This window comes from Uloborus diversus, chromosome 9 (genome assembly GCF_026930045.1).
Source record: "Uloborus diversus isolate 005 chromosome 9, Udiv.v.3.1, whole genome shotgun sequence".
In the NCBI taxonomy this organism is placed as follows: domain Eukaryota; kingdom Metazoa; phylum Arthropoda; class Arachnida; order Araneae; family Uloboridae; genus Uloborus; species Uloborus diversus.
Window position 1 is genome coordinate 134,759,341 of NC_072739.1, and position 72,089 is coordinate 134,831,429.

The window sequence follows — 72,089 nt, forward strand, 5'->3', positions numbered from 1 at the left end:
CTTACAGGCGCGGGTCATTAAAATTTTAGAAATATAATAAAAAAACACAATGGATGGGAAAAATTGGTTGTCTGGACATAGATTTTAGAGTCAAAAGTTTTTTAAATTCACCCCCTCCAGCTGGGGGTGGTGTCCCCGTTTGTGACCACCGCCCTCCTAGAGCAGAAATTGTTTTCTGAAGTGGTTATGCTTACCTCGTATGACAATTGGAGTAATTTCAAATATTTTAAGCTCTTAAGCATTTTTACTAATTATTTCAATAATTTATGCCATTAAGAATATTTAGAACACAAAATTCAATATTTTTACTATAAAAATTCCAAGATAAAGATGAAGTAAAATTCAAGAAAGTTCATATAGATTATATAAAATTATCTAAATAAGCAATTTAAAATGTTAAAAATATTTTTGGCACATTGTTCTTGCTTTATGTGCATTCCCTTTGTGCTATAAAATATTAAATGAAAAAATACGACTGTATAATACCATTTACAGAAAAAAATAATATCAAAGCTGATAATAAAAAAAGTATACAACCAGGGGCGGCATTTCAACATTTCGTTTGGGGGGTCGAGTTTCTTAAACATGAATTTCCTCAATACAGTACAAAATACTTATTGGTTAACAGGAAGGGATAATAAAATGATTTTAATGTTAAGAATAATTAAGTTTGTTAAGAAAAAATTAACATTTTTGCGACCGAAGCTTTAATTTTATTTTGTAACTAAGTTATCTCACAAAATATCTCGGTAGTACTTTTTATTTTTTTGTAAAGTTTTAATCTGCTATTTTTGAACTCAGGAAGAAGAGAAGATTTTGTAACTGTATTTAATCAATATCCAGTGTTTTGCTTTATTGCCAGTATAGCTAAAGATGAAGGTTTTGCTTGCCTCATTGCGCTTCGAAGGTAATTCCCTAACCTCCTGAGACATAAAAGTCATCTTTCAAAGACCTGATTGAAACAGTTAAAATAATAATAATGGGAGCAAGAAAGTTATTTTAAAAAACACATTTCCTTCAGATCCCTCTCTTTAAAGTAACCAAGAAAACTTTTTAAATTCGGCTAGTATTTATTTTGCGTCATTAAAAAGCATAGTCGCAGTTCACAAAACAATTCCTCTTCCCTCATGCTAGAAATTTTACTTAGAAGTGTAATATTTTCCTTTTCGTTTTCTATAACCAACCTACATAATATTGAACTTAAGACCATAGATAAATGTATCTCATCAAATTCTGTCTCAATTTCTTAAGAAACGCTCATTTTATTCAAAATATTGATTTAATATTTTGACTAAAACTTCATGTGGGTTTTGTCACCTTTTCTACAATGGTATACAGTAAAATCTTTTATTGAAAGTTCTGTCACACACTTGGTTCAAGTATGCATTAGTGCGAAAATTACTATGAGTTTCAATTGTCAATCCAAGAGTTAAGATTAACGGATTGAAATCCATTTTGTTTTTATGATAGACTGTTCAAAAAACTGCACCGCAGTATAAATAAAATAAACAAACATTCAAACAAAGTCATAGATATTCTAATGACATGAGATTTTCTATCACTGAAAAGGTCGCTTTCCAGTCATTCTTCCAGGGGGCTTTTATAGATTTAACTCTTGAATACCATCTTGTGTATTCAGAGACTGTCAAGTAAAGAGCCAAGATAGATTTGTTGAGGTGCTATTTTTTGATGTGGAATGTTTTTCAAAAATAGCATGTTTTTACAAAACGTTTCTATGAAATTATATAATACATTGAGTTGCTAAAATGTATTTGTGGCCCAAGGAATCAATGAACACTTACTAGCTAAACATTGAGCTATAATATGAACATAAAGTTTGCGTAAAATGACATGGGGTTGACGCGTAAAAATTGCGCATTCTCAACACTGTACGGGCATCTCATACAAGATGCACCATCAAAACATGGTGTACACAATTTTGAATTATGTAACCCATATTAAGAGATTACTTTTTTGGAAAAGGCAAACAATTATTCTCAATCAGTTTTTTCTGTTTTGAAAATGCAGGCAAATAATTTTCTAAGTTGAATTTACCCATTTTTTTTATTCTTCTTAGTGAAAAATTTGGGGGTGCAACCGCCCCCTTTCGCCCCTCCTATTTGCCGCCCCTGTATACAACTGTCTGGTAGGAAAAGCAGATCTCAAATGTGTGCAGTCATGGACCTTCAAATTCACCTGTTCTGGGTCAAGAACCCAAAATAAATAAACAAAAGCCCATTGTAAACTATTCTTTTGGTCCCCCTTTTCTGAAATGTATCAAATTACATCTTTCACCCACAACAGTGAGATCAATGCTCTAGACGGGCGGTGTCCACATTTGGGGACACCTGGAAAGAAGCTTTGTTTATGCATTCAAAAATGAACTCGAATCTTTTGCAAAATTATGATTGATTAGCTCAGGATTCCTGAGGGAAAATGGTTGACTAATTTAGTTTATGGTGTAAATTTTAAAATCTAGAAAAAAATATTGTATTTGAGCTTGAAAATCGAGGTATTTTAAACAAGAAATTAAGCCAACAAAAAGAGTCATATTTAATAGTGCTGCCATCGGTGTGCATTAAAGAGAAATAAAAGCAACAAATGCAGCGATTTTTGGAGTTTTAAAGAAAAAACTTTTTTTTAAAGAAATTTTTAAAATTGGTGTCCCTTTTTGTGACCACCGCGCCGGAAAGGGTTAAATCAGTGGTGTCCAACCATTTTTTACCCAAGGGCTGCATTTTATATTAAAATGATTCTCGCAAGTTAGACATACTACATAATATTTTTTTAACTATAAAATTCTTTCTAAATAACATGGCAAAACAATGAAAAAGAAAGAACGACAAACCAAGATTTATTGTTGTCACTACTTTATATTTATTCTAAAATTATGAAGTGTGCATTTGTTTTTCCAGAACTCAAAATCTGACTATTTGACAAATTATGACAAACCCCGGTTTTCAATTTGTTGCGTTGAACATAATGGGCCACAAGGGTTAGTTTTGCAGGCTGCATGTGGCCCATGGGACGTTGGTTGAGCACCATTGTTTTAAATTATAAGTAAAAGACTGAAAAAACACACTTGCTGATAATGATTTGTTAGCTTATTTTAAAGAAATTATATATTATCTTGAAGAATTTACATTTAACTAATAGAACAGCAACAAAACTACAGCCTAGGATTTAAAAAAAAGTCTTGCTTCCTTTACTTCCACATTTTCATTTTAAAATTGAAAAGTTTCTTTCCACTCAATATTTGTACCTGCCACTATCATAAATGTGCCATTCAAATCTGAACCACAAAAATGTTGATTCAAGTTTGAGCAGCACATTTATGAGATTGATTCAAATTATTTCAAGGTGAAATAACACAATTTTTTGTAAATTATTGCAGTTCACAACACATACATTTGACTCTGGAAGTTAGAAAACGCAAAGTATTAAAAGCAGTACTATTGTACTATAAAATGTCTATGACTTGCATATTTCCTTCTAAAGAGTTCGAGTCATCATCTAGATCTACAAGAGTCACTTTATTGCTCATTTTTTCTGTTGCTTTAATGTCATTGTTCTTTGGCTTGTCTACAGTTATTTTAACATCTATGCAACTTCCACTTTCCATTTCAAGGTCTTCTGCCGTTTCCGTGCCTTCAATTTTCTCTCCATCGAACTCAAACACCATTTTTTCCAGAGGGATTTCACGTAACTTAGCGTATCTCACCATCACCTCTTGCATGCTTTCAAGCTGTAATTAAAAAAAAAGTAACAGGTGTAATACTTAACAAAAACATCAAGGACATAATAGTACATTTACTTTTTTCAAACACAATACAAGTTCTTGTTAATTTAACTGATTTTCCTCATGAATACCTCTTTTTTTTTCCTTCTTTTTTTTTTTTTTTTTTTGTAAAAAAAGCTTTTTAATCAATTATCATTCAAAAATTGAAGTATAGTAATGTTTGAAATAATTTTCAATGAACAGCAGGGGGGGGGAGGGAACTAATTTAAACATGGCCAGCAAAACCAGTTAAGGAAATATTTATACATAAAAAAGAAGTTACATCAATTAATATTTACAAGTGCTAATTTTCTTCAAGAATATAATTCTATTTTATGTTTTAATGATGGGGGGGGGGGGGGAGAAAAAAAAAGGAAATATTTACGTGCTAGCATTAGCTTAGGCAATGTTAACAAGAACATGATATATTGGCAAATAAGCTAAAGTGCAAGAAAAATTACACAATATCAGTTTTAAAACAAGCACAAATGAACTGAAAGTTTTTAAGGGCGTTTAGAATTAACTTTATTCAAATTAATTTACTGTTTTAATTGATAAAATCTAAAACTTATTTGTAATATAGAGAGAGTCCTACAACATTGATATTCTATTCTCATTCTATGAACCACCTTGTATTTTTTTTTCTCACTGCTCATTTGACAACAATGGTTATGCATATTTTTTTCCCAAACAATCATAAGTTTTACTTTACAGGAAATGATATACAGCCCCCACAACATCATTTTAACGATACCCGATTTAACGATTTCCTCAATTCAATGATAAATTTCACTGGTCCGGATTCAATTGCATTGAATGTCTATTTTCCTCAAAGAAACGATAACTTTTCTAGTCCTTTGACAATCGTTAAATCAGGACAATATTGGGCGAAAAATATACTATGTCAGTTTCAAAACAAGCATAATTACCGAGTTTTTATGCAGAACAAAAAATAAAATAATGAAATTTATTCAAATTTAGTTCTTGGTTTCCGTGCTATATCTTTAAGCCTTAAGTACCACATAAAATGTATTATCTCTACATAGTATAAAATGAAGTTTCCAAAACTCGTCTGTTTGTTTAAATGCGCAAAACTCAAGAACTACAAGGCTGATTTCGCTGAAATTTTCACAGTATATTTCTTTTGCACACCACTGGAAAGAGTGGCTTTTTTTACTCCAGATCTAACTTGACCTGTGGTCAAAAACTACACTTCTATCTTCAAAGGAAACAAGTTACAAGCCTTTTTAAAATCAAGTTCAAAATATCTTATTTCCGTTCAAATTGTTAACCATTTTCTTTCTCATTTTAATTCCTTAAACTTATCGTCATTGTTTGGGAAGGGAAATTGTTTGCATGATGTTTTTTTAAATTTATTTATTTAAGCCTGATTGTTGAATATACACAATTTTCATTTTCAAGGTAGACCGGGCAACACAGCTAGTTTTTTGCATAAGTTAAATATGTAACAATTAGTGGGAAAAACCAAAGTCATTACGGAGCATCTTTACTGTTAGTTTAAAATTTACTTACTCTATGAATCGCCATGTCTATTTTTTTCTTACTGTCATTAGACTGCATTTTCACTTTTATTTGGTTGTCATCCAGTTCAGTTTCATTTTTCTCTGCCTTATATGGCAAACATTCTGGAAATAATTTTTAAATGAAGAGAAACAGCAAATGTAATGGTTGAACAATATTAAAAAAAAAAAATTCCAACTGCTATACACTCAAAACCTTAATGCATATTTTAAAAATTTGTTGAATTAACAAATTTTTTTTAATCTAGAAAGAAGCAAAAAAAGCAAAAAAAAAAAAAAAAAATCTTACCAATTAATTCATAAAATTTAATGTTTAAGCTGCTTGGAGTGTCATCGACTTGAATATTTCTGTCTTTATGGCATAATAAGACTTCTGAAGCCTTAAGGTTGAAAGCATCAGCTACTTTACAAAATATGGAGGAAAATTTCTCACTCTAAAAATTCAAAAGAGAAAATTAAAATAATTAATCTAAACAGAAATATTTGATTTTTAGTTATTCTACTGACAAAATTTTATATTCCCAGATATGAATGAGCTGGTTAAATAAAAATTTGTACTTAACACATTACAGTATACTGTCGACTCGTGCTACAACGCGATCCGACTTACGCGAAATGACTATAACGCGAGTTTTTTCAGGAACAACGAATTTTAAAGCTAAAGCGAATTTTTCGCTCTCGACATGAAAATATTTGGAATTCTTGTATTGTAGACTATAGAGACCCTGAAAGAGGGGTGTTACCATAGATGTAAATGTTATAAAAGTAAATGCGAAGCTACTGTATTTAAAAATATATTAGAATGATGATCAGATTGCTCAGCATAAATCATCATCTTTAATTTATAAGTTATAAATGTAACTTATTGTATCTACTGTATAGTACACTTACAGTGCAGTGCTCCATTATTAATACATACTGTATGTACCATACTGTTTTATTTTTATGTCTCTCTCTCTCCCATTGATCACTGATTTTGTGCAATGTAACTGTATTTTATGTTGAATAATGCAGTTTTTTCTTTTTAAATACAGTAAAAATTCTGCTCTTTATGTAAGAAACGGTAATATATGTTTACAAAACAATCTAAAACAGTTTAAAAGGTGTTTAAAATTGTCTAAAATGATTGGGTATGTTAATAAAAAAATCATATACACAACATTTTTCCACAACGGGAAATTTCGACTTACGCGAGGAGTCGTGGAACGCATCCCTCGCGTAAGTCGGGATCCGACTGTAGTTGTACGTAGTTTTATGCATTAAAAGAACACACATATAAATTTACATAATAATTCCCATGCTGTCCTTTACAAAAGGACAGCATGTAATTACACACCTCAATTACACCTGATACAGAGTTGCCACAAAAATTCAAGAATGAAATTCCCTGACATTTCCAGTCGATTCTAGAAAAAATTCCAGGTTAATAAATTTTGACTTATGTTATTTAATATCAATACTATATAATTTTTACTGTAAATAAACCTATTTTAGCAACCAAATAATGCTTTGAAACATTATCAATAATTGTTATCAAAATTTGGGTTAGGTTAAGATAAACTTAAAATTAAATTACAAATTCTTTGAAAGACCAGATATTTCCAATTAATACTTTTATTTTTGAATCTCTGCAATTGCATTGTGCAAAAGTTTCCCTTTCAATGCAAACATTTTATTTCACTATAAACTTTTTCTTAGCACTTTTTTTATACTTCTCTTCTTACTTTGCAACTTTTTCTTATGGCAAGATGATATGTACTAGGAACCATTCTAGCATGATTGAGCACATTGTAAGAAATCCCATTTGATTTGATTCTCCCTCCCTCCTCTCAGCATGAATAACATCATTCCGTCAGTCCTTAATGCTACAAGAGTTTTCATTCAAATTTTTGACTAACATGCTTTTGTTGAAACTACACTCTCAACTAGTGGTGCGACATCCATTAAAAAAAAAAATGATGTTTAAAAATAATAGATGTTCAAAATTAAAACATCAATGTTTTAACCAAAACCACGACGGATGTTTTAGACATGTTGTGAAAAAATTATCAGCATTGTGAACTTCTAAAATATTTTTCTAAAGGAGAATTATTTTTAATTCAAAAGGATTTTTCACAAACTGTTAACTTTAAAAGCAAATGAAGAACTAAAAAATCAAATGCTCATTCTTTTACAATTTAGTATTTTCACAAAAAGAAAAAAAATGTAATTGCTAATTAAATAGGTAACAGTTAAATTTTGCAAAAAGAAATAAATAACTAAAGCAATTCTAATCCAGAATTTATTAAAATAACTTCCAACCATTGAAATACAGTAAACTGCCAATCATTTGTGAGTGGATTATCTGCGGGGTGGATTATCAGGAAGTCATTTAACAATCTGGGACATGGATTTTCACAGTAAAAAACAAAAAACCAACAGCTGATTTTTTTTTTTTGTCGCGAAATTGTAAATAAACTCAGTTATTTTTGTTTCATTTGTTAATTCCTTTTTTGTATTTTCTTCATTGCGCTTACACTATTTTTTTTTTTTGATGTTATGTTCTGTTGTGCAAAAAACATTTTTACTATACTGTATATATTTTCAATGTTTGATGAAAGTATTATTATGCATCAACAGGGTTCCCAGATATATATCACGAATCACGATATATAATTAATATTTATTTTGAAAATATCATGATTTTTTGATACTTTCGATATTTATTTTTTCAAAGTACGATATTTGTGGTATAAAAATTAAATGTATTATTCATACTAATATATTCTTTAAAATTAAATAATCCGAAGTAATACATTCATGTAACATATTAATGCATCATTAATATTATGTAAATAATATAATCTTCCTTCTTTATTTTCTATTTATAAAATTATTAGTAATGTAGTAATTTTAATTGGCCAGAAAAGAAAAAAATATATATGGATGTGTACTGACTTAAGCATATTTTTTATTTCTGAACTATATAAAATTTGAAAAAGTATTTGACCAAAGAAAAATGAGTAAAGCATCTAATGCTTAAGTAATTCAATTAAAATTAATAGATATGTATCAGTTATGCTATATTTTATTTCTAATAGATTAAATGATGATATTTTACAAATGATTGTAAATATTATTTGTACTTATGTCATTTAAAGTACATAAATTTTTATATAAAATACATATTTATCACTACAAATAATGAAGGAAACATTAATTTTAAAACTGATGCACTATAGTAATAACATAAGAAAAAAATAGCACAGTGATTTGAGGGAGCAGTTACTATTTAATGATTTAATTTTGTGTTGATCGAAAATATCGGACATATATCAAAATGTCCGATATATATCAAAATATTCGATATTTTTGAAAATATCATGATATTTTCGAACCCTGTGCATCAATACAGCTAAATTTTTCAGGAAGGACAATTTCTACCTTTTTTGTTTCTAATTTTAGCCTTTTTGTGGTTTATTCGTGATTTTTATTATCCGTGACACTTGTGCCGCCCAATTCTATGGATAATCTGGAGTTTACCATAATGGTAAAGTTTGATGGATGCAAAAGAACTGAAATCTCAAACACCGGAGGCGGATTCATAAATTTTTGTAAGGGGGGGGGGCACGTTTCAATGCCCCCCTTACCCTCCCCTAAATTTCTCTATGGAACAACCTGTGCCATGGATCGTATTTCCTCAAATTTTCATCAAACGTCATATTTCTGTAGGCAAACAAGCTGGACACGTTACCGTAAGTTTTGAACACATTCTTCTTTTGTAAACGAACAAAGAACTCAAAATGGCAAAAGCCCAGTTGTTGTTGCATGCCCCTATGGTCAGCAGAGCTAGACCAGGTCCATGAGTTCGTGTATCACTCATGGGTGGGGAAAGAAAGCAGCCTCCGTTAGTTGCAAGAACTTGAGCACCAAAAAACAGGTGGAGGACTGACTTAGCTCGGATGCCCCAGGCTTTTGCTGAGCATATTGGAGTGGCCTTCACGCCTTGGGTGGCCCTACCAGGAGAATAAAAATAGCCCAGTAAAACAACCCAGTCAATCCTTTGGATTATGAAGCACTGAGAAGCAGACCTTGCAGAATCAAGCAAAAAATGGGTCCCCATCGATTTCATATACTATTTTTTCGGATCTAAAAATTGAAGTTTAATAATAATCTTAATAAAATTCATGCCACAGGGGGGTCAGTTGACCCTTTGACCCTCCCCTGAATCCGTCCTTGTCAAACACAACATGCAATTTTCAGCAAAGTCACTTTCAATGTTGGCATGTTTCCAAAAAAAAAAAAAAAACAAGTTTTAACCTACAAAAGTTAAAATTTTGAGACTTTAAATTTTTATGATAATTCATTTCATGAAAAAGGAAAAAAAATTAGAATGAATGCTATTAAAATACTAGTAAGACACATGCTTTGCGGGGGAAATACTAGTAATTTCCAGCTTGAATTTTATATTTTTTTTCAAAAAAAGCAAAATTAAATGTTATGATATTAATCAGAGCTTTATGATTTTCGTAAGTTATTTTATTTTCTTTATTTACTTAATTTTTTGTAGCCTTTTTACATTCAGTACTTTAAAAAATGAGAAGGAATTAACTGATATTTCCAGAAACTTCATTAATTTGTCACTTTTCCTGAATTTCCCGGACTAATTTAGATAATTTTCATTTTCATAGAAAATTTCAGGTTTTCCAAATTTTCCAGGTATAATTCCAGGGTTTCAACCCTGGTGATAGATAGCATTTTTGATAATTTTTGACTTCATAAAGCACCATATTGCATTATGTAAGCAATAGTAAAAACTCATTCATTTACGTACATACACTCAACAAAGTTTACAGTTCAAAAAGTCACAGGCTAGATTGATGAATCTTGAAGAAGAATAATGCATGAATTATTTGAAGACAGAATTTTCAGATGTCCAAGTAAAAGTGATACTTCTGATAGAAGAATTGATTTAGGCCAGCTATTCTCAACTGGTAGTCAGGCAAACGGTACTGGTATACAGAAAAAATTTACCAGCCCTCAGAGATTTTTACTTGTCCAATGTTAAAAAAAAAAAAAAAATACTTGTGTTTTTGTTCTTACACAAGAAAAAAAAAGGAAAAGAAAACACCATAGTAATAATAGTATTATCTTATGCGACATCTTCAATGTGTATTTTTTGATTAATTTTCGTACTTGTCTACGAAATTTTCAGCAGTGTTTATTGCTTAAGTATATCTAATTCTAATAAGCTTATTCTTAGCATTTAAATATTTTTTGCAACAGTTCTTAACATTCCAATGAAGTTTTATTTATATATTTATTAATTCATTTATTATAGCTATTTTGTAATAAAGAAAAAAAAAACACCTTCAGCCTTTCGTAATTTTTTTACAAGCATTTAAGGATCCTCCAGTTGAAAGTTTTTTTTTTTTTTTTTTTTTGCAAAAGAAAAGGGGAAAAAAGGAAAAAACTTCATAGTCTGCAAAATTTAAAAAAAAGCATGTTTTTACTAGTCTGCAAATGCAAGTTTTTTTTTCCCCTTAACAAAAAAAAAAAAAAAAAAAAGAATAAGAAGAAAAATAAAACTGGTCCACGAATTTTTTTCAAAAGTTGTAGCTGGTCCGCTGGTCAAAAAAGGTTGAGAAATGCTGATTTAGGCTCCTTCACTTTTACCAGACAGCATAAAAAAAGTGTGGGTTTTTTCAAGTTTGAGTGATGATGAAAGCAGAGATGTGGACATATTTACAGTATTACCAAAAAATTAAAGGGACTATCTGGTCGAAATAGGCCAACTGAAAGCACACTTTTTGTCACATGCCAAATTCATAGAATTGATTTTATAATTTTGTCACATAAAGAGTGTAACCAGTAATCTACACACTGAGCTAAAGAACTGGTATCAAAGAAAACAACTTGCAACACATTACAAATCAAAATTGGTTATTCTACTATAGGAAACTGCTAGATTGCTGCAATTTTAAAAAGTAATGAAATATTATTCTGTAAGTGTTGTTTGAGCATTATTTTGAAAAATTGGAGAAGTAAGTGTTTAAACTTTATCAATCATGCAATATTATTTTTAAAAACTGTTTTATGTTTTTTTTTTGGCAATTAGAGCTTATTTAATCTCATTGTTATTGTAATTTTCTTCCTAAAGAACAGAAAAAAATAAAAAAATCTAGCATTACAAATTGTTTTTTGTTTTTAAAATATTATTTAAAATCCAGAAAATCTAAAATTTTGAGTTTATGAAGGGTGATATGAGGTTTAAATTATTAGGGCATCAAAATATTATTGTAAGTTTGTAAATAGTTCTTATGTAAAAGAACAACAATGACATTTTAGTATGAAACCACTTAAAGGTATTTTAAAACATTAATTCAGTTCCTTATAACCTTTTAAACAAAAGCCTGCAATATATAATATTTTTAAGCAATTATTTATTTAGAATTTTCTCAAGTGATAATGCTTAAAAAGAACAAGGCCATGATAACAAAGAGCATTTTTTTTTTTGAACAACAAAATTTAGTAATAAAGATTTGCTGCTCCTCCCCCTCCCCCTTCAAACTAAATTCTACATCAAAAGCTAAGAATGGAGACGGCATTTTATAAACATATGTCAAGAAAACACACTTCAAGAACAATAAATAAATAAGACTAAAGTTCAATCAAAACTGCAGAGATTAAGGTTTAAACATTTTAACATAATACATAAATATTCATACTTGTTGGCATTTTATTTTCTTAATGTCAGCAAGATAATGCACTTTCAAGGAAAGCTCGGAATTCTTCTGGGGGGTAGAACAATCCAAATCGATCACTTCAACATTCAAATCATCATCTGAGAGGTCAAATGAAAGCACACGAGCATTTTCTTCTTCAATTCTGAGAGAAAAAACAATATAATAAAGAAAGATAACTAGTTTTTAAATTTGAAATATTGCTTTTAAACTGCACACACTTTTTAGCTTAAAAAAATGAATAAATTAATTGCTCGATCTATTTGCACAAGTGTATTTTTACTCAGAGATTTGCACCTTATTCCCAAAAATTTAAACTTCAGCTCTTAAATTGTTACAGATTCGAATGCAAAGAACCGTCAAAATAGGAAGTAACTTTCTAAAAGGCTTTCTTGTACTTGAAAAATACTGATTTGTACTTGTTGCAAACGTGACCGTATAGTCACGCCCACTTTTGATCCAAAACGCCACTTTTTGAACAAACGATTTGGCACCAAAAAAAGTTTTAATTAGGACGTTTTCATAATTTCAGCTTTAAAACAGTTGATGAGGGACTTACAGTAGGAGGATAATTTTTTCCTCTGCTGCAGTTAGTTATGCATATTAGAAGTACAGAATAAAATAAGCTGTTATTAGCAGTCTTTTATTACAACAAATATGATTGCACTTGAAAATGAGAAAAAAATTGAAAATGCTAGGGTAAAGCTTTAAAGTAATGTAATAATTACTTTTGCACTCTACTTAATAGCTTTTAATTTTTATGAACTATGTTTAGAAAATATAATTTTTTACCAAAAACAAATGTTTTATTTAAAGGCTTATATCTCTTGTACTTACCCTACCATTTTCCATTTATCATCTAATCCACATCCCGTTTTTAGGAATGAGCCCATTTTTCATTTTTCCTTAAGTTTAAGCAATTTTTTAATCGTGAAAGACTATTAGTACCAGCCAACTTTTTCTGTGTTTCTAGTATGCATAACTGTAACAGGGGAAAAAATTAGTCTCCTACTTTAAAACCCTTGGCTTTTTTAGGCTCCAAATGACGAAAATGGCACTTTTTGAACCATGATTTGACTCTGGGATATTTCTAATTAGGCTTAGTGATGTAAAACACCCGGGTATTTATTTTTAGGGGTAAATACCCAGGGTATATACCAGGGTAAATACCCAAAATGGGTATTTACCCAGGTATTTATTTAAAAAATTTATATTCAACTAAAATAGTTTTCTGTATGTATTTCACTATGTATATTTATACAACCATATGCAAAACAATAAATTTTTGTCCAAAAGTTGTATTTTGACCAAATATTTAAAGAATTATTGTATGAAACACAACTTAGCAATCAAATATGATATTCACATTAAATGTGTTGGATATGCCCAATCAATGTTGATAGCCAAATTTCAGATATAAAAAGCCATTCTACAAAAAGTAAAAAGCTTAACTGGTTACAAAAAAAATTTTTTTTTTAAGGTCCTAGTCTTTTATAACCCAGTAATTTGTCCCTGCATGACATCAAAATGTGACGAAATGTCGCTCAATTTATTATTACTATTTATTTACCTATATCTTTCACAGAAATTTCCTCCAAACCTAGTTCAAGTGTTCAGGCTTATTCCGCATTTAATTTTTTCATTAAGTCTTAGATTTCACTAAGCCTTTAATTAAAAAATTATAATACATAAATTTTTATACTTTTAATCATTCCTTTTTTGGTTTATGTTAAAAAAAATCATCACCTTTTGATATACCACCTAAATTTTTTTTTGCAAAATGCGCAATTTCTAGGGGATTTACCCTGCCTTCGGATAAATACCGAAAAAAAAAATATCTTCCCACACTACATCACTAATTGGGTGCATTAAAAATAGTTTGAATAAATTTTCATCATGAAGTACCAGGGAGCAAATGCAAATGAGCAAGGGAACAAAAAACAATATTTTGATTTTTTTTTGCTTATTAATGTGAAAACTGTTTCTATATTTGCCACGTTATCACTTAAACAGCAATAAAATAAATAAATAACATCATAGTCTTAATAACTTCTCTGTTTATTCTTCCAAACAACCCTCATGTTTCCTTTTGTTTTTTTCATTTTGGATATGACTAACCTAGATTCTGATTTTGAAATCCTGAAGTTCATCATTGAATTGCTTATACTTCTCCAATTATGACATTGAAAAGAAAGATTCTTTGGTTCACAATATGTTTCCTTCATAATTTCATCAAGTCTTTCAATTAAAACTATTATAAACTGTGTAATACATATGTATGTATCAGTTTTACCAATTATTTCATATTAAGATTTAAAAAAAAAAATTCCCATTCACTTATTGCATTTTCTTGTAAAATACCCAGTTTAAAAATATTTACCTACCCGCTGGGTATTTACCTGATCCACATCACTAATAGGCTTAACTTAAATTGTTTCTTCTTCGTAAAAAAAAAAAAGTTCATTCTTTCAAATTTGCAACAAGTCCTGTTTGATCCTCCTACTAATTTAAATAAATTTACAAGAGCTTTTAGAAAAAGTATCAAAAAGGCCAAATTTTACTCATCGGCGGAACAAAAAATAGATATGTACTATATCCCAGTACCAAAATTTTTTCGAGGAAAAAATATAACAGTTTAGGGGTGCAAAATATTAGTACATATTACCTACTAAATAAACTTCTAAAGCAAGCAATAAAATTTAAATGAAGTATTTGAGAGAAGAAATGGCGGCACAGCTTTGTACAGATAGCTTTTACTATACCGCCTATACAGTCGACTCTCGATATCTCGAAGTACGAGGGACCAAGAAAAAGATTCGACATAGCCGAAGTTCGAGATACTGAAAACTAACTATTATTTCCCTTTTGAAACAATTGTAAAAGTAATTAAACAAAACCACACATAAATGCTCAGATAGGAGAGAAAACTTGTATTAGTTTCCCCCCCCCCCAAAAAAAAAAATACAAAAGTGTGTAAAACTTGAAGAACATAAGCAAAAATAATATTACTAATAAAAAAATGTATTTCTTACTTCACATTTAATAAATATTGCTTTATACTTGCTTGTTTTTTTGAATTAATATTTCTGCTATGTATGAAATCATTAATTTTACTCATGGCATTGAATATATCCTGTGGAACATTTTCCCGACTTTCAATAGAACGATGAATAATCGATAGTGCATTACTAACATCTGCATTTGTTGGCAAATCATTATGTTCAGAAATTTCAATTTTCTCTTCATTGTCCGTACCATCTTCTTTAGCTGTTACTTCTGCAATAATATCTTCATCGCAAAGTTCACCGCAGGTAATGAGCTCGGAGTCAACGTTTACGAAGTCAGAAAGTTCCAATGATTGTTCTTGAAACACATCTCTGAACTCGTTGTCCAAACATTTGTTAACCTCATCAACAATATTGGGAGCACTTGAAGGAAAGAATCCGCATTTCTGAAAACAATGAGCAATTGTGTCTTGGGAAACATCATTTTGCCAGGCACTAAAAACCATTCGAAGAGCATCTAATACCGATATGGAACTTGTATGCTCTTTATTATTTTCAATATCGTTGATGAGCTTTCTAATTACTCGTTTCCTATAATGCACTTTTAAATTACGAATTACTCCCTGATCAGCTGGCTGAAGTTTTGCCGTTGTATTTGGTGGGAAGAATTCAAGCTTAATTGACTTTAAATTTTTTAACTTTGGATGTGCTGGACAATTGTCCACAAACAGCAAAACTTCTCGAGATTTTTTATGAAAACTCAAATCAAGTTTTCTCACGTATTCTTCAAACAGCTCGCTGGTCATCCAGGATTTCTTATTGCTTTTGTAATTTACCGGCAAAGATTTGACGTTTTTAAAGCAACGTGGGTTTTTCGATTTACCAATAACTAAGAGGGGTAATTTTTCTGATCCATCAGCATTGGCACCAACAAGAACAGTTAAGCGATCTTTGCTCATTTTTCCTCCAGCGCAGGACTCTCCTTTGAACATTAAAGTTTTTGGGGAACACATTTGTAGAATAATCCGGTTTCATCAATATTAAAGACGTCTGATGCTTTGTAACCAAACAGTAGGGTGGGAAGTCTTATTCTCCATTCTTCACAAAGACTTTCCGGGACGTCTTTAGCTTCTCCATGTAAATTCCGAAAAACTATGTTATGACGAGCTTTAAACCTCTCGAGCCATCCACTGCTTGCTACAAAGTCCATGTGTCCAAGGAGTTTGCCAAAATCAAGTGCTTTTTCACGAAGGAGAATTCCACTCACAGGGATTTCAGTCCACTTATGCTCATAATTCTTAAACCATTTCAAGAGTGCCGTTTCAATGTTGGTGTATGTGCACTCCTTGATTTTTTTACGATTAAGATTTGCAGAACCGCCCTTTGTTTCGTAATGTTCTAATATTTTTTCTTTGTTCGACATTATTGTCGATAATGTATTCGGCGGTATGCCATATTTCAGGGCCAAGTCCTTTTTCTTAACGGTAGGATTATTCTCTACATCTTTAATTAAATCGACCTTTTCTTCAATAGTTAAAATTTTTAGCTTTCTCTTACTCATTTTTCAAAACGCTGAGCATGCAATCATTTACTAAATGCTATGAGTGCTAAAAAGCTGAGATCAGCGAAGCTTCAAGTGAGCAGTTCCAAGTTCAATTGGTGGGTCACTAACTGGTTTAGCCCTCACCCAGGGGGTATTACACGTGCTCTCTTTCTTGCTAATCCCTTATCAACGTCTGGTCTATCTCCCTTTTGTACTCGTTCTAACAGAGCCACTGAAAAGAACTTATCGAAGCGTGAACAAGCAACGCGTGAACGAGTGCATTTTAGCTCTTTCTCTCGTCAAAAGAGGTGGCGACCTGTCAATTACGCCCCCGTCTTCAAAGCCCTAACAAAAGGGAGCAGGTGGTGAAAATAGCAGAATTTTCTCCGTCATTTTACGGTCAAGTTGGTTTCGCTACTGATAATCAGGACAATAAATGTTAAGAGATGTCTGTCTCAAACTTCGAGATAAGCGGAGTGAACTTCGAGTTAACGAAAAAAACCCCATTAAGAACATTAGCAGAAGTTTGGGACCATCCAAAAACTTCGACATAAGCGGAAATTCGAGTTCAGCGAAGTCGAGATATCGAGAGTCGACTGTATTTCTTCATTTCTCCCAATTTTGCCTTAAAATTTATTGGCTGCTTTAGAATTAACCTAGATGTAAAAACATCAACTTTAACAGTAATTTTTGAGTGTAGTAATCAAGAAATCATATAGTTATTTTATTCTATTCATATTATGCCATTGCAAATCAGTTTGATTTGAATGGATTTATTTACATAGAAGTGTCTTATAAATCAAAATTTTTTTTTTGTGTGTAACAAATATGTTTCTCTATATTTTTAAAAATATCAGTTACATGATAAGGAAATTAATCACTAAAAATCATAAAGTTTGATTAAAAAAATATTTTGAAAAACAGGATTTACAAAATCTGATGTATAAATTAGAAAATTATATATATATTTTTTCATTTGATAAGAAAAATCATTTTTTTCCACACCCTGTTAATAGAATTCTATTGCATCAAAGAATTTGATTTAAGTTTGGAACGTATAGAAAATTAGTGAATTTTCATTTTAACCATTTTGTTCTTTTTCTTCTGGCATTCTGGACTTTTTTTGGCAAAGTAGCAACCTCGCAAGAATACCACAAATATTTTATTTATATATACTTTTTAACAGTGGGGAAACAATCATGTTTTTAAATATGAGTATTTTATTATCAGATTAGCTATTACAAACTGCTTCCTCTTGGTTTATTTTGAGCACTGGTTGTTTAGTGATGTAATAGGTCTTTATAAACCATATGGTGAGCATATATTTTCAAATTAAAATTTTAATGAAAATAAAAATAAATTTAGTTCAATTATTTTGTAACAGAACTCAAAAAATCATAGAAATCAACAAACCTGATTATTGTTCAGGATGCAGAAAGATTGCACACACAAAAGTTCTTTCACTTGCACATGAAAAAGGCTAACATTATTTTCATTTCTGAAATTGAGTAGCAATCTTTAAACATCTGCAGCTGGTTTTCTATAGGTGGACAATATAAAACAAGATGGGGGTGATTTTCCTTTTCAACTTTGAAAGAAAAAAGCAAAAAAAAAAAGCGGAATTCCCCTAATTTGCAGAAAACAATCACATGTATGCTTTAAGTATATTTTTGATTTATGAGTTTCATCAAGAATTCACTTTGCAAAGGATTTCTTAATTCACACATAAAGTATATTAATTAAAATAAACAAAACTAGATACTTACTGCTGCCTTTTATATGCTTCATCTTCTTGAAGCCTTTGCAAGCGTCTTTTTGTAGTTTTAGATAAGTTTAAATCTTCTTCTTCCGCAGCCTGCAATAAAACTTCTTCAGAGGTTTTTCTGAAGGAAAGATAAAATTAGAAATTAAAAAAAAAAAGCATTTGACAAAAAAAAAAAAAAAAAACTATTAGCAACATAACATCTCTTAATTATACCAGTGATAGACATTAATAATCACAATTGATTATTAAGTATTTCAGCTTTTATAAAGTCTTTTATTCGAACATTAATGAAAAAGGTTATTTAATTTATGAAACATTATTAAACTTTTAATCAACTTGAAGTCCAAATAAGAAAATGCTAGGAACTCTCCCCCTGTCAGCCCTTTGGCTGATCAAGGTAGCACGTGCGGTAATGAATGCCAGACGAGACATGTGTCCCACACATGGAACTGATTTGGTCAGGCCGGAAATACAAATACAAAAGTGACGACCAGCAACAAGCTCTGGGCCCAGCTAGACTGGTTCCTAGTCAATTTACAATCCCCAGTGAAGATCAATGGCCATTTTAAAACTATCTACTCTCTTGCTCATTACCACCTCTTCCGGTAAACTGTTCCAAGGTTCCACTACCCTGCTATAATAATAATTTTTCCTAATATCCATGTTAGCCTGAGATTTAAATAGCTTAAAACAATGACCCCTTGTCCTGTTTTCAGCGCTTAACTTCAGCCCCGTAACATCTTTCATTTTAATAAATTTAAACAACTGAATCATGTCCCCTCGGTCTCTTCTTTGCTTAAGACGGTACATTTTTAACCTTCTAAGCCTGGAATCATAGTCTAAGTGAGAAAGTCCATTTATTAGCTTTGTAGCTCGCCTTTGAACCCTTTCCAATACATTAATGTTTTTCTTAAGATAAGGAGACCAAAACTGAACAGCATACTCCAAATGAGGTCTTACCAAACTTCTATATAAGGGCAGAAGAACTTTAGATTTGTTTGAAATAGATCTATTGATAAACCCAAGCATCTTATTGGCCTTGTTACTAGCAATGCTGCACTGTTGGCTAAACTTTAAATCCTGACTTATTAAGACCCCCAGATCAGTAACTTTGTCTGCCTGACTAATGACTGAACCTTGCAAATAATAACTTGTACACTTATTTCCATGCCCTAAATGTAACACTTGACATTTCCCAACATTAACAGCCATACCCCATTTATCAGCCCACTCCGTAATATGATCTAGATCCTCTTGCAGCTGTTTTGCTTGTTCTTCATTATCTACAGTCCCCATAACTTTGACATCATCAGCAAAACAATTCATGTTCCCAGAAATATTTTTGTGAATATCGTTCATAAAAACAATGAACAAAACAGGCCCTAACACTGATCCTTGAGGAACCCCGCTTAAAACCTCACTCCAATTAGAGTAATTTCCCCTTACAACTGCCCTTTGTTTCCTTCCAATCAGCCAGTTTTTTACCCAAATGAAAGTTTTCCCTCCTATTCCTATATCAGCTAATTTGCTAAGTAGAGCAACATGCGGTACTTTATTGAAAGCTTTTTGAAAATCAATGTAAACAACATCTACAGGCTTCTTATTGTCCAAAGCCATGCTAACTTTGTCATAGAAATGTAATAAATTAGTTACACAAGATTTGCCTTTCCTGAAACCATACTGAAAACTAGTCAATAGATTATTAGTCTCTAGAAAATTTACTATCTTAATTTTTATCAATGTTTCAAAAATTTTGCAAACCACCGAAGTAAGACTCGCAGGTCTATAATTTCCCACACTCCCTTTAGACCCTTTCTTGAAGAGTGGTGTAATGTTAGCCAGCTTCCAGTCCTCTGGCACTGTCCCCGAGTTATAAGAAGCATTGAAAATATTTACGATTACATCTGCTAATTCCTCCGCACATTCAACTAAAATTTTTGGATAAATATTATCAGGTCCCGGAGCCTTAGTCTCTTTAATTTTTTTCAAATGAAGTAAAACGTCATCCCTGGAAAATACAAAGTCCTCAAGCTGTACTATAGCTTGTGTCTTGTTGGTGTCAACTGTTGAGATACAGTTATCGTTAAAAACACTCGAAAAAAAGTTATTAAGAACATTAGCAATATCACTATCGTCCTGAATTAAAATTCCGTGCTCATCAACCAGTGGCCCAATATGACTATTTCGAACTTTCCCCGAATTAGCGTATGCAAAAAACCTCTTGGGATTCCTGTTTATGTTATCTGCCAGTCTTTGCTCCAACTCTCTTTTCTGAATCCGTACCAAATACTTAAATTTACGCCTTGCCTTACAATATTGGAGCCTATCTGCACTGTGACCAGTTTCTCTAAACCTATGAAAAGCAGCTTGCTTGTAATTTAGAGCGTCTTTAGTTTCCCTGGAGAACCACATTGGCCAAATTTTAGTGTTGACACCCTTTCTCCTAAAAGGAACATGATCCCCAACCGTTTTCACTAGCTTTTCCTTAAACTCTGTCCACTGAAGATTCACATCGCTATTGTCCAATCCAGAAGAAAAAACTGCTTTCAAACTCTGCCTAAGTGCCACAAAATCAGTATTTCTGAAATTGGGCACAAACCTAAAATTCTCTACTTTGTGCGTATCAAATTTAATCCCAAACCTAATACTGTTGTGGTCACTGTCTCCAATGTGTTCCCCTACACATAACCCCTGAACAGAACCTTCCATATCACAGAAAACTAGATCCAAAATCACGTCCTGTCGAGTACCCTGAGTTCAATTTGATCTAAAAAACAGTCACCAATTACTTTCAAAAATTCCTCTTCTCTGCTATTACTATGGTAAAAATTCTTCCAATCAATTCCTGGAAAATTAAAATCTCCCATTATAATGACTGACCCCTTGCTTGAAATGTCACTAATAATACTAAACATCTGTTCATCTTGACTCTGGCTTAAGTTGGGTGGCCTATAAATGTTCCCTAAATGTAGTTTATTTCCCTTATTGCTCATCAACTCCAGCCAAATCATATCAATCTCATTAGGTTATCATTAATTATCAATTCATTGCAAGTTAAAGTGCCTCTGACATAAAATAAAACCCCACCACCTCTTTTACCTACTCTATCTTGTCTAAACAAATTATACCCAGCAATAGATAATAAATCATCATCACTTTTGGTAGCCCATGGAACTGGCCGAATGCCAAATACCAAGGAACTGGTTATCCGTGGGAAAATGATAAGAGACATTCCTACGTTGGCAGTCGAGAGAGACCGGCTCTGAGCTTAGTTATAATTTGTAATTTCAAAAAGCTGAACATATTGTAGTATAAATAATACGAATAACTCAGGTGTTGAGTAATAAACGTTTTAAATTTTAAAAAATGAGCTCTGGAGTGTAATAATTACACAAGAACTGCACAACAATGCACATCAGTAGAAAAGAAAAAGGGACCAAGAATTCACAACCCCCCCCCCTTACATAAATGTAATAGTATAAAAATGCATAATCAACTTACTTTATTTTAATCTTTGCATTTGTTTTACCTCTACCTCTTCCTCTTCTCTTTCCTAAAACAAACAAGTTTTGAAAATTAAAAGGCATTTAACAGAAGATAATTATGAAGAAAATGAATGCCAGAGTTTATCCTGGCCTGGAGAAACACAACTTTAACTAAACAAACTACTTTGAATTTTTCTTAAAAAAAATATTATGAAAAAAAAACACATTTATGTCATTAATACAATTCAGTTATTACTGTAATTAAATTAAAATAAATAAAACTAAAACTAACTTAATAAAAGTAATTTTATGCCTCAAAAATGACAGAAAAACATTGTTCTTTTTCAGAAAATTAATTTTTTAAACACAATTTAAAATAAAAAAAAACTACTGAACCCCAGAAAAGCATTTAAAATATCATAGCTATCTCTCACTCCATAACGTAAATAGAGTCAATCATTTAGCTCAGTCGTTCATTTCTACCATTTCTTTGCTTTTTCAGCAACTTAACTCCTTCTCATTCTGTTTCAAAGTTGGAAGAAAAAAAAAATCACAAGATCACAGCAAGGACCCAGTTCTGCTCCAATGAAAAATCTAAAAAAGTAATGGAGCTTTGAACAATTGAGAATCAATATCATTTTCTAAGGATGAATTTTAACAAGCTGTAAAAATCCAACTAATATTTGGAGAAAACCACTGAAACTATACTTTTGATTAATTTATATTTAGTTATAAACATAATGTTGCAAAAAATATGGTCGATATTTACATAGCTTTATCTAGAAATATTTTCATTAGTCTCATAAATGACATGGACAAAGAGATTGGCGCACAAAGTGAATGAATTGCAATGTTGCAATTATCATTAGTTGTGAGTGAAATTACAAATAATTTTCAGTTAAGTAAATTCATGCATTACACAGGGGTATCCCCGCGCCCCCCCCCCCCAAAAAAAAAGCAAGGGCGCAACCTCCTAAATACTGCAAAGACCCCTAACCCCTCCTAGGTGGGCACCCCTGCATTACACAAACAATAATTTTGATATTACGAGAGAACTGAATTTGCAGCAACTAGTTTCAACTACAAGACAGGATACATTTAAGGCACTAACAAGCAACGATAAAATTAAAAATTTAAAAAAACCCCGACTGAGTCGCAACTGTTGAATCAAGAGGGAAAATTGAAAATCCTTTTAAAAGCCCTTGTACTATTAAAAATAAATTACAAGTATTTCATTTGCTATTAAATAGAAACTGGCAACGGATAAAAATTTTAAATCATTGCGTTTTATTTCCTTGTCGGCCAACAATAAATTCGGTTACTAAGGTTTTGCCGTATTTAAAATCTGCTTTAAAAAACGTTATTATTCGAATTCTATGAAACATGGAAGTTCCAAACACATTCTATCAGACTCGGAAAAAAAAATCTTTTTATTTTGGTATTAAATTTTATAATTTTTAACTATGTTTTCACTGCAAAAATTGCAAAAAACATTTTAGAGGCTTTTAATTAATATCTTCGTTAATTAATGTCATCCAAAGATGCAACCTAGCTAAGAACACTCTTGATCAACTTTCCTTTCGAACAATTTTTTTTTTTCAAAATCGGTCCATCCCTTTAGGCGCTAGAGTGCCACAGACAGACACACAGAAACGTCAAACTTATAACCCCCTTCCTTCGTGTGTCGGAGGTTAAAAAATGCAAGTGAAAAGATAGCAGAGAGAACAAAATTAGACACTGTTTGCACAGATGGATCGCATTGCATACTTGGCAGCAAAAAAAGGTTTGTTACTTTGCTTGAAAATTATTTGGGAAGAAAAATATCAAAGTGAGCCATTGTATAAATGCATCAAGAAGTTCTTTGTGCCAAGGACTTTGTTGCTGACCTAGTTGTGATGTGTACGAGCATTTAAAATATGTTTATAGTTGATGCTTTAGCTTGTATTTTGAAAATTTTGTTCGAGTTCTTAATCGGGGAGCTTCACTGTATTGAGCTTCTCCACTACTCAGATTTACATAGAAACCTTGAGTAAAAACCACATATTCAGCACATAAATAGCATTTTTTAACTTTTTCAAATTTTTCACTACCTTGAAAAAATTAAAAGTGGAATGCAGATTTTTTTTTTTCCTCCAGGAAGTGGCCTCTTCCCAAAAAGGTTGGCCCCTTGGGTTTGTTGAAAAAGGTTCTGAAAATATTTTATTACGGGAAGGGAAGAATTTGAAGTAGTACACAAAAGTTGGGGAAGAAAAAAGTTCTTAACCAAGTAAAGGATTTATCCTAGTAAATTGTTTATTTTGATAAATGGACATTCAGGTAATCAATCGGGATTTGGAAAAGCAACATATGACCATATAGGAGATACAGCACTGTTTCTTAAGTTATGTTTTGTGGAACCTCAGGGTTCCATTTCAGTTAATCAAAGGTTCAAAGAAACATGCATTTTTTTTTCTAACTGGTCACTTTAAACATAAATCTTGTAGTGTTCAATTCGTACTTTTTAAAAGAACAATGGACAAGATATTAAAATGAATTGTGGATTTAAACTCATTTACTGCCTCTTCAACCATTCAGTACAAGAATAAGACACTTATTAAAATCATACTTGCTCATAGCGTCAAAAGTTTAAAGTAATGCAATCTAGTGGAATTCTTCAACAGTTTTGAAAGATAAATATTCTTAATTGTCAGGATTGTTGCCTTAGTACCATTTGTAACCAAATACATGTTTTCAACATGTGCCAAAGAAAAAAAAATTGTATGAAAGAGACTTGGTGAGCCTGACATGATAATACAGTTTTCAGTCGAAAAACCTTATAGGTTATGTCTGCCATAGTAAAAATTACTCCTACCATTAAAATTTTAACCTTTAATATGTTGCTCAAAGTATTTTAAGAAATTGTGTGAAAATACATTTTTGAAATTATTTTTCCCCAGTCAGTAAATATAATTTGAAAAAAAGAAAAAAAAATGCAAATAAACCACTCCCATGATTTTGCATTCAAACTATATTACTGAGGAAAACCAGGGGTTCCATGCAAAAATTTAGCATTCAAAAGGGTTTCATTAATCAAAGAAATTAAGAAAGGCTGAGCTACAGGACAGCTGCCTTCATTTTACACATCAGGAAGAAATCTCGGCAGAGGAGTGATTTTGCAAAGTGTCACATCACCCGAGTCAAGGACAGATAAAGGGAGGGGCGATAGAGGTGATTGCCCCCTCATTGAGCCGAGATGCAGGAACTCTCCCTCAATATATTTTCGATTCTGAAGTTCCTTAAAGCCTTCATTTTAGACAACTTCAATAACTTTACGAAAATGAATGCTTCCAATCGGAAGTTTTTCAGAATTGTAGTCTTGAAAATGCAATTGTAGCACATTTCTTTACACTTTAGTGACAGAGGTTGGAACTTCGGACAGGAAGTTTTCCGAAGCGCCAAAAACTCAATTTTTGACAATCTTAGATGATATTAAATGGTGTTTGGGGCTCTCCCTTGGAAATTTTCATAAATTGAAGTCCGAAAAAAGCAATTATATGATACCTTTGATTACATTGAGCTAAGGAATGAGGTTCATTGCTCTAGAAATTTTTAGAAATGGAAGTTCCAAAAAATTAAAAAAAAAACTTAATTTGAGATGATCTTCTATGACGTTAGGGGGATGAGGCTTTGGAGTTTATAAAAGGGTAAGCATCTGATATTAATCGCCCCCTCCTTGAATACATTCTGGATTCGTTTTTGACGGGAGTGTGGATGAACCGAGAGTTTGACCTCCTCCCTTGCTTGAAGTCTTTCTTTTTCAGTATTTTAAAAGTCTATGAAATATTATCTGTAATGAAAACTGAAATCAAGTCCTATTCAGGGGTCGGAGTTGAGATTTTTAAGAAATTAGGAAATTGTTTTGATAAAATTTTAAGACATATTTAAGACAATAAATGTCAAGAGCTATAAAACAAACACCATTATTTAGAGCAAATGTTTCGTTTTTGTTAATTTTGTTATAGATTGAATCCTCCCATCCTACAGTTTTTTCTTTTCAAAGAAAATCGTAAGTGAATCTTAAGTTCATCTTGTCATAAATCTTATGAACATGGCAAAATTTTTACCCTCTCTTTCCGAGTTCAAGAGGCAATTTTATCTTCAATAAGAAAAATGTCACAAGTGAAGATAAGGCTTTCTATATCAAACCAAAATTCTTTAGAAAATGTTTTCAAAAATTTATTTTTTTTTTAAATTCATGTGCACATGCTTTAAATATTAATTTTAAAAAGTTCTTTTTTCCGTTTTATAGTAAGTATGCATAATAAGTAACTACAACTTGCATATGCCAATACTTTTACCATAGAGCCTCGAGATTGTATTATTGTTTTCATAAAAATGGATTCTGGATGAAGTGGCAATTAATAATAAAGTGTTATTTGATCGCAGACTACTAAATAAAATTTTAAATTTACAAGTCTACAGTTTCATACGCTTTGATGCTGGTGACTAATTTACTGATTTGATACCCTACCAGGTTTAGTTTCTTGACAGACAAGTGATATCTACTACAGACAACTGTACAAATTTAGGTGGAACTTTTTATTTCTGTAAAAAATGAAGCGTAAAATAATGAACATTTTAGGAAAATTAGGACAACTCCTACCTCTGCCTATGAGATCTAAAACATTGGATCCAAAATTTTAAGGCACTAAGTAAACTTGTGAGACATATAAAGAGGCAAGAAGAACAAAAATCCGAACAATTATTATTTCATAAAAATATTTGAGTTCTGTTTCTCACGAACAAATCTTTTGTAACGTAAATCATCATTTATAAGAATTAAATATAGGTAGTAAGGAACAAAAAGTGGGCGATAAAGACTGGCTTTAGTCAAAAAAGCCTGCTGCTCTGATCTCTCTTTTCTATAATTATTACTATTATTGTTTTTTTTTTTTTTCTTTAAGCGGGCCTGTCATTTAAGGGAGTTAGGAGGGAGCAATTACCTGCCTCCTGGCTTGGAAAAATTAGTGTATTGCCTTTAAGCAGGAGAGGTTTTTGTTGTTTCTTGACATAATTTGCATCGAGCACCTAGCCTCTCCCCCCCCCCTTCCATTTTGAAGTGACAGGCTTTTTTTTTGTTGTTTTTTTTAAATCCCTGAACACACTAGAAAATAAATTTCTGATCTCTTGTACCTATAATTTCATCATCAAAGTTGAATAATTGTGAAATAATATCAAATAGCCAGTAGACAGATGAATTCAAAAGAGCAAACTATGCTTAAAGCATTTGTACTCTTAACTAATAATAAAGCTGAAAGTCTCTCTGTCTGGATGTCCAGAGGATGTCTGGATCTCTGTGACGCGCATATCGCCTAGACCGTTCGGCCGATTTTCATGAAATTTGGCACAATGTTAGTTTGTAGCATGGGGGTGTGCCCCTTGAAGCGATTTTTCAAAAATTCAATGTAGTTCTTTTTCTATTCCAATTTTAAGAACAAAATTATCATAAGATGGACGAAAAAAGTAAATGCAAAATTATCATAACGTGGAACCATAACATGGGTACAAGTCAATTGCCGAGAAAATTCACCATACATTATTTGTTAATGTACAGGCGAACCAAAAGACCTTTTAATTTTTCTATTATGGGCAAAGCCGTGCGGGTACCACTAGTATCAAATAAAAATATTTACCTCTTCTTCCTCTGCTTGGTTTTATCTCTTCAACTTCAATTTCAACTTCTTTTATCACCTCTGGATCCTTTTCTTCACTTTCCTTCATCATTTCTATCAATGAAAATGAAATTTCATGAAATGACACAAAAAATGAGTTGCATTGAAAATTAAAAAAAAAAAAAAAAGTTGCACTATTAATTTGCATTTTTATATAAAAATATTTTTTTCTTTTTAAAATTACTTAATGTGATTAAACAGCATAGGTTATTGGAAACTAAATGATTCCCCTTAGTCGGTGGCATTGAACATTTGTGTGGCAACCGGGACAAAAATAAAATATAATTTCTTTAGAGGCTATCTGTCTAAATGATGTGACTTTTTTTCACCATTTTGATCCTTATCCCCCCTCTCTTATCTTTGTCACAAAATGTCAAGCTTCCTTTTCACCCTTTAATCACATATGTTACACTATTTTTCATTCTTATAAAAAAAAAGGTTTGATGCCGCACTTCTTGCACATAAATACTGTTCACAAAAAAAGGTTGAAAAAATATTTAATCTTACTTTCAACCTCCTCAGGAGTAATGATGGGGAATCTTTTGATACGAGAAGAAAATATTTGGTCTTCTTCGGGAACATCATCATCAATTTCATTAAACTTTCTTTTTGGCTCATCATCCATCATCAGAAGAGTTCAAATCTAAAGTTATGTGCAGACCTAAATACAAAAAAGAAATAATTACTAGTACACATTCTTTTCTTGATTAAAAAAAAAAAAAAATTTAACATGAAATAATATTTTAGCTGCTTCATGGAAAAAAAAGTTGCATTTTTGAACTTAATAGGGAAGTTGCAACCTATTAAATGTTCATATTTTGGCTATTGGATATTGTTAATTGACCCTCAAAACTAAAAAATTCACCATCGCTGAATTTTAAAACACCGTGGTTGATTTTTAATGATTTTTTAAAAATCCACGCGCAAAAGTGCGCTCTTCTGAAACGTCACAAGCCCACGTCACAGGGCGCGAATGGGCAGCCTTCCGCCGAAGATGTCTTGTTTTCGCAAGGGACATTTTGAGCGTGCTGATATTTTTATTTTTTAGAAATTCAAAAATCCTTTTGAACACACTATGGAGGTTGGATTCGTTAAAGCACAATCTAAATAATCTTCCTCAAGTAATATCAATGATGACATTCGAATATTTATGAGAGGATGAGAGGTTTAATGTTCCAGAAACGCAAGGAGTTAAATGCGAGAAGATAAGCCTTTTACGTTTTGTCTTCGAAGTCGAAAGCACGTTCTTCGGTTTCTCCCATGACATGGGAACCGGTTGGCTAGCGTTTCTCTCCTATCGGAAGAGCGCATGACGTCACTTCCTATGCTATTTGACGTCACAAGGGCTTGAACTTTAAAAATTAATTAAAAAAAAAACTACTTAACGTATCGCAAAATTTTTTTCACCTATGATGTTCATACATGTTACTCTATCATATAAAAATAAAATTGAAAAATCGAAAACTTCCCTATTTTACTTTTCAAAGGAAACAAAATTCAGTTAGCACAACAAGATTCTTACTCACAGTGGCAAAGCTAGAAATTTTTGTCATTGATACAGTAATGTACTTTATATGAAAATACTTCAGTAATTCTCCCTGGCAAGGTCTGCTGCTGAGGAGGGTGTGAGTCCTCTCATGCTCACATCTTGACTTGCTCTGGTTTTACAAAGGATGAGGTCCTTTGCAACCCACAATTTTTTCTGGACATCTTGGAGATTTTTGGATTTATGGGGATTGTCTAGCCCTGCTAGACAATTTCGAGATAAGTAAACAACAATTTCAGTAATTACACAGGCCTACAAAATTCGGGTCATGAAAAAGGGATTGTACGGTAATGGATGGATTTTTATACTATTTGGTGCACTGATTTCAAATATTTAATCCACTTTTCTCAATCACATAAGGATATTTTACAAAATGGGTTTAAATATGGACAAAAATGCATATTTTGGGAGAAAGAAGCTTTTTTTAAAAAATGTCTGTAGGTTTATTATTTACAAGCTAATTTATGTATCAAACAATGGGAAATGTCATGCTAAATATATATATATATGTATATATATTTTTAAATAATAATTAGAACAGCTGCTATTGTTCAATACAGTAGAAGACTGTTATAACGCACACCTTGGAACCAGAGCTTTTGCATTCTACAGGTTTTTGCGCTATATAGATCATTTCGCAAATTATGAAACTAATATTCAGAATATATCTATATATTAGCATTTCAGAATGAGTTTTATCTGCAATGAGTATTAAAGCACCAATATTACAATTAGTTATTCACAAATAAATATGTTTCACAATCAAAATCCTCAGGGGCGCCGACTTGGAAAAATTGTTGGGGGGTCCAGATGTAACCGGGGTCTAAGAAGTATGTTAAAGCACGAAGCTCCCCTCCCCCGAAAAAAATTCAGATTTTTGTGCCTTGAAAATGCCAATTTACATATTTTTTAGGTATGTATAATTTATACAAACAAACAATATGTGACATGGCGTTTTCAAAGTAAAACAATCTAAAAATTGGTACACAAATTTTCTGCTTCAATTAGATCATGTCACTTGCCTTAAGTGAGGGATAATTTTACAGTTCCATTTTGTGGGGAGCCATGACGTGCCATAGCTATGCTACGCCACTGTACAAGGTAGTGAACTTGACTTGCATGGAAAGGAACTCCCAGTGGCACCAATTTATAACAACTATTTCGGGGAGGGTGCCATAACGGGGGCCTTGCCAGGAGAAATTTTCTAAAATTCGAGATAAAAAATAGTGAGTTTTAATGTTTTTTAAGCATTTTAGAGTCACATGATTAACATTAGAGACTCTTGGTAAATCGACACTCTGAGAAACTCGACAAGACGACACATTTTTGGCTTTGAAAAAAAAAAAAAAAAAACACGCATGGTATTTTCGCAAAAAGCTAATTTAATTTACAGTGATAATTATGCTTTTAGTCTATTACAAAGCAGTGAATACATAGCTCTTTGAATAAGGCTCAGAGTTCATTAAATAAAAATAATGTCTCAAAATTAATGCTTTAATAGAGTTAAAAAAGTTAATACAGATTACTTTATTAACTCTAATAATTGAAGAAAACTATCACGTCTTCCACCATTCGTTTTCAATTAACCTGCTTACTTCCGCAATAGTTATTTGTTTTAATTCATTACTGAATGTATTTTACAATGTAACTATCTTCAAACAAGAAAAGTAAAAAATACCAACATAATTTTGTGATTTTAGAAACCATAATATGACAAATAATGTTCTTAAATTATTGAGGGGGCTCTGCCCCCCAAAACAAACTATTGAGGGGGCTCGGGCCCCCTCAAGCCCTATGGAGTCGGGGCCACTGAAAATCCTGCACTTCTGCTAGCTTCATGGTTTGCATAACAGCCGCATTTTCAAGAGTCATCTAGTATTTTCTGTTTACTATGAGTACTAATTTTCAATTTAAAAGCTTTGAAATAAGATGGAAAGATGAAAAACTTTCAAAATTCAATTTGCCTAACAATTTTTATTTTTGCAAAGCAAAACAGAGGGATTTTTTTAAACTTCAAAACTTATTGTTTACTTCTGAAAAGTAGTGCAGTTTATAGGTAGAGAATTGCGTTATACAGTTCTGCGTTATAACGGTCTTCTACTGTATAGCCTGGATTCATGTATGTCTTACTCAATTTTACTTTTCCGAAACGGAAAGGCTGTTTCATCCCTTTTTATCACTTCCTTACATATTCCACACACCCCAAGCGTAACATACTTTATGTGGGGCCTATGACTTATCATGGTCATCAAAATTTACACCGAAATATGCATAATATACTCAATTCAAAAAATCTGCTTCATTTCTTTAAAGCTTCTCACAAATTCTCCTCCCCAAAATATAACAAAAGAAATCAGATGAATTCATATAAGCCCTTAGATACTTAATATATATTTAACAGATAAGTTAAAACTTTAAAATTATGAAAACCATAATATTAGGCATGCTTATCTGCCGTGGGAAAGGAACCCTGCCCAGATATAACCCCTTTATAAAAAATTGAGAGCAGAAGTATAAAATAAGGGGAGGGAGGGGTGAGAAAAATAAGTAAACCATCATCTTATGATAACTGAATTTCTATGAGGATTTTTAACCTACTTACTTTTACTACAAATTAGAGCAATTTTTAAGACAACTCAGTTGAAACAAAAAATTAGCCATATTAATTAACATAAAAATTGCATCTTTTGTTTTTTTTTTAAATGTCCCTTAGATAGAAAAATCTTTATTTTTTGCCATAAGGACAATTTATTACATTTTATGTGCATCTATTTCCTTAAGTTTAACACTATTTAATGGTCGGGCTTCAAAAATTGAAAATTTTCAATTTCTCAAAACTGGTACACGTGATCGAATTTTTTGACAATTTTTCCCGAAATCAGCGTCCAAAAATCTATCGGAATCAGCTATTGGTTTTTAATAATTATTTTGATTGCAGGCCTGTGTTATTATTTTAGTAAACTTGTTCTCACCAGTCGGTTGATCACATGACAGCTATTGACGTCAGCAGTTACCAACTGGTTGTTCGCCAACCAATGCTTCACTAAGCACGTCCAGTTGATCACGGGTTACTTAAGCTAATGAATCAGTTTAAATTGCGGTTGATTGGTAGATCAACCGGTGAGGCTCATAGAACGACATTGGTAGCAATCAGTTAACCTTTAGCTCTAATAGAATGCTGCGGTTAGTTACCAATTGGGTCGTTCCATGTCAAATCAACGAAAAAAAATGGCATTTTCAACCTGACCTTCTCAAATTTTTTTTATATTTGGCTCAATTGTTAGGTTTACATAAAAAGGAATAAATACACAATAATAAGTCTCTATCTATTTTAGTTTCTGAGATAATTTGATCCAAAGATAAGCAAAAAATGTAAAATTTTGCATTTTGCTAATCATATAATGAGTCATTATTTGTTCCCGTATTGTCGCAGAATATTGCTTTTGGTGTTTTTAGAAAGTGCATGAATGGACCTTTTATTTGATATGTGACATGCTTATATTTCTTGATTTTTTAATTTCAAGGTCAAACACTTTGACCTTCTATATTTCAGAAAGTGTATTTCAATTTTTCTTTAAAAAAAATATGTTATTCCTACATCTATTTTTTACAATATACGAGCATATAAACATGGGATTGCCATGGGATGCTAAGTTATAAAATAAAATGTAACTTACCATTTCAGTACAAAATCGGCATTTAAGTTTCCTTTTATATATATATTTTTTAAAAAATTAACCATACTGCAGCAAATATTTTTTTAATAATATATTAAAATTAACACATTATTAAGGGGTATTATATACTACACATATGTACTGAACATAAATTAAAATTAATATCAATATTAAAAAGAATAGTTTTATTATATGAATTTTATAGAAAAATTTTTTTTGCTGGCATATTTATTGTTGAAATGGCATAACACTTTTTTTTTTTGAATGAAAAATATTTGTTAGTATCATATGTATATCTACTAAAAATAAAAAAAAATTACATGACTTTTTCATTCTAAATGGTTCACCTCCAATTCCTTTTCATTTTAAATATTCCTTTGCTCTTTTTAAAATCATGCACTAAACAAGAACAACACTGTGATCAAATAAATATGTTGTTGGTTTTTGAATTATACTAAAGTTTCCCAGTCACTTTTTTGCAACATCACACGGCAAAAGTGCATGCGATGGTGTAGGAGGCACTGTGAAAAGACTAGCAGTGAGAGCTAGTCTTCAAACGATACATAATGACCAAATTATGACTCCTCGACAGCTGTATGAATGGGCAAAAGATCACATTAAGACATTTTCAATATAGTACAACTGAAGAACATAAAGAAGAGGAAACTTTGAAAAACAGATTAATGACTGCAAGAAGAATACCAGGTACTCAGAAACTCTATTCTTTTATTCCACTGAACATGAATCACATTGAAGTCAAAATATTTTCATTTTCAAAAAATTCAAGAATAGAATATGTAAAAGCTGCTCGGGATTATATTGAATTCGCAGAAATGGTCGGGTTTTTAAACTGCAGGTATGATGGACATTGGTGGTTAGGTTGCGTTTTAGACTCTGATGAAGAAAATCAAACACTTAAGATAAAATTCTTGCATCCACATGGACCTTCATATTCTTTTTACTATCCAGACGTAGAGGATATTCTGAATGTACCTGTAGATGATGTAATATCAAAAGTGGATCCCAGGATAAATCCCACAGGAAGAGTTTATAACTTGTCAAGACGATATATAACTTATAACTTGTCAGGAAGAAATGGACAATGCTAATCAAAAGTTGTAAAAATAACTTGTGTCCTTCTGTAAATATTTTCGGAAACGCTACAAATTGCATTTAAGTAGTAAGTAGATATATGTTCACTTTTTTTTTTTACAATGATCCCATTGTAATCCCATTATGAAATGTTTTCCACATACAGTAGAACCTCTCTTATCCGAACCTCTATTAACCAAAACTCTCCGTTAACCGAAGTCGGTTTCAATTCTCGTTTTTTTTCCTATTATTATCTAAAATTTTCTCTAAACGAACATCCATTTTTAAATTTTTTTCTCCCCACATTTCTTTTGCATGTCAGCCGTTTTTTCCAAACTACGAGTGCAGATAAATAGTTTGGAATTCCTTCTCACTAGCTCAATTCTTGGTATGAGTATACTCTCCCCTACTTTCAAGCGTTCCTGTTGTAAACAAAAACACATGTAATTTCGAAATTTGGAAGGTCATACTGCCGAGGCCCAGAACAATAAAATGTTATTGCACCGTCTGATTGTAAGCAAGTGCAAAGAATCACCTCTTTTGTAATCTCAAGAGCAGAGAAGTTTTCTTCGCAGCAGAATTTGAAAAGGGGGAGGTCACTCTGTGTCACTTATCCTTTGTGAACCTATTCCAGGAAAAGGGAAAAGAAGGAAAACCCGTTTGCTGTTCTCTGTCGCGTTGGGCTGGGCAGCTGGCCAGAATTCGAAATTTCCCGGAAATTTCGTGCTAATCTGTGGGTTCTCTTTTTCTGCTCCTACATTTTCGATCAGAATTTTCTTGAGTGCTATCAGTGAAGTTGGTAGTTTTGACCTGCCGGGGGATCTGATAGAACTAACGCATTGTTTTTCTTATTTTTGAAACTCATGTTTTCTTCTTTATGATGGCTTCCATTAAGAGAAAAAGAATCGTATTAACCATACAGGAAAAATATGATATTGTAACGAGACTAGAATCTGGTGAAGCTGTTACAAAACTTGCGAAAGAGTTTCACGTTGGTGTGTCAACCGTGAGCGAAATGAAAAGAAACTCGGAAAAAATTAAAAAGTGTTTTGCTGAGTTTGATATCACGAAAGGTGCCAAATTCCGAAAAACAATGAAATTAGCCGATCATACAGATTTAGATGCGACTTTGTACAAATGGTTTGTGCAGAAAAGATGTGAAGGAATACCCCTATCTGGACCAATGATTCAAGAAAAAGCTTTGATTCTCAACTCGAAGCTTGGTGGTTCTGATGACTTCAAAGCCAGTAGTGGCTGGTTAGAGAAATTCAAAATTCGCCATGGTATAAGGCAACTCAATATCGAGGGGGAAAAATTGTCTGGAAATGTCGCAGCAGTTGATTCATTTGTTGCAAAGATTGAAGATTTGATAAGAGATGAGAATTTATCCCCAGATCAAATTTACAACTGCGATGAAACCGGACTGTATTGGAAGGCCCTTCCTGAAAAAACTTTAGCTGCGGTAAATGAAACTTCTGCTCCCGGAAGGAAACGAATGAAAGATAGGGTCACTGTTTTAGCCTGCTCCAACGCATCGGGTTCCCACAAGCTTGAACTAGCTGTTGTTGGGAAAAGTAAGAATCCGAGATGTTTTAAGAATGTAAACAGATCTGCTCTTCCTGTACACTATTTAAATCAAAAAAATGCTTGGATGGATTCCAATTTGTTTTCCAAGTGGTTTTTTGATATTTTCGTGCCTGCAGTGAAATCTTGGCAAGAAAAAAAACATTTGAATGGAGCGCTTCTGTTATTCGACAACTGTCCAGCTCATCCGGAACATAACTCTTTAAAATCTGGTAACATCCGGTGTTTATTTTTGCCCCCCAATACAACATCTCTGCTGCAGCCTATGGATCAGGGAGTCTTAGAATCTTTAAAACGACGTTACCGAAAGCAGTTTATCAGAAAATTACTTTTTGAAGGAGATTCTGAATCTGGTGCAGTTTCAATAGTTGAGTTTTGGAAAACTATCAACATCAAAGACTGCATTTATATGATCAGTGACGCGTGGGAATCTTTGCCGCAATCGACACTAAGACGAAGTTGGAGAAAACTTTTGCCGAATTTTTCAAGTGGCACAGATGAAAATGCTACTGACATTGCGAAAGATATTGTTACTGAGTTTTCAAGCGTTTTCAGCACAATGAAAGGCTTTGAAAATTGTGGTGATAGAGAAATTACAGATTGGTTGAATTGTGACATGGAAGATGCAGGCTTCCAGTTGCTCAATGATGAGGACTTAATAGCAGAAGTCCGGAATTCTCCAAAAGAAGATGATGATGATGATGAAGATGAGAATGATTCTGGAACAAATAAGATAAGTAACAATGATGCATTTGAGAGTTTTGCAAAAGGTCTTGCTTGGTTGGAACAACAGGAACAGTGTGATTCCTCTGAACTCATGATTTTAAGAAAACTTCGGGATAGAGCTGCACGGCAAAGGACGGCGAAATTGCACCAGATGAAACTTCCATTTAAACCATTGTAAATTTTGTTCCAGAAATAAATTAATTTTCATTTATAATTTTAATTTCTTTAACAGTAAAAATAGCCATAACAGTTGAACGACGACATATTAAACTAGATGATTATAGATGAATTCTCGATTATCCGAAGTTTTCGATTATCCGAAGTAGGTTCGGTCCTAATTACTTCGGATAATCGAGGTTCTACTGTATACAGGGCATTAGTGGGTAAAAAATAATTTTTTTTCAGATTTTTAAAAAATACACTTTTTGAAATATTCAAGGTCAAATTATATTTTTTGTGAGCTTGAAATATTAATGACCCCAAACCTTATAATGTGACATATCCTATAAAAGCCCATTTCAAAAGCTTTAAAATAAAACCAAAATGAACTCTTTAGTTCCAATAGAAGCTGAGAAAATTAACTTTTTGTAATAACCAAAACCTCGTTTTTTGTATTTCCCCCCTTTTTTTACATAGGACCTACACAAAAAACCGGGGAACTTAAAAATCTGAAAAAAATATTTTTCTGTATCATTTTATATATATATAATCAATCCCCTGAAATTTGTTGGAATTAGTGATGGTCAAGTTGTGAGGCTCGTTGCTTTGACATGGAATGACCCAATTAGTCACTGGTTGACTAGTCAAGGTCGGCGAACGCAACCAGAGAGAGTTTTACTAAACCCTTTTCTTGTAAAATGTATAGCTAATTAATATTAGATTTCCTTTGTATTATTCTATTGATTTTTGTTACAATAGGTTATTTTAATGAAAAAGTGCTGCTGCAAGGATATTAACATGGATAAAAGAAAGACATGACATTTAATTAACTGAGGAATAAAAATCTTATTAGTGCACTATATAACCTATTAACATCATCAAGTGAAAAAAAGAAAGACTAATGTTTAAAGTCCAGAAGAAACTGGAAGACTTTTTGATAAACCAGAAAATACTGCAATAGATAGATTTTATTATGTCATTACATACTTTTAAAAACCTTAAGACTTACATATTGTAAATAAAATGACAAGTATTACTAAACTTCTTAATTTTTGAAAATTATAAATAAGAAGTTTTAAGGTTAGAAAACTGATCAGGGAAAAAATATAAGACTTTTATATTGAATGTAGATTCAATGTTGTGACAGAATTATATTTCAAATAGCTCTGTTAAAAAAAAAAAAAAAAAGTCTGAATTTTCATTCAGTAATAGCATGTCTTTAAAAAAGATCACTTAAATTTTAAGAAGATTGAATCTCAAACAACTGCAGGGACTCCCAACACATTTTAGCCATGGAAAAGTGTAAAAGAAGACTAAAGAGAGAGAGGACTAACTTAGGATTAAAAAGAGGACCTTGGGAGGACCATTCATTGTTAACCCAGGGGAGCACCAAAGGGCTAAGTAGCTGCCTTCTGCTAAATCTGTGAAGCTAATTCGTTAAGTAACCGTAATAATGATTTTTAATGATACAATTCCTTATCACCTTCTGCATAACTGAACTTTTTATCCATTGAATTATATTATTTAAGAACATTTGGAGGATTTAAAAGGGGGGGGGGGGCTGACAAGCGAACATGTAACTAACGATCTTACGGAGTCAATTTAATTAAAAAATAAATTTTCTACTAATTAACAGGTGAAAAGTGGCAGATTATAAATTGTGAGGTTACAAGAGAGTCACTAAGTCAAATATTATTAATTTTCGGGATTTTAGCTTTTTTTGATCACAGAAATTAGTTCTTTTGACTGGTGAAATGTATTAAGTCATAGCTTATTTTTTTCTTTTATATTTCAAAGTTTTGTAATCACATAGTCATATAATTGATGATAATTAGTCCTAACTATAGACTAGAAAGAATAGTGTGCTGATCAACGGAGAAAAAGTGAGGTCAGATCTGAGGAAAATCCATCCCTGGGAGCATGTTATGTTTCTCAATCAGACTCGTTTTAAACAGCGATTACATGCTAATTTTGCTGCCTTTTCGGATCGAACTTATTTCATTTTAAAAGATTCTGGAACATGTTCTATGTCTGGCAGGGGTGTTTGTTTATATTTCGAAGCCTCACAAACATTACTTGACTCTTCTTTAAAAAATATAGTACACTATAACTTTTAAAGCATTTAAAAAAAAAATAATTTATTAAAATTTTAGCACTGGTTTGTTAGCAATAATGTGGTTTCGTATTTTACTTTATTTCGTCAGATATTTCATTAGCATTTGGTATGACCTTTCATCGTTCCTGGAAAGAAAAAAGGAAACTGGATAGTAAAATTTGTCAAAAGAAATTTTTGAAGGACTGCATGTCTCTTATTTGATTATTAAACCTACTTCTGAACTATTTCAGTGAAATAAAATGCCATTTGGTAAAATATGCACAAAATAGAGAAGTTAGTAAATTTAGAATTTCTTTTACAATTTAAAAACAGAAGAATAGTTTAGAGAAGTTGTTCTTTAAAGGATTTTTCCTCATTATGAAGGTTGTATTTTTGGAGATGTTTGGTAAAATTTCAGGGGGGGGGGAGGAGCATGACTTTTGGGGGTGGGTACCTCTTGTTTAAGTTACTACTGCATTCTACTTAATAAATAAATATTCAGGTAATTCATTCAAATAAAATTTGCTAAAGCTGGGGTGCGTCGGGGGAAGAGGAAGTGGGGGGAGTTCTCATGATGGAGACTACACTAGTGAAAATTTCAAAAGAAGGCATTTAAAAAGAATTTCAGTCTCAATTTAAAGGGGAACATTTTTGGGGGGAGGAGGGGGGGGGCTCTAAAATAGTGAGAAAGGATGCTATCGCCCTTAGGATGAGCTTTCCCAACTAAAGTTTTTGCATAGAACAGCCTGTGGTCATTTTGTTGTTAAAATGTTTCAGTATTTTTTCCTAATATAATTATAGCTGAAGCAAGGGTGCCAGCCCCGGGTGGAGGGGGGCGATGGTTCATGGAGGAGACTACAATATTGACATTTTTATGGAAGGTGTTTCAAAATGATTTAAGTCTCATAATCGGGAAACTACTGGGGGATGCCGAGTAAAATGAGGAGGGGGGAAGGGGGATACTTTGCGTCATCACTCTTAGGAAACGTCCCTAGATTAACTATCAGCGTATTTGTTTCTGTTAAGTAGAAAATCAGTCTGCCATCTCGGTAAGTAAATATTTCAGCAATTTAATTCTAATTATTTTACTAAAACGGGAAGAGGAGAGAGGGTTATGCTCTGTTTATGCCATTCAAAATTTTACAAAGGGTGCTATAAAAAGATAAAAGTTTCAAAATTCTCATTTTGGGAGATAGCATTTCTGAGGGGTGGGGTACTTTGTAAAATTTCGGTATGTGGATGGGTTGCGTGTTTGCTCTGAGCTTCAATTATACTAGTCTGGAAAAAAAAGTCCAGAAATTGGCACACTGGATTATCACTAAAATTTGTAAACCATACCAATTTCTTTACTATTGAAATATCGCTAAAAGGCTAATCAAAGATATTATTAATAAACAAAATGTTGTTTTCGATTCTGTCTTTATAAAATTGTTCTTGAATGTAAGCAGACTAAAGAATTTAAAAATGAAAAACTGTGTTCTCCATCATTTTACTATTTTCGCAATTTAGACAGGGATGTTTACATGGGGGGAGGGGCAGACTGTGGCATTAAAATTTTTAAAGGTAATGTATTTAGAGGGATTTTTTTCCATTTTTTTTCGGGAGGGAGGGGGGCTTTTGCTTTGGGTTCTTCTAGTGATGTGGATCGGGTAAATACCCAGTGGGTAGGTAAATATTTTTTGGGTATTTACCCGGGTATTTACCCAAGGCCTGGGTAAATACCCAAAAACTGGGTATTTTACAAAAAAATGCAAAAAGTGAGTCTGCATTTTTTAAAAAATCTAAATATGAAATAATTGGTAAAACTGATACATACATATGTATTACACAGTTTATAATATTTTTTATTGGAAGACTTGATGAAATTATGAAAGAAACATATCATGAACCAAAGAATCTTTCTTTTCAATGTCATAATTGAACAAGTATAAGCAATTTAATGATGAATTTCAGGATTTCAAAATCAATCTATGTTAGTCATCTCCAAAAGGGGGAAAAAAAAGGAAGCATGAGGGATGCTTGGAAGAATTTACTGAGAAGTTATTAAGACTATTATGTTATTTATTTATTTTATTGTTGTTTAAGTGATAACGTGGCAAATATAGAAACAGTTTTCACATTAATAAGCAAAAAAATATATATATTGTTTTCTGTTGCCTTGCTCATTTGCATTTGCTCCTGGGTACTTCATGATGAAAATTTATTCGAACTATTTTTAATACATGCAATTAGTGATGTCCGGTGGGAAGGTAAATATTTTTTTGGGTATTTATCCAAAGGCAGGGTAAATCTCTAAGTAATTGCACATTTTGCCAAAAAAAAACTTTAGGTGGTATCAAAAGGTGATGATTTTCTTTTTAAAACAAACTGTAAAATGAAAATTTAAAAATATAAAAATTTATATATTATAATTTCTTTAATTAAAGACGTAATGAAATCTTAGCAAAAAAAAAACTGTCAGAATTTAGAATGAACTATTCTAAAACTTAAATAAGATGGCACGATAATTTAATTTTTTATGGGGTAAAGCAAAGGGATATAAGTTTAATTTTGTCACATAGATGGCGTAGCACAACTTTTCATCTTTGATTTTTCATAATATCATGCTATCAGTTAATTTTGGCTTTGAGTTGTAATCAGTTTGTCCAAAGCCTCCTAAATACTAAATGCCTATCACATTTGTTTAAAAGTGATCCTCCGCCAGTACACAAACAACGCTACTACCTGATGGCAATACATGGATGGTGTTGCTATGATAATGGATCCAAGCAATTCTAATCAAATCGTTAATTGGTTAATTTTAAAATTTAAATTTAGAGGTTAACCAATTGTTTTCTCCACTTTTAATTTCTAATGCTTTCGAACTTCGATAGTTGGCAGTAGCCAGAAGACCGAAAATATGCTTACTGGGATGATTTTGTTCTATGTTAAAAAGGAGAACGCAATAGACATTTAGTATTTAGAAGGCGTTAGTTTGTCACTCACTTTGTATTTGTACCGGTAAAACTTTAAATTTTGCTTTGAAAAGTGAAAAACAAAAAAGGAAGATGGGGACATTGATTAGGCATATCCAACACATTTAATGTGAATATCATATTAGATTGCTAAGTTGTTTCACACAATGATTCTTTTAATATGTGATAAAAATACAATTTTTGGGCAGAAATTTATTGTTTTGTATTATGGTTGGTTATATATATATACATAGTGGAATAGACAGAAAAGTATTTTAGTTGAATATAAATTTTTGAAATAAATACCCAGGTAAATACCCGTTTTGGGTATTTACCCGGGTATATACCCTGGGTATTTACCCCTAAAAATAAATACCCAGGTATTTTACATCACTAGGTTCTTCACAATATTTAGGAGGGAAAGGAAACCTTATTTAGCTACATTCTGCAGCAAAAATGAAAACTGTTTAGTTTCCAATAAAGAAAAAAAAAGGGAACGTTTATTTAATTTACTTTAAACGATCCAACTTATAAATGTATTCTTATGGGGGAAAATAGTAGCATAAGTTCATTAGGAAACATAACATTTTGTTTCCAGAGAGTAAAAAATTTGAACTTCGCAATGCCAAGTTCAATAGGAAAACAAAACAAAACAAAAAAATAAGACAAGTTCGTTTATGTACAACATTGACATTGAACTACATTTATAAAGGAAAAAGAAAAATAAAAAACTCATAAAGAAGATTTCTCTTTCGTAAACATATATCAGAAAGAAGAATTTACTGGAACACATTACAATTTTATTTGTACCTAGACATCAAAATAAATTCAGTGCTTGATAAAATTTTTGTCATTTGATTAACGTTTGAATTAAAAGCAAACACGATACCTCGAACAAAACTTGTCACTGCTTTTATAAATGCAATATATTTTACAAAAAATGTTGACGCTGCGCTTCGCTACTTAAATGTGTCGTAATAATGAATTCATCAATTCTGTTTATTCTAATTCTGTCAATTCGTTTTTAATTCAATCGCAAAAATAACAAAGGCAGACGACCAGGAAGATTTCAATTTCAATGGTTACAGTTAGAAAGGCACCTTCAGTGCGGATAGCGTGAGGCCACAACGTAAGAAAATAGAGAAATATTGAGCAAGAAGAAAAACAAAAGTCACGATACATTACTTACTTTCAAACTCTTCTATTCCCTGATTGCACTTGATCTTGATGAGATGAAAAATCCAGGGGCGGACTGGCCATGCGGAAGATGTGGAAAATTCCACATGGGCCATATCTAACTCGCACCGTTTTCTTTTTTCAAAGTCAGTTTTATTTTGAAAAAAAAAAAAGGAAATAAAAGAAAAAAAAATTAGCTTGGCCGGGCGTTCTCCATTGAAAGAACTGCAATTGGGGGAAGATGGTCGGAGAGGATGATGATTAGATGGTTTTGCTGTTCCAGTGGTCACTAGGACACAATAGCTTCGTGGAGTAGTCCTTCGCCCAAAGTTAAGCCTTAAGGGCAGGTGATGTCTCTAGCTATCTCTGTTGGGAATTGATGTTTCTTGGAATTCTGTCATAAGGAGCGGTATATTGGGGGTGGGGATGTTGGGGATGTTTTTTATGGCCGTCTAAAGCTGTCTGGGAAAGATTACATTGATCCCTTTCCTTCATAAGAAAAAGACTCCATCCGAAGAATAGGATGTATACCGGTTCTGGTAACATGCAAGCGCCTGCTAAGAAAGCTTTTTTTTTTCCCCTTCTCTCGCTCTCTCTCTTTTCCCTTCGTGTTTACTGTTAATTTTCCTGCCACTTTCTATGTAATACACGGAGCATAATTGTTTGCAATCAATTAGATAATAATCTCTCTCTTCGCAATTTCGTCTCACAAGGAGACGGCACGACCGTGGGGTCGGAGATTCACGTCATTTTTTTTTTTTTTTTTTTGTGGTGAAAGAGGACTCCTAGTACCTTACGTGGTTGAAGTAATACGACGCAATACTCAGAAAATTATGAGAAAATTTGATTTCAAGTCGCCATGGAGTCTCCTAGGCGCCTTATGAGTTTAAAATGTCAGTCTCTTGACGAGCCACCTCTAGCCTAGTTGGTTAATAAGGCGCGATCTTGTGCTCCAGAGATAGCACGATCGAAGCCCACTCTGGACCTTTTTTTTCTTTTCTCTTCTTTGTTATCTTGAGCAATCACGATTGCTTATTGTTCTCATTTGATTGTTTTGATGTCCTATCTTTTTATTTTCCCACCGCCACCCTCCGCACCCTGTCACCGTCGACCGGCTCCTCACGATGCTGCTCCTATAGCGAAAGCCGTCTCCAGGTTGCATCCATGTCCTACACACACGCGCATACATACGCAGCTACACACACACACGCACGTACACACACATACACACAACTACCCACACATTCATGCCTGCACACTGACACAAACACATATGCCTACACACACATACACATACCCCCTCCCCACACACACTTACACACATTCATATACACAACTATCCACACACTTATGCCAGCACACAGACAAACACACATGCCTACACACACATACACATACCACTACACGCAAACACACATACCCCCCATACACAAACACACACGCCTACATACACACACTCGTGATTGCGAAAAACATAATTTGAATTCAAAATGTCAAAATTCAAATTAAATTTTTTTTTTTTTAACAATCACGATTGCTTATTGTTCTCATTTGACCTTTTTTGGTGTCCGTGCCTTTTTCAACTTGGACTAGAAGCCTTTTGCAGCACCACTGCCCACCGTCCTCTGCTGGCGGCGCGGCTGCTCCGGTTTTGAGCTATCCGCTTCTCCTAGTCGGAGGCGTCCATGTCCTACACACACGCACGTTCACACACATACACACACACGACTTCACACACATACACTCACACACGCCTACGTGCATACACACAGATCTACGCACACACACAACTATGCACAAGTAACCGCTCAGGAGGAGAGGCAGACTTGGGGGTGGGGGGCGGAGCCGTTTCTAGAAACAATAACTCCAATGAGTAGGGTCATGTCTCAGTTCGTGATTGCAAAAAACATAATTTGAATTCAAAATTTCAGAATTCAAATTAATTCTTCTTTTTTTTTTTTTTTTTTTTGAGCAATCACGATTGCTTATTGTTCTCATTTGACAGTCCTTGACGTTGTGATTATTTTTCAGCTTGGACCAGCAGCACCACCGCCCACCGGCGCGGCGACGGCACGGCTGCTCTGGTCCTGACCACTGTCCCCCGGAATCCACTTCTGCTGGGTGGTGGCGTCCATGTCCTTCACACGCATGCTCATACACACTCGCCAACGCGTAAGCGCCTTTACACACATACACAGGCCTACGTGCACACACTTAAGCCTGCACACACACAACTATACACACATAACCCCATGCTTGGGGGGGGGAGCCATTTCTAGAGACAATAACTCTAATGAGTAGGGTCTTGTCGCAACTCGTGATTGCGAAAAACATAATTTGAATTCAAAGTTTCAGAATTCAAATTAGAGTTGATTAGAAGAAGAGGGTCACAGTTTTTTTTTTGCTATCACAACAATTAATGATAACGCTTTTCACCCCTATATTAATTACTTTCTGAAATTTATTTTTGCCAAGGATCGCAAACTTTTTCATTCACTGAAAAACATTCTTGCTCGTTATTCTGTACGGTTTGATTTACTTAGTAAAGTTTTTTGACCTGTGGTCCCCTTACGGTTATAAGGGACAGTTGCTCATAGGACATTCGGATTTTTTTTTGTCATCACAGCAATAATTGAAATAGTTTCTCTTCCCTACATATTTTTTAAGAATTTATTTACATCATTTTTTTTTAAATTATTTTCTTTTTCTTCCAGCAAAATAATTTTAAACAATTCATATTTACCACTACTTCGTTACCGCTAATTGTTGTGGTAGCAAAAAAAAAAAAAAAAAAAAGAGAGAAAGAAAGAAAAAAAAAAAAAAAAAGAAGAAAAAGAGAAAAGAAAAAGGTACAGAGTGGGATTCGATCGTGCTATGTGTGGAGCACAAGATAGCGCCTTAACCAACTAGGCTAGCGGCGGCTCGTTAAGAGGCTTACATTTTAAATTCATAAGGTGCCTAGGAGACTCCATGGTGACTTTAAACCGATTTTTCTCATAATTTTGTGAGTATTTCATCGTATTACTTTAACCACAAAAAGTACTAGGAGTCCTCTTTCACCACAAAAAAAAAAAAAAAAAAAAAAACTGACGCAAATCTCCGACCCCACGGTCGTGCCTTCTCCTTGTCAGAGAAAAATAACGAGTCATTTGTTATATTGCGTGGAATTACATCTGTTTTGAACCAATAATGACAAGAACTGTTTATATTTACAGAACAGTTTAATATTTTTAATCATCATGTGTTTGCTAAAATTTTGTTGTTAATACAAACTACAATACTTTAAATAAAAGAATATGAATTTAACATAACGATTACCTTAAATTAATTTGTTTTCGTTTATTAAAGTTCAAATCTAAAGTCCTTGAAAATAACTAGATTAGTCTTTGAAACTCCTGAGCAAATTGTGCTTCATTTTATTTCTTACTAGCAGTACCCGCACAGCGATGCCTGTGCTAAAAATTTAAAGAAAATCCGTTGAATTAAAGAAAAACAAATTACATCAAAATTACATTTGCAGTAGCTTTCAAATGTAAAAAACTCCATAATTCATCGCCAAATTCACCAAGCGACTCTCTAATTAAAAAGAAAATCAATATCAATTAACATACGCACAATGAATTTAAAATGGAGTAATAACAGTAAAATATTCATGAGCAACAATGGCAACTTCCTCCAAAATGTTTAAAAAGAAAATAATTGAAAAAAATGTCTTGAAAATGGACCTAATGTTATAGTTAAAAATAGTCTGGAAAGTGGATCTATTGTTATAGCAATTTCTCGAAAGAGAAGCCTTGAAAATTGGCTCAATTAGAATCGCTTATACCTCATGTTCTAATTAATTGAGAAAAATGGAACAAACATCATCTTCAGTAAATTACCGCCCATTAGCAAGGGCTAAAGCAGAAATACGTGATATACAACGCCAGCTCAGTCATTTCCAGCCGAGAACTGCAATTTCGTGCTTATTAGCACTCATCAGCCCGGCATAGGAAAGTGTCTTGGCTTCCATAAGAGGTTTTCCATCTCCAGTTTAGTCACTTTCCTATGCCGGGCTGATGAGTGCTAATAAGCACGAAACTGCAGTCCTCGGAAAAATAATTAAACTCAAAATAAAAGTCTTGTTCGCCTATTTTTTTCCTGATTTCTTTTGTTCCAATCACTCCTTATAGGCTTCTAAATGCAGAATTTTATATCTATTTTTCAAAATTTTCTCCGAGGGAAAAACCCCTGAATCCCCGAAAATTGGGGTATTTCATACCCCACTTACAGGGAGACCCTTATATTGATTTCTTGATATCATTCTCCGTTTTAAGCTCAATCTGAAAACGGACAGCAGCCAACACATTCAAGACATGTAGTCTTCGAAAAAACTTGTTGAGCAATCACGACTGTTTATTGTTCTCATTTGACTGTTTTTGATGTTCCGTGCCTTTTTCAGCTTGGACCAGAAGCCTCTGCAGCACCACCGCCCACCATCCTCTGCAGCCGGCGCGGCTGCTCCGGTCCTGAGCTATCCGCTTCTCCTGGTCGGAAAATTCATGTCCCACACACACGCACGCTCACACACACACAAGCCTACACACTTACACACACAACTATGCACACGTAACCGCCCAGGAGGAGAGGCAGGCTTGGGGGGGGGGGGGGCAGGAGTTTTTTCTAGAAACAATAACTCCAATGAGTAGCGTCCTGTCTCAGTTCGTGATTGCGAAAAACATAATTTGAATTCAAAATTTCAGAATTCAAATTTATTTTAATTTTTTTCTATTCTATTTTTTTTTCTTCTAATGAAAAAAATTACTAGAAACTTTTGGGGTTGGGAAAAATGCAGCAAAAAATATTTTGGGTAGGGCCGGTAAGAATATTTTTCCACATAAAATTTCTAGGGCCAGTCCGCCCCTGGAAAAATTTACTTGATACTTGACTAATAATAATGAACATATTTGTTAAAATTTTATTGAAATGATAACAGAAATTAATATTTATTTTACTCCTAAAAATCTTTTTTTTTTCTTTTTTTGTACCCCTATCTTCAGATGACCGAAATTCTTAATTTCGTGGGGATAGCGAGGGGTTGGGCGATCACGAACTGATTTTATCAGCCTGACTTGACCGTCGTAGATGTTCCTTTGATTTTTCTGATTATGAAGATGAGAAAATGAGTCTATCTCATTGTTTTTGATATTTATTTAGAGAGAATAATTTTACTGTTCGTTTACACACACATATACGCCTGCATCCACACATACACACACACACACAAACACCTACATCGTGATTGCGAAAATATTAATTTGAATTCAAGATGTCAAAAATCAAATTTTATTTTCTTTTCTTTCTTTCTTTCTTTTTTTTTTCGGAAAATAACTTATTAGTATTGTAACCGTGTGACGTTATTGCTACTTATCTACGGCGATAGATCCTAGCAATTCAAATCAAACTATTAATTGGTTAATTTCAAAATTTAAATTTAGAAATCAACGAATTGTGTTCTTTGCTATTAATTTCTAATACCTTCTGATAGGTGGCCGTGGCAGGTGAACCAAAATTTACTTACCCTCGTTCCCTCGAATTGTGATTGAGGGAACTCGGTTTGCAAAAAGCTAACGCGCCTAAAGCAACTGCATCAGGAAAAAAAAAAAACCTGTTTAGAATCACTGAATGACTTGCATTATACTCCATTCATATTTCACCTCCGAAAGCTGCCGAAAAAAATAAATAAATAAATAAAAAACTAATTTGAATTTTGACATCTTGAATTCAAATTATGTTTTTCGCAATCATTAGTGTGTGTGTATGTACGCACGTGCGTTTGTGTCTGTGTGCTGTGTGCATGCATGAGTGTGTGTGTATCTGTGTATGTGTATGTGTGTGATTGTGTGTTTGTGTCTGTGTGCAGGCATAAGTAAGTGGATATGTATGTGTGTGTGTGTTTGCGTCTGTATGCATGCATGAGTGTGTGTATGTATATGTGTGTATGTTTGCGTGAGTGTTTGTGTCTGGCATGCATGGTCTGTGTGCAGGCACGTGTATGCGTGTGTACGATATGGGCGCAACCTGGAGACGGTTTTGGCTACAGGAGCAGCATCATGAGGGCCGGTCGACGGTGCGGTGGTGCTGCAGAGGGAGGTGGGGAGGGGGAGGAAATAAAATCAGCGTAACGTCAAGGACAGTCAAGTGAGAACAATAAGCAATGTGATTACTCAAAAAAAAGGTCTCAACATAATTTGAATAGAATCATGGTGCACCGCTCGATGACTTTCGGAAGCGTAAGCGCATCAAGTGCGGCCATGATAGAATTTATTTAGTAAATTAAACTATTTTCTAGACAACATTGACAAGAAGTTCTGTCTAGAACTAAACGAGCCTACTTTCCCGTACACCAATATCGACTTTCTAGTATCTGATCAGTATTGTCAAAATTAGCTAAAAACGTAAATTATTTCATACATATTTTTTAAATATTTTAAGCTGATTTCGAGAAATAAAGTATGCCTCACTCATCTAAAGAAGTAGATACTACGTAAAAAATAAATAAAAGAGTAAATAAAATAGCAGCACCTTTTAAACAAAGCAGCGAAATACATCTTTTCCATCAAAAAAAAAAAAAAAAGAAAAATCTTCAACCGCTTTCAAAAAGGAAAAAAAGAACTCAAATTAAAAGTTCATTAAAGTAATCATTAAAAAAAATCGTTTGCTTTTCCCCTGTTGCCAAAAAAATTTTAAGAATGAATTGATGTACTTTCGAAAATAAATAAAAACAATAAAATGTCAACTTAAAGAAATAATTTTCATTGTCGAAAAAAAAAATCGTATGCGTATAACTTTATGTAGAAACATAAAGGTCTCCGAATTTCTCCGCCAAAAACTGAATACATAAATTAAAACTTTAACTTAAAAATAAAATAAAACATATTTAAAACAATTATTTCACAGTAAAAACCATTGCTGTGGAGTCAGAGTTGGAGTCCATCTGATTTTGGGACAAAAGAGTTAGATTCGAGAGCCGAAAGTTTTAAATTCAAAGACTCGGAGTTGCAATCGGTCATTTCCCCCAAAAGTCCGCAAGTCTACCAATATTTGCAGATACGGAGTAGGACTATTAGGGACAGCTATTTTTCCTCCGTGCATAAATTTTTACCAAAGCTACGAAGTCAGATTCAAAGTCGTTAAGTCGGAGTCCGAGTAATTTTCGGACACTGGAGTCGGAGTCAGGAGCGTCAAAATTGTCGGAGTCGGGAGTAGGTCGTCAAGAACTATTTCCAACAAAGTTTGTTTGAATTAAATCCGCCTTTAAGTTCGGAATCTATATTGACTTTCAGTTTCCCTGTAGGCGCTAATGTTGAAAGATTTGAACTGTTCAAAATTGAACGAAAACTTGTTCAAATCAGAAAGATATTTTCGATACATGTTTTTCATCAAAAGCTTTTCTCTACAAAGTTTATTTGGAGCCACTTCGCCTCTAAGTTCAAGATTTATTTTTAATTTGAATTTCCTCGTAGGCGCTAATGTTAAGTTTCTTTGAACTGTTCAAAATTGACAGAAAAATTGTTCAAATCAAAAAATGAATTATGGGAATGAGATGTCCTTGCCGAGATCTCTCTAACAAAAAAAAATGTTTGAATCGGACTATTCATTCAAAAGTTATTGGGGGGGGGGGCAGACAGACAGATCGACAGACATTTTGCCCCATCTCAATACCCTACTTTCCAATTTTTAATTTTTCAATATTTATCTGTTGAAAGGTTGTGTAAAGCAGAGATTCAGACAGCTGAACATAAACAAATACGTTTAATACGAAACATGGGGACACACATACTGCAAGACATAGAGAAAAGTAGTGAAGCCCGATAATGATCTGATCTGATATGCAGCAGGGGAGGGAGGCGCGCTCCCTTTTTCCTGTATCTTTGGAGAGTCAGGGGCATCAAGACTGCGGCTCTTTAAATAGAATAGAGGGCAGATTTTCAGTATCCAATGATGTTTCTTAAATAGCAATAAGCTTTCTCCTATAAGTCCGATGGTGGATTAAAGAAGAGATTTTGCGAACTCCGTGGAAAGCTGCAAATGTCTCTTCCAATAAGATATAAGCACAGTTCTTTCTTTTAAACCAATGGAGAAAGCGATTACATTCAACATTATCTAACTATTTTATTTATTTTCGACTTTTTTTTTTGTTTTTCGGGACATTTTAAAGATTCATTAAGCCTTATTTCATGCTTTTTTACTTTCTTCTATATCTAATATATAGAAGAAAGTATTGGATTCGTGCAAATTTTCGAATTTCGAATTTTGACGGATTCGAACGTTTTGAGGTGTGCTGAGTCCATTTCGACTATTTTTGGAAAATGTCTGTCTGTCTGTGTGTGTGTATGTATGTGTGTGTGTGTGTCACGTCTGTGTGTGACCAGTTTTTTGTGGCCGCTCTACAGCAAAAACTATCGCATGAAATTGAACGAAATTTGGTACACATATGTGACCCTATGTGAACTTGTGCCCATTGGTTTTTGGCGCGAATTCCTCCAAGGGGGGTGGAGCAATGGGACGTTTTTTGAGTTATGCGTGATTGCTATTCCTCAGGAAGTAACTGGCGGAATCAAACAAAATTTGGTCCATATGTTGCCCCTAACTGGAGCAGGTGCTGATTCAATTTTGGTGTCAATAGCTCAAACGGGGGTTGAGTTATAGAACGTTTTTTGTCGTGAATTGTGACTGCTGTATCTCAAGAAATAACGAACGGAATCAAACAAAAATTTTTTGACAAGTAGCCCTTAGTGGGTATAAGAGCTGATTTTATTTTGGTGTCAACAGCTAAAAAGGGGGTAGCGCAATCGCCCGTTCTTTTTTTCCATTGTGAGTGCCCTATCTCAAGAAGTAATGCTACGTTCTGTTTGAAATTTGGAATATATGTGAATACATACGTAAACAGGCTTTGGTTCAATCGCTCCAAGAGGTGTTGATTTTTTTTTTTTTTGCGAATAAAAATAGTTTTATTAATGCAACAATAAGAAAGATAAATCGTAATAGATTGTCGTCTGCGTATTTCTCGTGATTTTAATTGTATGGAAATGATCGGAAATATTATCTTAATGAATTAAAATTTTTAACTGTTGCCATCTTATGTTTTTTAATAAATAAAATATTTGTAATTAATTCAAGTAAGGCTTTTAAAGTAACTTTCAATTTTCGCTCTTTGCTTTGCTTTTACAATAATTTAGACATTGGGATGGTTGTCAAGTTTTTGCATGTGTCATTTTGTTTTCGTTAGGAATATTGCTTCCTCGTCAAGCATGGGGAGGGATCAGAAAAAGGAAAAATATAGAAGAAAGTTTCGTAATGGCCACAACATACTAGTTTCTTCTTTCTCTGACTTCTACTGGGAAAGTAGGCTAAAAAACACGGAAAACGAAACAATCACAATTACTAAGTTTTGCAAAGTCGCAAAAGCAGAATCGGGAGGGGAAATCGAGAAAAGGTTAAAATTCCAGTTCTATATATCTTGGTACTTCCAAACAAATTATATAATACGCAAAAAAAAAATTGATTTGAATTCTGAAATTTTGAATTCAAATTATGTTTTTCGCAATCACGAGTTGCGACAGGATCCTACTCATTGGTTACTACCCTACTCACTTGTTTCTAGACACGGCTCCTGTCCCTCAAAGGCTACCTCTCATCTTGAACGCAGAAGTGTGTATTAGTTCTGTACAGAGATTTATTACCGCAGGGGCATGTGGGGCACAGGCCCCTGCTCTTAGATTTCAGGGGACCCAAAATCTCCTTAATTTATCGTGCTAATCAAAAATAAATAATGATTTCACTCAGAATCTAGAGTGCGATGATGTCATTGATATTTTTACAAAAGCAAAGACAAGGAAAAATCTCTTTATTTGTTGATAAAAATTCCCCTTAAAAAAATGATGTCTTTGCAAATCTCAAAACCACTCCTAGTTTAGTCTGTATTTACTATTAAAAGTTATATCATAAATACCTTTGATATTTAAGGTAAACTGGTACAGTTTAACCCCATCTTATAAAATTATCGTATACTATATCTCTTCTACTTTTTAAATGTTGTGATATGAAGTTAGCGCCAAATTTAAATGGTTGTGTTAATATGCAAGTATCACAATATTTTATACCTTCAGAATAAGCGGAAATATAGGGGGCGGGGGGGGGCAAAATGAATTCCATGCCCAGGATCTTCAAAAATCTCAGTCGGGCCCTAGGGGCACCTGAAATACAAATGAGCCCCATGTCCAATATCAGAATGATCAGGCTCTGGTTGTGTATGTGTATGTGTAGGCTTTTGTGTGTGCGTAGATCTGTGTGTAAAGCAGTAGAGTTTGTTTGTTTGAACGCGCTAATCTCAAGAACTACTGATTCGAATTGAAAAATTCTTTTTGTGTTGAATAGTCCATTCATTGAGGGAGGCTATAGGCTATATAACATCACGCTGTGACTAATAGGAATGGAGCAGCAATTAAAAATGTTATGAAAACGGGAGAATTTATATTATAATGCAAAATGCTTCAAACGCAGGCTATGCGTAGCCACGGTGGTTCGACCTGAAAGCGCGGGCATCACGATCCAATGAGTGTAAGTTTGAGTCAGCCACGAGGCAAATCTCGAGGGAACAGAGTAGGTTTAGTAGTAAAGTAATTGACGTAACTGAGTAGGTTTAGATTTATAGGCTTATTTCGCGTTTAGTTAAATTTGTGTGCAACTCAGGTGGATTGTCAGTTACTTATAGGAGGCCCCGACTTCAAAAGGTTATTCAAAATTAAGAGATCGCATATAATTAGTAAGGTATTAAAATAATTCATGGTATAGTAATTAAAATCAGTGTTTATTTTATAATTGGGTGTTCAGTTTAGTTGATTTTTGTAGTGGAATTGTAAAATAAATTTGATTTATACGTTTGAGTAGGAAAGCGTATAAAAGTATGACCCGTTATTTTTTACTTTTTAGTTCCTCTTTGTTTTTTGAAGTCGGTTCTTTTTTTATTTGAAAATAATTTATTGCGTAGGAAGTTGCATTGAGCTGGTAAGATTACGATTAATTTCAGCCTTAGTTCTAATATGAAATGTAATCGCTATTATGTGAGTTGGATTAGAAGATGGTGGATGGAGGAACTTGTCATTTATAGCACTCATCAAGCCTAAGTAAGATAATCTTGCTTAAACGCTATTTAGTTCGATCGATTTTGAGTGGTAAAATATTTGCTGGATTAAACTGAGTATTGCCGAAAGTTATTTCTCCTAAGAAGCATATATATATACATAAATTTAATTTTGTCGTGCATAATGCCGCCAAAATATGCTCCACCAAAGGAAACAAAGAAAAAAGAAAAAAAATCGGCACAAGCTAAGAAAGTAAGTTTGGTTTTTACCTGAAATCTAAAAGCTTAATTTTAACGCATTATTATAAGGTATTATAATACGTATAAGGTTTGTATAGAAAATTTACGCATTATTATATTACATAAACTTAGAAGGTTATTATATTATAGGGAAGAGTTATCATGAAGTGGAACATGCCAATTTGGCGAGAAAATTCCTCGTTTCTGAAACCTCTATAGCGATTTTTGTTCATCATGTTCTAATTTTATTTCACATTTCAGGGGCGTAGCTAAGGGGGGGGGGTTGGGGACAATAGTCTCAAAAAAAGGAAAAAGAGGGAAGAGAAAGAAAAGAAAAAGAAAAAAAATCAAAACGACCTTTTTCTGAGTAAACAAAGGTCAAAAATTCACTTCGTCCCCCCCCCCCCAATGCCATTGAAAACCTGCTCCATGTGTGACCCTCAAGCATAAAGACGCATCCCTCTGCTGCGACAATTTTTTGATAATTGAGTGAAATTTGACACTTTGCTTTAGAAATGAGATTGATTTGTTAAATCCACGTATATGCAGTCTTTCTTTGTCATAGACTCTGCAAATTGTTAAATATGTTTAATTTTATGAGCCGCGCAGTGGGAATATTGCATACAATCGAATCTTTATATTTCGAATTACACATTAAAGAAAAAAAATCGAGATAAACAGGTTTTGAAATACGGGAGCTTTAAGAAACTTTTTATACAAATTTGAAATACTAGCAAAAATACCCGGCGTTGCCTGGGTCAGTAATAATTATTAGAAAAAATCGTTACTTGCTTTTGTTTTCTGTTTTAAGTGAAAGAATTTAAAACACATCTTTTTGACGCGATTAAAAATCGAGTTCCTTCCTTACCCATAAAACTAAAATAGCAATAAGTATAAAGAACAAAGTAGTATTGATTTAGAAATGAAAGCACTATATTTAAGCATATACAAATTTAAAAAACATGAAATTAATCTTCTCATGTTTAAGAAGATTAATCTGTTGATACTTTTTTTTTTAACATGGAGTCTAAAACCTTCTCTGTATGGCTAATGAAGTACGAAGTGATTAAAAAAAAGTAGCTGCGCTCGTATTTCCCTTATACTTGCTTTAGTTATTTCGGGAAATTTTAATCATTGTGGCTCTTGGTTCGATTTTACCGAATTTGCGAAAGTCCTTTCGGGGTACCTTCGATGATGCTCCCCCATTCTTTCCTTACTTTGTGAAACGATATGATATTAATTTTCGTTACCGAGATATCTTCGCCAGATGCTGAGATATTTTTGGTCACCATAAAATGGCGCTAAACAGTTTCATCCGAAATGTTACCAAAATAAGTAATAAAATTTGGTGATTGTTTGAAATTGTGCAAAAAGGAAAATTAATGGAAGTTTTTGTGCTGTTTATGGATTTGCCTAATTTAGTTGCTGGATTATTTAACACAGTAAAAAAAGTCTTTTGAAAATTCTTTGATTGGCGATATTTTGTTTACATGGTGAAAGCTGAGAAACATTATGACGTAGTCTTCGGCTTCAAAAACAGCAACGTTGAAAAAACTGCCAAATGCATCAGCTACGGAAATCTTTCTGCAAAAATTTTGGCGATCTGCTGGTTGTTTGGATAATGAGTAAGTGTTCAATCAGCATAAATAATAATAAAAACCATTAATTACATTAAAGTTCCGTTTAAATGGAAAATCATCAGCCAAATCATGTATTATTTGCCAATCTTGTGCAAAAATCTTACTTCAAGATTTGACTTGAGAAAAGCCTTGAACAATCACGAAAAGCAAAGAAAGTCAACAATACAACAATTGTCGCTATCGACAGGGAGTTGAGATGATACACTAAATACTGTATTGAGTTGAGGAAAGCCTTCGAACATAAATCTAAAAAGCTCATAACTCGTTTTTTATTCTACTTAGAAATTTCGAACAGGTGCCATCTTCAGCAGAAAAATCAGAGCTTTCGATGGACATATAATGTAAATATGTGCAAGTATTTTTTCATCCCATATTAGAGAATTTATACAAAATTGTGTTTTATTGCCCCCCTAAGGGGGTTTTGCCCCCCATAACGGGACGAAAACTACCCTATGTGTTATTCTGATGCATAAGCTATATTATTGTAAAGTTTCATCAAAATCCGTTCAGTAGTTTTTGCGTGAAAGAGTAACAAACATCCATACATCCATCCATACATCCATACAGACAAACTTTCACATATATAATATTAGTAAGATGATAGTGAAAATTTGAAATCAATACTAAAGACACTATGGGCTCTTGATTAAAATTCCTCTTTATTGGTTTTGTCAGGTATTTATTCTATTATTACATTATTACTGTCTAACCACGGATTGTATGAAAAGGCAAACATCCGGTTTACACGCGGAAATGGAAGCATCTATTAGTTTTCAGGGATGTCAGCTTTTGCAGATGTATGTTAGCCTCTAAATTAAGCAGAGTCACATTCAAATGAGCGGAATACGCGCATAAAATTTTTATTTTTCCCCTCATGCAGATGGAGTCGCCTTAACTGGATGTTTGCCAATTCCATACAATCCGTGGTCAAACATGAAGTGCTTTATTGCGAGTTTAAGGAATCATTTTGACAGTAAAAGAAACTTTAAGCATTTCTTTTTCAAGAAAAAGTCTTTTATTTCTTTTTGGTCCCAGATTTTTTTTTTTTTTTTTGGATTCATTATTTATCCTCTTGAGGTTATCAATTGCAGCAAATTTAACTTGGCCAGTATTCTACGAATTTCCTTTTTTCATCACTTGAAAAAAACTTATACTTTCTTTTCACTCCTACCATTTCGGTTTTCTAAGGAATCACAATTTTAAGAAAGAGAGCAACCAAAGAACAGTACTAATCCAGATAACAGAGCGAAATGGCTTTTAACTTGAATGACCTTTAACCATGAACTTAAAATGTTCATCTTAACATGTCAAACCTGTGAATTTCACCCCTTTACTCTTCTTCCAAGAAAGTGCGCGAAACCACTGTCCTTAATCTTCTGTCCTCGTTAATCTTCATGGAAAGCCTATTCGTCGAACGCATTTCTTCCTTTTTTTTCCACTGCCTCCTCAGCTCTTGAAGACAATTCCTCTGTTTCTGAGTTGAAGAAAATGTTTTTGTTTGCTGCTTTAAAGATCATTGGGTTTGGAATCCGAAAATGATAGCATAACCGGAATTCGAGACGACAGAGGTTTTTGTTGGTCTGGTCTCGTGTGTGCCATAGGTCATAGTCAAAACGACCTTTGCTAACCAGAGTATCCATTTCAATCACATTGATTTTTCAGTCAGTATTTACTGCGTATTCTTTTGGAAACGTGCAGTCTGTTTAAAATAGTACATTATTCTAAGTGAAAATTGTAGCATAATGAAGCGAGCAAAACCGATAACAAGCTTTTTTCAACCCAAAGAAAAAAATTAAAACGACGAAAAGGATTGCTCTAAAAAGAGAAAGTTAACGTCGTCTGAAGAAAACGAAGTACAGTCTACAAAGCGCATTAGTCCCATCGGACCCTTTTGAAGGTAATTTTATTTTAATTCAAAAGAAAAACTGCATAGCATTACATGAATAAAATGTTTAAAAACGAGATGAATCTAGATTATTTCTATTAGCTTGGTTCAGATTAAAAAGTAGAAAATAAAAAAAGACTTCTGTTTATAATACCCGAAAATTGCTGTTGCTCTCTCAAATAGATATTTATGTAAATTCTAAAGCAGCTAATAAAATTAAAAATAAAGACTTGAAAGGAGAACAGATGGTATGCATTTGAGCGAATAACTTTCTACCCCCTATACTTCTTCCCTAACTTTTTTTATTCAAATCTTATCAACTGCTTTAGAATAAGCATAAATGTAAATACATAAAAAGCAACATATAAATATAACGATATGAAAAGCAATTTCACTTTTTGCAGATTATAATTCAAGAAGTCTTTTTTTTTTTCATACTTTTAGTGCAAACCAAGTTAGTAAAAATAGTCTTTATAGTCTGACCACCGATGAGATTGAAAGTCAAACATCCAGTTTACAGGCGGAGATGGAAGTATCTATTAGCTTTCAGGGATGCCAGCTTTTGTAGATGTGAGTTAGCCTCTAAATTAAGCAGTCACACTGAAATGACGCTCATCAGATATTTGATTTCCCCCTGATTTGGATAGACTGGTTTTGACAAGACGTTGTTAGAAAATTTCACTTTGAATTAAATGGAGGGAAAAGAAAAAAAAGTTGAATTTTCCATAACATTAAAAAAAAAATCTTTGCTTTTGTTTTGTTTGACACAAGTATTGGAATTGGGGGCACTCCATTCCAAAGTATGTAAGATTCACCTCCCTCTTATTTTTTTTAATACTAAAAAAATTTACACATACACACACACACATTATATATATATATATATATATATATATATATATATAAAAAGAAGAAACCCCCCTGAAAGTCGGGTCTAGCTACGCCTCTGTCACATTTTATTGAAAACGCTTACTCTTTCTTAGTTGTTTTATTTATTTTTTTTTTTGCATGGCAGATTATTTTACATTAGAAAGTCGCCCGTCATGATATGATAGGTGAAAATTGTTTCTTCATTTGAACGAAGCCATTGCCTTGTGGTGATATTTTCATAGCTGAAATTGTAACCCTTACTCGAGTGGATGAACCCTAAACTCCAGTAGGAAGCGTTCATTGTTGACCATGTTTTCGTTTCTTAATTCCCCTAAAGTGACACAGTCTTACCAACAAAACAGTTAAGTTACCGGATCGAGTTCAGCCTTGTCAGAATAAAGCCTTTCCCTGCATGTAAAACATTGCCAAAGATAATATCAAATTATCATGTTCTGCCGGGAGTTTCATTGTTGAAATTCGTGGAAAGAGGATATCATAAAATTTTTTAACTCTTTATATTTCTTTTAAATAAAGAAAAGCCACTAAAAACTTCAAAAGTTTCGTTCAAATGAAAAATAATTTACCAAAGAAAACAAATAAAGCCACTAAATAGCATTAAAATGCAAATAATTCGTCAATTTAATTAAAAACCATAAAATGTTCCTTTAAAATATAAAATAATCTGCCAAATAAAAATCTTAAGCAATTAAAACAATATAAAGTTGCAATAAAATGTAAAATGAAGGGCAAGAATCGCGGTGACGAAAACGACATTTTGTTTTCGTCACCGCGATGTTGTTTTGTTTTTGTTCATTGGTGTTTTTGTGTTCGCAACAACGTTGGAGCAGAAACAAATCAAAAAATTTCATTGTTTAAAATTTTATTTATTTATTCTTTTTTTTTTTTCTTTTTTCAGCAATCACGAAGTGCTTCGCAAGCTCACTTGACCGAGATTAACGTTGCTCTGATTTTTCATATTACCATGACGACGAGGATAAGTCCAGCATGTTGTTTTAATATAAAGTAAAGAGGATAACTTTTCGTCGCCATGGTTACAAATATTTCACTTTTAAGGCTTAAGAAATCTTACTTGAAGAAAAGGGGGTTGGAGATGCGTTTTTTCAGGAAAAACGTCAACGTAGATGAACTTAAAAGCGAAATATGAAAAATAATATATTTCTTTAAGAATGATAAGAAATAAAAATGCCATAATAATACCACTAAAAATTTAATCTTTATGAGAAGAAAACGTGTGTAAATTCGCCATAACAACCAAATCTTCATTACTGCATTTTAATCATCATTTCTTTTTTTTATGGGTATGCCTCTTATTACCTAATGTATAAAATCACCAGTCATAATATGATGGGGCGAATTTCTTCTCCATTTGTATTTCCAGTGCATTTATGGAAACTAGAAACTCAGCCAATAGGGTCCTATTGCAATCCGTGATTGCGAAAAACATAATTCGAATTCAAGAATAAAAATTTTAATTGATTTTTTTTTTTTTTTACTTCCTAGAAGGATTAACGAAAATTGAAATAATTTCACTTTGTTTTATTTTTAGGTAAAAGTTAAAAAAGAGCCGCTGTTTACCCAGGAGGTAAGTTGTTCAGTTAAAAGTTCTGAAACTCGAAGAAATAAAAAATTATTTAAAAAAAAAAGAAAGTACAACACTTCTTTTAAATTCATTCCTATTCTTGTAAGTATAGCAAATGTACAGAATGTCACGTTCAAACCGAAAGAAATTTAATGTTTTTTTTTTCGACACCTTAAATCTAAAATTGCAATAACAGTAATTAAATGGCACGTGTAAAACGAACAAAAACCTAGTTTAAAAGCACAAAGAACGACAGCTAGCATTGCCCTTACTTTCTAGTTTGTTGTGAACCGATGCCAGATTTTAGAGATAATCAACAGAAATTTCTCCAATAGTTTATAATGGAGTTCTACAGTAAATCCATCAATATCTCCAAGCTGACACTGGATTTGGCATCTGCTTTTTAGCCCTTATGCTTGCAATACATTACTAAGTGAGCGTCAAATAATCGCTAATTGCGACGATCCTTCTGTTTCAGTTCTGCTTTACGTTGTAATCACTACTATACTATAATTGAATTTCCGGGGCCGCTTTTATTGGTCGGACTGGAATCAAACCACTTGGGTAGGGGGGGGGGGACCTTAAGGTTTTCCGGAAAACCGATCTCAGTGTTCTCCGAGCTGTGAAAGTAGCAGGACGTCAGTTAATGTTAACCTCTGCGCGCCGACCGTGTGACGGAAGAAATGCAACTCGATTGAGTTTTGTTGCTAAACCAACAAAATCTCTTGAGGAGACTAACAAAATGATTCGTGAGGCTTACGGGGACTCTTCTCTGTCATACTAACAAGTTTTGAGGTGGTTAAAGACCTGTAAAGATGGCCGGGAAGAGATTCAAGACTAACAACGCTCTGGGCGGCCGTTAACCAGCAAAACCGACAACAATGTGGCTCATGTTCGTCAATTGTTGGACTTTGACCGTTGATTGACCACCATGACGGTTGCCAATGAACTGAGCATGTCGTCTACTGCTGAGTTTCGCATTGTTACTCAAGATTTAGCGATGATGAAAGTTCATACAGAAGCGCATTGCTACAACACTCTGCGAGTCCGCGAGTTTCTGGCTAAACAGCAAGTGAAAACGTTGTCCTGACCCTCCTATGGTCCTGACGTCACCCCGGCAGACTTCCTTTTGTTCCTTCGGGTTAAAGCAGACCCGTATTTCATCCATAGAAGAGATCCAATCAGCCGTGACGAAGACCTTAGGAGAGGTCCCCCGAAACGCTTTTCAGGGCGCTTACCAGTCATGACAGAGATGCTGGAAAAAATGTGTAGAGGTTCAGGGACAATACTTTGAAGAATTTTAAGTGTTTGCGCAAATCTGTTCAATAAATTACTTTAAAAACAAAAATTGTATTACTTTTGGAATGGACCTGGTATCAAGAAGAGATAAAAATGACGGCGATGCATCTTTAGATACAAATAAATATACATAATGCTATAATATAAGTGCATTTAATTTAAATTTTAATCTTAATGATAACCGTGAATGCAACTAGAATAAATATAAATAATATTTGAAGGTTCTTTTATGAAGATCTGAGATGCGACTCGTGTGTAACAGGCTATGCTTTCAAGAAATTTGTTTTTACAATGTGAAAATTTTTCGAACATGGCACTCTTTGGAGAGAGCCCGATACTCTGATTTTACTACGAGAAATAAGTGAAAAAAATAGTGAAAACAAATCCAGAAAAAAGTTTTTGATGAATTTCGAAACATTTTAGCGAGGAATATCCCCATTAGTCTTCCAACTTGTTGCGAATGTTCATGCTCTTGAACGTTTCTCTTCTTCAGCCCTCCAGAAAAATGTTAACGACAAAGATAATGCTCCCTTCCCCTCTAAATAAAAGAAATTCTTTGAAACTGTCAAACCTGAAGGGGGGGGGGGATGCTATCTATAAAAAGTGGTGGGTGATGGGACAAAATAATGGTCATTTGGATTCAGGCTGTCATCCTTTTCTTATTAATATATATACTAGCATTCTCGTACCCGGCATTGCTCGGGTAATGGAATTAGCAGGGGTTAACAGTGCTTGGTGCACCTAGTTTCTAAAATCCCCTGTAATAATTACTTATTACCTATATTTTTTTCAAATTTTTGGAGGATCCCAGGCCCCCTGGACTCTTTATATATATATATGCCCTTGTCCTTAACCGATCTTTAACTGTTATTAACGATCCTTTTAAAGTATTGATTATCTTTGCAAACACAGGTCATCCACATTTTATTGTTATACCTATGTTTAAGCAAGAACTTCTTTGTATACAACATTTTCAGTTTTTTTTCTGGAGCTAAAATTATTAAGCTGCTTGATGAACTGACTTTGGAGCAAGCTACATAAAATTGGCCGTGCGAAAAAAAGTCTTCTCTTAAATTGATCCCTGTTACTTTTAATGTCTGACCTTGTGACTTATTAACGTTTATTGCAAAGCAAACTTTTACAGGAAACTGCACTCTTCTAAATTTAAAAGGATAGTCCGCCTGTGATGATGTTCTTAAAAACTTCGTTTCTAGTTTTGAAAAAAATGAAAGCAAAAGACAGAAACATTATTATTTGACTTGAGAAAAGCCTCGAAGAATCACGTGAGAAACAAAAACAATATCAAATTTAAAATTCGCTACCGACCAAAAGTTGAGATGAAGTACTGAATAATGATTTGAATGGAGGAAAGCCTCTGAAAATAAGGGATTTAAATTTCAATGACAGGTTTTAATTTCACAGATATTAACTGATTTTAATTAATTTCTCCTGAACTAATTGATATTTCGAAAAATCCTTTCTTAGTGGATACTTTCGTAATCATGTGGAGATGCCTGTCAAATTTCAAGTCTGAGACTTCAACGGTATTGGTTGTGCGTTGATATACATATGTCATCTCAGGACATTGATTTTTATCTTAATATATAAAAATCTTCTGTGTGGACGTTTGTCACCATAAGGCTTTTAAACGGCTGGACCGATTTTGATCAAAATTTTTGTGTGTAATTAAGCTGTGGCAAGCATGGTTTCGAAGCGCGATGGATCGAATAGGAAACGTTTTTGTTAATCAATTAATTTAAACATTGAATAGCTATATCTCCCAAATGATTAATATTTATTTTAATCTATTGTTGAGCGAGAACTAAAATAAATATTTAACCTGTTGCCAAAGTACAATAAGAATGCCAGTTCTGCTTTTTGTAATGAAATTTCTTACTGTGATGTATCAATTGAGAATAGATAAAGCATAGAGAGAGAGAGTGAAGCCTTCATTTCTTGAAAGCAACGATTTTAGGTCCCGAGATACATTTTAAAGTAAAGTACTGGTAAAGTTCGCGCAAAGCGTGTGTTCTGTCGTCGTAGTTGAACCATGTGACCGGATCGGTGCTTTAGGTTTTCCTAACCAAATGATCAGAAAGTACCGTCCCCAGCAACATTTGTTTCTCTGCTCAAATCCATCTGAGTTTTGGCACCAATGTCAAGAATACTTTAATAATAAACTGAATCTTACTAATATTATATATGCGAAAGTTTGTCTGTATGGATGTATGGATGTATGGATGTTTGTTACTCTTTCACGCAAAAACTACTGAACGGATTTTGATGAAACTTTACAATAATATAGCTTATGCATCAGAATAACACATAGGGTAGTTTTCGTCCCGTTATGGGGGGCAAAACCCCCTTAGGGGGGCAATAAAACACAATTTTTGTATAAATTCTCTAATATTGGGATGAAAAAATACTTGCACATATTTACATTATATGTCCATCGAAAGCTCTGATTTTTCTGCTGAAGATGGCACCTGTTCGAAATTTCTAAGTAGAATAAAAAACGAGTTATGAGCTTTTTAGATCCATGTTCGAAGGCTTTCCTCAACTCAATACAGTATTTAGTGTATCATCTCAACTCCCTGTCAATAGCGACAATTGTTGTATTGTTGACTTTCTTTGCTTTTCGTGATTGTTCAAGGCTTTTCTCAAGTCAAATCTTGAAGTAAGATTTTTGCACAAAATTGGCAAATAATACATGATTTGACTGATGATTTTCCATTTAAACGGAACTTTAATGTAATTAATGGTTTTTATTATTATTTATGCTGATTGAACACTTACTCATTATCCAAACAACCAGCAGATCGCCAAAATTTTTGCAGAAAGATTTCCGTAGCTGATGCATTTGGCAGTTTTTTCAACGTTGCTGTTTTTGAAGCCGAAGACTACGTCATAATGTTTCTCAGCTTTCACCATGTAAACAAAATATCGCCAATCAAAGAATTTTCAAAAGACTTTTTTTTACTGTGTTAAATAATCCTAATGCAACTAAATTAGGCAAATCCATAAACAGCACAAAAACTTCCATTAATTTTCCTATTTGCACAATTTCAAACAATCACCAAATTTTATTACTTATTTTGGTAACATTTCGGATGAAACTGTTTAGCGCCATTTTATGGTGACCAAAAATATCTTAGCATCTGGCGACGATATCTCTGTAACGAAAATTAATATCATATCGTTTTACAAAGTAAGGAAAGAATGGGGAGCATCATCGAAGGTACCCCGAAACGACTTTCGCAAATTCGGTAAAATCGCACCAAGAGCCATAATGATTGAAATTTCCCGAAATAACTAAAGCAAGTATAAGGGGATTACGAGCGCAGCTACTTTTTTAATCACTTCGTACTTCATTAGCCATACAGAGAAGGTTTTAGACTCCATGTTAAAAAAAAAAGTATCAACAGATTAATCTTTTTAAATATGAGAAGATTAATTTCATGTTTTTTAAATTTGTATATGCTTAAATATAGTGCTTTCGTTTCTAAATCAATACTACTTTGTTCTTTATACTTATTGCTATTTTATTGTAATGGGTAAGGAAGAAACTCGATTTTTAATCATGTCAAAAAGATGTTTTAAATTCTTTCACTTAAAGCAGAAAACAAAAGCAAGTAACGATTTTTTCTAATAATTATTACTGACCCAGGCAACGCCGGGTATTTTTGCTAGTGGTTAATAAAACAACTGCTCAGTGGGCTTAAGGTAAATCAAGTTGTAATAAATGTACACATTCCGACACCAAGCAGCTTAAAACATTTTCTTTTTGCATTTCTTTTCAACAAAACGGTTCAAACACTTGATAGTTTATTGAAATTTTTAAACTTTTCAATTTACAAAGTTTGAACAGAACAACGTCTGTCGGGTTCTCTAGTAGTTTGATAATCCTTAAAGGAAAAGATGATGGAATTTAAAGACGAAACAAATTTTATTTTCGTCCAGATAAATTACAACAGGGTAGTTCGGTACACAAAAGATCAGTGCAGTGGAAGATCTTTATCTTTGGTGGAAAGAACAAATTACGCAATATTTGAAGTTTTCAAAGTTTTCGTTCAAAAGATCGGACAGTTAATCGGTCGGAGTTAGCTTCGCTCACTGATCCGCTGGAATACAGTAACGTGGTGGCTTGGCGACTTTGGTTTTAAACAATAGAGTTGCGTGATCATTTGTTTACACTTTAAAGCTACTGTTAATGTAATTTATTGTATTTTTTGTTTATTTGGCGAAATATTTCGAATTGCAAAGAATTGTTTTCTGTTTTTAAAGAGTGTTTCGTCACTTTGGTTGAAGAACGTGTTTATTTTACATCGGGGGGGGGGGGGGGTATTTTCGCTTATTCAAAGAACTGTTTCTACCTTTATCATTTTTTTAAAACGATATCCTTTCGATTGTTTTATTCTTTTTGATATGGGGGATGTTGCAGCGGGATTGTCCGTTTGTTGTGAATGGGTAGTTAGTTTTTAACACTTAATATCTGAGGACGCTTCTTATCCTTTGAGTATGGCTGAAGGAACAAACCATCAAGTACGGGAGAAAAAATAGTTTAGAAAATAACTGAACAGTGGGCATTAGATAAATCAAGTTGTAATAAATGCACGCATTCCGACACCAAGCAGCTTAAAACATTTTCTTTTTACTTTTTATTTTCAACGAAACGGTTCAACCACTCGATAGTCTATTGAAGTTTTTTAACTTTTCAATTCACAAAGTTTGAACAGAACAACGTCTGTCGGGTCCTCTAGTATCTATAGGGTCTGGTGGGGTAAAGTGGTCATAAAATCGTAGGTTTTCAACTTAGGTGGATAACAAATACAATTAATTCTTTAAACACTTCAACTTTTTTTGTTGTTATTTTACATTGCATTATTAAAGAACACGGTACATTGAATTTCAGGAAAAAAATATTGATTTAAGTAGTTTTATAACACTTTTATTTCCCTATGTATTTATGACCACTTTAAGCATGGGGTAAAGTGGTCATACTTAAAAATGGATGCAAAACCATTATAAATAACCTTAATATTTGTATATTTCGGTTATTTTTATAGTTACAAGTATATGCACAAGTATATGTGTGTATACACGAGTATATACGTGTCGTATAAACATGAGTAAACACATTCATATATGAGGGGATACATGTATCAGATACATGTATGCGCGTGCCTATTGAAGTATATACGTGTATACACGAGTATAAGAGCATGAATACGTGATTACCTACAGGAGTGTATACGCGTCTACACGAGTATATATGTATCACGTGTATATACGAGTATATACGCATAAACAAACGTCATATGCGCGTATGCACTTGTATCTCGGATATATACGTGCATGCCTGAGCATATACGTGTATAGTAGACGTATATACGCAAATATAAGTATACATGCATATATAAACGAGTATACACGAGTTAATTCGTGGCTACATCCGCTGCGTCTTTGTACGTGTCTACTCACGCATATATATATGGAAGCACGAGTACATACGTATGTATACGTGTGGACACGATTATATACATGTATAGACGCACATACGTACTATTACGCGCATACACCAGTACATATATGTATACACGAGTATATACCCTTACATACATGTATGCCTACAGAGTGCATCCAAGCTCTTGGGCAAAAATCTAAGGGTGTGAGAGGGGAGGATAAGAAGTAAAAATCATAAGGAACTTATGGTCGCTGACGCGCTACATGCACACAAAGTCAAAAACTGATGGATGCAAAACAGGTCACGAATTTGTTGCACAAAGATGATTTTACCCAAAGTTTTAGTTTTTAAGAAATATTTAGAGCAGTTCTTAAAAGTTACGGTCTGTAGTAGCTCTAATACAAGCATCGCAACAAAGACGCAGCGACTGATGAAAGTTTTTCATAAGTCTTGTTATTACAACGGAGAGTGATTTGTGATTGCGACTAATGTAAAAAACTGCTGGCTGCCGCAAATTTTCATCAATCGCTTTAAAACTTTCTTAAGACTTTAAATGTTGTGTAAAATTGTCTTTGTGTAATAAATTTCTGACCTGTTTTGCATCCACCAGTTCCTGGCTTTGCGTGCATGTAGAGAGTCAGCATTGTGTTTGTGACCATATGTTCCTTATAGCTCTTATCCTACCCTCTAACACCTTTTAATAATTTGCTCAAGAATGTAAACTCACCCTGCATACTTTTATATCATATGCTTGTATGTAAGTGTTTACTCGAATACGTACGCGTATATACGTGTCTACCTGAGTATATAAGTGTTTGTATCTATACCAGTGTAAGCGACGATATAGGTGTATATATGTATAGAATGTATATATGTGTAGATAAAAATACTTGCAGATGCCCTTATACGTATTTATTGGTGCATTTATATGATTACGTTTATATACGTGCCTACACGAGTATATATACGTATGCATACGCATATACTCGTATATTTAACCCCGTTTACTGTAAAAACAATACACATTAAGTGAAATTAATAATTAATTTATATCTGCTTTATGATTAAAGATTAAATGACATTAGAAAAACAATACAGTAGACTCCCGATTATCCGCGAGCGGTTTATCCGCGGGGAGGATTATCCGCGAATCAATCAACAATCACGAACATGTATTTTCGTAGTAAAAAGCGAATACCAGTGGCTGGTTTTTTTTTTTTGAAAAATTGTAAATTTACACTCAGTTGTTTTTGCTTGATTGATTGATTTGATTTAATTTTATTATTATTATTATTATTATTATTATTATTATTATTATTATTGTGCGTTCTTCATCGTACATACACTTGTTTGTTATTGATGTTAAGTTCGGTTGTGCAAAAATACAAAACATTTGTACTGTACTCTATATATATTTTCACTGTTTGCAGAAAGTGTTATGCATCAATACAGTTAAGAATTTGAGATAGGACAATTTTTACCTGATTTGTCCCCCATTTTAGTCTTTTTGCGGTTATCCGCGATTTTTATTATCCGCGGCACTTGTGCCACCCAATTCCGCGGATAATCGGGAGTTTACTGTATTCGTTAAGCCTAATATTATGACCACTTTACCCCATCTTACTTAAATTATTCTAAAAAATTATCTAAAATGGATTAAGATAACTGCTAATGAGTAAGAGTTCTTGAGACATGTAGGAAGCGACCTGTGCAGTTAATCTGTTCATAATTCTAGCAAACAAAATTTCCCAAGCAAGTTAAGAAAGGTGTTTAGATTTTTTAATTTTTCAAATTCACACATAATATTTTTTTTTTTACCAAATAAAGTTTTGCCAGTTGTAAAATTTTGTGTTCAAAATGTAGTTTCTAACTGCCCTACTCTAAAATAAAATTTTCACATTCATTCAAACATTTATTTCAAAGCTATAGCCATTTATTTCACGAATGACCTCTTTACCCCATTGACCACTTTCCCCCACCAGACCCTAATAATATTATAAAGAGAGAGGGCGATTTTTGTGTGTTTATATGTTCAAGGTAATATCCGGAACTACTGCACCTATATTTGAAAAATTCCTTCACTATATGAAAGGTGCTTTCTTACTGAGTAACATAGGCTATAATTCGAAAAAAAATCCGATAAATAGTTCTTTTTTATTACAATTTGGGCCAAATTTCACGTAAATTGCTTATAATTGGCTATTAAGGGGTGAAAAACTACTTGCACATATTAATATTATGTATGGTTGAAAAGAGTACAATTTTCCGCGCTCTAAACAATTTGTTTCAATCCTCTAATTTAATTACGGCGAGAGTAATTTGCGATTTTAGCTCGAACTTTTTTATGCATAGCTGAAATTTAGACACAATTTTCTTCATTGAATCTATCAATAAAAAGTGAAGGAATTGTCCCATAGTTTTCTTTTGGCACCGATGGAAAAAGCAACATTTTTTACTCCAGAAATATTTCGACCTATGGTCGAAAAAATAACCTTCTATCTCCAAAGGAAAAAAAGTTACAATCGTTTTTAAATCAATTCCGAAATATTTTATTTTCGCGTTTCCAAGGTTACGCTTTTTGAATCCATTGTTTATTTCCTCATTTTGCATTTAATTTCTTAAATTTATTTTAATATCTGTCGTGATTGTTTGGAAGGGTAATTTTGCATGGTGTTTTTTTTTTCTTTTATTTAAGCCTGATGGTTGAATATATATCACTTGACACAATTTTTATTCTACAGGTAGACCGGGCAAAGCCGGGCAGCGCAGCTCTTAATATATACAGATTTGAAAGCTACTGTTAATGTGATTTTACATTTTTGTTTGTTTGACGAGACATTAATTATTGCCAAAGAAAAAACATCCCCTTCACTCGCAAAAGAGCTGGGTTCCGGTAGCGTGGTCGCTTGGCACGTTAGGCGCTGAGCAGCTCAGTTTAGGATTATTGTTTTAAGGCAACCGTTAATGTAATTCATTGTTTTGGCGATTTGTTTTGAAAGAAAAGAAACCTTTGATTTATTTTTATCCGAGTGAAATGTACGACAGTTTATATATTTATTTTTTTTTTCTGACGACGATTTTTGAATGTTCCACGGGACTTTTTTTTTTCGTTAGACGAATCGATTATGATAGCGTGGTTGCTGGGCAAGTTTTGCGATAAACAATAGAGTTGCGGAATCATTTTTTACATATGAAAGATATTATTGATTTTTTTTTTTTTTTTTTTTTGTTCGTTTCTTGGGCGAAATGTTTTAAATTGCAGTAAAAATCGCTTCAGACGCTAAATAGAGTTTTAGAGCAACTGTAAATCTCATTTAATGATTCGGCGAAAAGTTTTAAATTCCAAAGAAACTTAAAAAGTTTCTTTTTTTTTTTTTTTTTTGAAAAGGTGTGCATGCATTTTATACAAAGAAAAATGATCATTTCACATTAGGGGGGAGGGGGCGTCAATTTTTTTATTCAACGGACTTTCATTAAATGTTTTGCACGGGCATCGCTGTGCAGGTACTGCTAGTATTATGATAAAATAGCTTGTCCCAACTGACAATCAACGCACAGCCAAAACTACTGATGCTAGAAAGCTGAAATTTGGAATATAGGTTAATTTTTTGACGTAAGCGCGTGATAAGAAAGGATTTTTGGAAAGTTCAATTTTAAGGGGGTGAAAAAGGGATGGGGAACGTTCAGCAATCTCAAGCTAAATTCTCAAGAACGGGCTCAAGTTCAGGGTCGAAATATGTATTAACAAATTCGAAATTTTACGAGGATTACGAATGTTTCAGCCTCATCCATGTAGGGTACTAATTAACGGAGATATTAATTAAAAATCCAAATTTACGTCCACTTGAACACACGTCTATGCCAAGAAATTGTCCGATTTTTTCGGTTTTTGTACCGTTGAAAAGCCCATAAAAAATAATAATTTCAAAAATATATCCGCAAGGACTAGAGCTGCGGACATCGAAAAATGACTACAAAAGAAATTATAAGTGTTCAAAGTAAAAAATAATTTATTTCAAAAAAAAAAAAAAAATCTTCCTCCATTTTTTGCGCGAGATTAATTTTAGCTCGAAGAAAAGCTGAACAATATTATTTGTTGCCATTTCTTGCTTGAGTATCAAGAAGTAAAATTCCTTGCAATTGGTTTTTAACGCATTGGGGCTTTGTCTGTAGTAGGGCATTTAAAATACATTGAGGAATATTTCTCTTATTTGAAAGGTTCTCTCTCTCTCTCTCTAGAAAGTTACATTATCAGGAAGCAACATAGGCTATAATTTATGTCTAAAAAACTTAGTTTAAAAAAGTTATGATGGAAAACAGTAAATTTCATGTAATTTCATGGTAATCTGACACGGAATTGCTCGTTTCAAGATTTAAAAAAAAAAAAACTTAAAATGATATTTAGGAGTGTTTTATTGTAAGCATTTTATTAAACTGAACTGCCCGATCTAAATAATTAAAAAAGGTGAATAATTTTGACAAGATAACTTGTAATTTTCAATTTAGGAACTAGATGAAGATATCGATTGCACGCTCACAACGGAAAATCCTTACATGTCGAAGAACAGCGTGGAATACGACAGAAAGGTAAGATATTTAACTCCACTTTGAAACTCATGTACACTGTACAGCCATGTCAGAAAAATGAAGCATTCTTTCAGATTTAAAGATCTTAAGCTAAAAACATATGAAATGTGTCTATTTTCGAGGAATAATGAGCTTTATAAAATTAAATTGTTAAACTTTCGATGGGGAGTTATTTTCATTTATTTAAAATTACAAATGACAGATCCTTTTTTTTATATTCCTACCTTTTGCTCACAAGCTCCGTATATATATATATATATATATATATATATATATATATATTTGCTACTCAATTTTCATCCAGTTCCTGCGATCAGATGCTTTTGAAATTTGGAATGCGACCTCAGACCCTATGACAACGCAATATTCAATAATCAAATCAATTTATAAACCATTTTATTAGTTTATTCGAATTCTAATCAACATTTTTGCATAAATTCTCTAATATAAGAACGAAAAAGTGCTCGCAAAACTTAAGGAAACATATCAAAAGATATCCCTGACTTTTCTGGGTAAGATAAAATTTGTTACAATGTTCCAAGGTCATTAGAACGCGAATTATAATGGTTTCTTAACTTAATTTCGTTCTAAAAGTGGGTGAGGCTTTAATTAAAAATTCATTATTGATCACAGTCATTGTCATTGTAGAGGGATTAATTTGATAGGGTTTTTGATAGCATTTTGGGAGGGGGGATCTCATTCTAGGGGTACTCTACAGCTTTTGAGAGGGTTGAGTCATCGCCCTTGGGAAGGATCATTTAGCGCCGCATATTTTGTTTACTTTTATTCTGCCGTTACTTCAGACATACAACCCAAATTC

The 72,089-nt window shown here is 33.1% G+C and overlaps 2 protein-coding genes across 2 annotated transcripts; both read right to left on the reverse strand.

Annotated features, from left to right (window-relative positions):
- Positions 1-2,911: 2,911 nt before the first annotated feature.
- On the reverse strand, positions 2,912-5,415 carry LOC129230627 (uncharacterized). The gene is made up of 2 exons (XM_054865042.1): positions 5,312-5,415; positions 2,912-3,745 (listed from the first exon to the last, which is right to left on the reverse strand). Exons 1-2 carry the CDS (start codon positions 5,357-5,359, stop codon positions 3,461-3,463), a joined length of 333 nt encoding a protein of 110 aa, XP_054721017.1. The 5' UTR covers positions 5,360-5,415; the 3' UTR covers positions 2,912-3,460.
- On the reverse strand, positions 5,394-42,432 carry LOC129230512 (uncharacterized). Its single transcript, XM_054864914.1, has 8 exons — positions 42,273-42,432; positions 28,058-28,211; positions 27,512-27,604; positions 21,856-21,907; positions 18,356-18,472; positions 12,027-12,186; positions 5,642-5,753; positions 5,394-5,407 (listed from the first exon to the last, which is right to left on the reverse strand). The coding sequence occupies exons 2-8, from the start codon at positions 28,176-28,178 to the stop codon at positions 5,394-5,396; spliced, it is 669 nt and encodes a 222-aa protein (XP_054720889.1). The 5' UTR covers positions 28,179-28,211; positions 42,273-42,432.
- Positions 42,433-72,089: the final 29,657 nt, after the last annotated feature.

Excerpts from the sequence above, each read along its gene's own strand:
- LOC129230512 (XM_054864914.1), bottom strand. The coding sequence starts at position 28,178 with ATGATGGATGATGAGCCAAAAAGAAAGTTTAATGAAATTGATGATGAT. Across the intron at positions 27,605-28,057 it reads TACTCCTGAGGAGGTTGAAA|AAATGATGAAGGAAAGTGAA; the intron begins GTAAGATTAAAT and ends TTTCATTGATAG. Across the intron at positions 12,187-18,355 it reads GAAGCATATAAAAGGCAGCA|AATTGAAGAAGAAAATGCTC; the intron begins GTAAGTATCTAG and ends TTTTTCTCTCAG.
- LOC129230627 (XM_054865042.1), bottom strand. The coding sequence starts at position 5,359 with ATGCAGTCTAATGACAGTAAGAAAAAAATAGACATGGCGATTCATAGA. Across the intron at positions 3,746-5,311 it reads TAGACATGGCGATTCATAGA|CTTGAAAGCATGCAAGAGGT; the intron begins GTAAGTAAATTT and ends TTTTAATTACAG.